The sequence below is a fragment of the Saccoglossus kowalevskii genome, chromosome 3, assembly GCF_978046115.1.
Source record: "Saccoglossus kowalevskii chromosome 3, keSacKowa6.1, whole genome shotgun sequence".
Classification (NCBI taxonomy): Eukaryota; Metazoa; Hemichordata; class Enteropneusta; family Harrimaniidae; genus Saccoglossus; species Saccoglossus kowalevskii.
In genome coordinates, this window is record NC_140643.1 from 46965041 (window position 1) to 47037129 (window position 72089).

At 38.9% G+C, this 72089-nt stretch overlaps 2 protein-coding genes across 2 annotated transcripts; one reads left to right on the top strand and one right to left on the bottom strand.

The window, feature by feature from the left end:
* Window positions 1-16133: 16133 nt before the first annotated feature.
* On the bottom strand, window positions 16134-16679 carry LOC146748027 (uncharacterized). The gene has a single exon (XM_085497537.1). It carries the CDS (start codon window positions 16677-16679, stop codon window positions 16134-16136), a length of 546 nt encoding a protein of 181 aa, XP_085353663.1.
* A 2408-nt stretch (window positions 16680-19087) lies between these two features.
* On the top strand, window positions 19088-49365 carry LOC100372451 (small ribosomal subunit protein mS33-like). Its single transcript, XM_002730431.4, has 3 exons — window positions 19088-19202; window positions 44682-44899; window positions 47861-49365. The coding sequence occupies exons 2-3, from the start codon at window positions 44691-44693 to the stop codon at window positions 47964-47966; spliced, it is 315 nt and encodes a 104-aa protein (XP_002730477.1). The 5' UTR covers window positions 19088-19202; window positions 44682-44690; the 3' UTR covers window positions 47967-49365.
* The last annotated feature ends 22724 nt before the right edge of the window (window positions 49366-72089 follow it).

The window sequence follows — 72089 nt, forward strand, 5'->3', positions numbered from 1 at the left end:
TGTATATTACTGTCAGTACATTTAACAGTATCACTGTTATCATCAAAACAGATACTGTTTTCTAAGGAAGTACAATACATATAGTCACACTCGTTATTCTCTTCTGAATGAACATTAGAAACAATGATTGAATGGTCATTGTTATCTGTGGGAGCAATATTCATATTGGTAGATTGGTAACTGTCATCTTTTGAAAGTACACTGTCGTTTATATGACGATCCATGCTCCCATAAGTTTGTACATTAGCTACGGAAGCACTGTTCATATCTACACTTTCATTTGTGTCATCTTTTGAATCAACATCTATAGGATCACTGGTAGATTGATTGCAGTTACCGTTGGATGCTACATTGTTGTCAATAGAAGCACAAATTATAACAGAACACTGGTCATTATATTTTGAAGATACATTGTCAATAGAATTGATGATAGATAGTTCACTGTCATCATTAGTTTGTGCAATGTTGTCAAAGGGTTCACAGTTCACATCTACAAGCTCGTCACTATCATCTTTCAATTCAGACTGTAAACCATTGTCAACAAAGTCTATGGTAGATTGGGCAGAGTTTGCATCACATGGTACATTGCTGTCTACACAGGAGTTGTAATCTGTGTCACCCTCACAACTTGTACATACTGATTGAAATGTAGTAGATAATGCTGCATCAGTTTCCTGATTAGCTGTCGAGTTTGACTGCTTATTATCATAGAAGTCCAAAGTTTGGCTTTGTGTGTTATTAGTATCTGCAATAGTTTGTACAATTTGGTTTGTACTCTCGAGATGCCTTCCATCTCCCTGATCCTTAGCAGACATTTTCAGTTCACCATTCACATCTTTCATACTGTCAGGTATTGCATGACAATGAGAGTCAAATGTCAGGCTACTACTTATCATACAAGTACAATGTTTCATTCCGTTCATAATATCGACATGACCCTCTGCTTTACTCTTGGGTGATCCATAATCATAATTTTCTTTGAAAGAATTCACATTTTCTACTATATTTTTAACCTTGACTTTCACATCATCACTAAACACATTGTCAAATTGGGTTTCGTGTCTTTGAATTTTGTTATGCTGTAACTTCTGGAGATAGCAAAGTGAAGCTGGCAATTTTCGTTTTCTACCCTTATTACTGGAAGCTGCAAAAGCTGAGAAAAACTTGTTTGAAGTTTCTAATTTGCACTGCTGGGGTTTTATTTCATGCTGCTGTACTGGCAATGTTTTAAATCCGGCTGGTGCCTTACAGTCACTAGAGCAATCATCTGATTGGCGCTTCAAGGCATATGAACAACTACCGGTAGTCGCACTTGTAGTATTACTGAATGGTGGTTTATCATTCAGTGACTTTCTAGGCGAGTCAGAATATACAACTCCTTTTGTGACTCTTTTCGGGATCAAGGACCGTGACTGTTTTATCCTTTTTACATGGGTTATCTTGTCACTAATCTCCATGAAGTTTAGCTCAGAATCAGTGCTAGCTTGATGGGTTGATTTCATGTAGCTCACCACAGTGATTGGTATCTCGAAAGGAACAACATGCTCTGGATTCATGCATTCTTTGAAATTACGCATATCGGAAAGGTCGGATATACTACTACCGAATACACCAAATGACTTCTGTTTCACAATTGGTATGATAGTTTTTGGTCTAACTTGGGAGACAAATTTGAAAAGTTCATAGTAGGAAGAATGGTCTGAATAAGGAACTACGAAAACATCTTTTTGGCTGGAATATGGCTGACCATTCAGGCTAGTGTACAGGGCAGTAGGAAGGATACCAATAGTTGGTCTTTTGTCATTCCATTTTTTCATGATTTTCTTTGTGATCTGATAGGATGAAACAAGATGTATTCTCCCTGCATCTGTCTCAGTTGTGAACACATTGGGCATTTTAAGTTGTTCAAGAGTGCTGTATCTAGATGGACTCACAACGATCCATTCTTGAAGGGCTCTAGCAATATCAACAAGTAGATTTTCTTTACCTAGTGTGTGCATCCCTAACTTAACGTCATGCTGTGGATGACTCTGAATTATTTCAATTATTTTTGCTGTACATTCCTCTCGACTTGGAAATAAACAGTTTGGGTTATTGTAAGTGTTATCAAGGTATAGAACATCCACACATAGATGCTCACACAGAGGTGGGTTGAGAAACATGTCTGATGTGTATCGAAAATCACCAGTGTATAAAACAGTTCCAAAGTACCCAACAAATAGGTAGATAACAGATCCTGGGCAGTGATTGGCATCAATTGGTGTCACTGTCATTGTTTCATGACCGTACTCATCAAGGGGGATGACATGGCCGACACCTACTTCCAAGGATTGTATTAGGCTTTGCTGGATTTCAAATTTAGCTCTTAAAAGCTTTGCAGAAACAGGAGAGCAATATATAGTACTCTTCCATGATGGTGACAATCCAGATGTATGATCTGCATGCATATGAGTCAAAAAGAATAACTTTGTTTCTGGACAGTTTCTTGTCCTCCAATAATCCACGGCAATTGGAGTGTCTGGGATTAGGCACCCATTCATGTTGTCCTGAAAATACAAAAGCGAAATAAAATTTAGCAAGAAACGAACCAGAAAGAGATATTAACATTTCACAGACTCAATAATCGTTAAATTTATTCTGACACCATTTCAATTGGAGTGGTTGAAAAAAGACACATCCAACGAGAATAAACTGTTGCATTTAAAAACCTAGGAAAACAAATTGTCCTTATTCAATGATCCATTCAATTATTTCAAACCACATATGTATCAGTATTTAACAAGCTACCTGTCATCCTTTGAAGAAAAGACAGAGGTTTTGCTGGGCTAAACAGCAGCTCTTCAAAGTAGGAATATACATGTAATTATAGATATATTCTAATGTATTTTTTGTATGTTTAATTGCCAGCGAATCTCGTAATTTGTACATGTAACTTCGTAATTTGTGTCCCCTTTTTATCCCTGTAATATTTTTTTAGTATAGTTTTTAGTGACCTTACTGCTATACTTTCCAAAGTCAGTGCTGCGTCACATATGAAAATATCTGCTTACAATCAGTGTCGAAAACGAGCACAGAATAGTCATTTTGTGCATGTTTTCGACACAGCTTATCAGCTACCTCAAGTGCCAATTCCATGAAATAAACAGAAAATGTCAATAGAGTAGCCTATGTACTGGCAAACCAACTTCTGCATAGGTATGTCTCTAAACGCATGCTTTTTGGTTGATTTAGTCATGTTTTTTTAACTCAGAAGCCCTCAAAACCTAATATTACACGTGAGAACGAAAGAAATCCGTTGAGATTTCACGTTTTCCCCGTAAAAGAGATGCTGGCTGTTCCCTCTCTGGACTCCCTCCCTGTGTATACTAGTACTACTAACTCCTACCATGTCCTCATTTGGTGACGCATGTCAAGCTATAAATGGGCATCAATACTCACTTCGCACAATCTTTTTCTTTTATCACATTTTAATCAACCGCATATCCGCTTAATCAATTTCCGACCAGAAAACGACCATATTTTTATCCCTTTCTTTTCTCACCTGCTTATTAAAAACACTGACCGATTGTTCAAACACTGAACACTGGCACATGAGTTGTTGAAATGGTTGTTTTTGTGCTAAAGTTAAGAATAGAACATTTTGATGAAGTTGTGATTATTTGGATTTTTGAGAACGAATTTTTACTATTGAAATGAAATTATCACGTATAGGGGTGAATTGTTAATAGGTGAAGTGATGTTAAAAAACAGAAATTGTTCATCGGCTTGCATACACCGCAACAAAAAAGGTTTATTTTTCAACACAGATCTCCAGTCAAGAGGGTGGCATTTGGACGTAACCCCAGAGTTAAACAGGGCCCAAATTGATAGGGAGTAAAGCACAGAAGTGGAAGAGCTGTCAATGCATTGACCAATCACACAAGAGCTCACAGACACTAACAAAATATTTGTTGTTGTACTTAACAAATGGGTTTGGCACTAAAAACAATGGAATGTTTATAGGCTTAAACCTTTTTCAGTCAGGGGAGTTTCAGGCTATCGGTGAAAAACGGTCATGATTCAATGCACTCAAGTAGCCAGCATCTGTGCATGCTATTCTGCCAGACATTTTTTTCAAAAATAGGCCATAGTTAACAGACTGTATTGACCACAGTTTTCACATTTTTTGCAATCTGTTCGCATACACACTTCATTACCACCATGGACAACAATTTCTCGTATAAAAAAAATCAACGTTTTATTTCAATACACATTTTTTACTGTCCTTAAGTAACGATGTTTTGCCCTTTGTACAGTCTCAATAAACACGTGTTAAACATTGAAATAAATATTGCTTAATTGAAAACACATTACAAGCAAGTACAAGGTCACTACATGAATGCATGTTCCCTACTCTATGCAGATGGTCTAGTGTTAATATCTGAAACAAAAAATGGTCTACAAAATATACTAAATAGTTTAGAGGTTTATTGTCATAAATGGAAACTCCAGGTGAATCTGACAAAAACAAAAGTTGTTATTTTCAGACGAGAAACACTAAAAAAGACAAAAAAATTCAATTATAATGAACAAAATATTACCTGTGTAGATATGTACAACTACCTGGGTATAAATATAAAGTCAAATGGCTGCTACACTGAAGCCAAACAAAATTTAGCAGATAAAGCAGCCAGAGCAATGTATGCATTGAAACAGTTCCTACCACCAGAAACAAATTGTAGAACTTTCATCCATCTTTTTAAAAGGTGTATTCAACCAATATTATTGTACAGGTCTGAAATCTGGGGTCATGAAATTCAAGATTACAACAAATGGGACAAAACAATAACAAAATGGGACAAACACAAATTGAATTTTTACAAACAACTACTAGGACTGAACAAATTTGTGACAAACATTGCATGCAGAGCTGAAGTAGGAGAATTCCCACTCTTAGTAGACATTCAGATCAATTTAATAAAATACTGGACTCGTATCAGTAAATTACCAGGCAATAATATCACAAAACAAGCATACCTTGAGCAAAAGAAATCCAATTTACAATGGTATTCTTCAATACAAAAAATGATGAACAACATCAGGGGAAAACGTGTTTGACGTACTCGACCTGTCAGCGTACATTTCAAATTGCAACGTATATTCAACGACTTGAACTACATGTAAAACATATGACAATGTACTTTCCGTGACTTGACTGATGTTATATTCAAGCTCTAACGTATATTAACAGACTTGACCGTACAAGTAAGCCCACACTAACAACGTATATTTAACGACTCAAACTGAAACTAAAATGAACAAGAACGTAACTGCAGCAACTTGATCAGGGTTACCTTCACATGGCAACGTATATTCACCGACATGACCTGATTAACTAACTAAATATTTCAACGTATATATACGCGCACCCTTGTATGTGTATATCTTTCTAATTAGACACTAGTCGTTGTTACTCGTCCCTCACGTAGCGTTACCATCAGTATCTTGAAGTATGAAATACATTGACACACGAAGGCGATCTCACCTCAACAATACAAATATAATGTCCAAATACTTCTAAACTGAATTACAAACTAAACTGGCACTTAGCTACATCAGACCATTATTAGTAACTGTCTAGGGAGTAACTGACCTCAGTTACACGTTTTACGGCTTCTATCCGTCTTAACGTAGGTAAAAACGATTTTGGGTCCATCTCCGTAGAGCGCTAACCGTGAACTGACTTTTCTGTCTAAATGTTCCAGAAAAAGAATATATCGGAGCGTGAAATAGTATAGCCACTAGAGGGCGTAAATACAAAAAGTCGAACGTACGATAAAAATACAATATACTAGTAACGAAACGGCGGCTACAGTATATTTAATGACTTGAAATAAAACGAACTAGCGAGAACGTAACTGCAGGGACTTTGCGTGTATATATACTCACGCAGAAATGTATTTCCACCGACTAGACCCGATGAACTATCCTGACATTAAAACGTATAAATGCCGAGTGAGCATGAAATTAAATTAGCGATAACGTTTTTTCACCAACTCAAACTATTGTACAGTCTGTGAGTGTGACGCTGTAATAAGTCTCAAATTTATTTGTTGTACGCCTTTCTTAGTCGTCCACCCCGGCGGGCTGCTTCCATGCCTGATGTCGAGGGCTACTCTTCCGTACTTCATGTTTGTGTTCCCACGGTGCATTTTCCCCTCAGTGCCATGTTGTGATGAAAAGCAGCGAAACATTCGCCCGCATGAAGGTGAACTTTACAAATTGGGCATCCTTTCGATGTTTCTGATAATCGGCCACTCGCTGTTTTTTTTCCGTCCTTGCTGCACTGCTTACAAGATTTTTGATGCCCAGATAGTCTGCATATTGTCAAATTCATGTTTTCACTATGAATAAATGACGTGTTACTTGGAAGGGAGCCAAATTCTCTTATGGATTTTTGAATTCTACTCGAGTGTCCACCAATCAGTTGTTTTCCTGTCCGGATATTGAAGAATTTGTGCGTTACTTTAGTTGTGCAATTCAATGCCTTGAAACATTCATAAGCATTGGCCAACGATTGTTTTTTCTGCCTGTGTTTTTCGCCTTTGGTTAGAACGATCTACGCCACCCATGTAATGTCTGTAACATTGTAACGATACAGGCATGTGTCTCTCGTCATCAATTGCTTCTGCCGACGTAGCCAGTGGGGGATGGACTGTATTTTAAATCTATATTTGTGCGCTGTCATCCTGGTATGCAGTAATATTGATAGTGTTGTCCGGTCTAGTTGCTGCTTTTATTTCACCATTTTCAATTTCAACTTCTTGCTTTTCCCGTCAGGAATTAATTGCAGCGGCATGGTTTTCCGATTTCGTCTGCTAAAACTACTGACCATGTACACTTTCTTGTCTTGTAATTCAAGGGCTGTGTTAACTGACGTAAAAAGCGAATCACAGAAAAGAATATGTTTTTTTTTCTGTGAAGGGCTGTAGCAACCGATGTGTTGTATTCTTGATTGTACCAGTTTCTGTCCTTCTTCCCTCATTTGTAGTTTTATATTTCACCCCAAAATACGGTTCAAAGTTTGCAATGTAAGACGTTGTCGAGTCGCACATCTGCCATATTTTGAAGCCATCACGGTCGGGTTTGTGGGGCAATCTCTGCTTAAGCTTTGACCGTCCTTTGAATCTAACCATATCCTTATCAATAAAAATTTCCTGTTCCATCTGGTAGTATTGCAGCCAAGGGTTGATTTTATACAACGGGTCGGCCTCTGATCGTTGATGACGACGTTCAATGTCAGGATCCCGCCGTGGGTCATTTACTGGATCAGCTAAATGAAAATAAAGCATTAGCATTTGAAATCTGGCCCGAGTCATTACTGATGCAATTCCCATATTCTGCAGAAAGGGGTCACTCGACCAATAATTGCCGATTGCTGATTTGTGATCAACACCCATACATATCATCACACCAAAGAATGCTTGGATTTCACTGAAATTTGTATTACGCCAGTTCGAAAGTTGGTCCAGGTTCGTGTTCAAAAACTGGAATAGTAAATATATCGCCGTCTTCCTCCATGGCCATTCTCCATTCACCAGAGCCGGAGGCAACATAATCGAATGTAGCACCAATTTCTGTGTTGGATTCAATTTCAATGTCGCTATCGAGTACAGGTGGGTAACATTGCTCTAAAAAAATCATGATTTCTGAATGTGTATTGTCATCGTTTGCAACTATGAAGTCATCTGGTATTTTGTGTCTTAGTTCACCCGTTTTTTCGTCCAATACAAGTTCATCATCACACGTGTCCAAGTGTTGATTGTTCTGTATCACATACATTTTCTTGTACCATTTCTTTGGCGACATTGACGTTTTGTTGCGTACTCGCTGGGTAGATATGTTCAGGCCCCTGCTTTTCTGTGTTGGCAGTTGTGGCGGATGTTGACGGTTCCGAATCGCAAACATTGTCTTGCAAAAATTGTATCACATCTTCGACCGCACGTTGTATTTCTGCATGACCAACTCCCGTTTCTTTGGCATTTGCTTCGTCGGCAACTGGCGATTCAACCACTTTATGGTTCGTCTTCGATTTACGCTTGCCTCTTGGTTTGCCCCCGCAGTTCTTCAAACGCCTTTCTTCTGTAATCGCATGTTCGTTGACAGAGGGGACAGTCTCGGACTTGCGTTTGTTCTTTTTCTTTTTACGCCTTTTCTTGAGTGGACTATTATCACTGGTGTTCTTGGTATGTTCGGCTGGTAACTCACCGACATCAAATGTTTCCTTTGCTTTGAATTTCTTTCTTTTCCCACGCTTTGCTGGTGAAAAATCTGTTGTGTCAATGTCAAACTTATCACTCCCCGTGCCACTGCACAATTGACTCATTTTCTTCAGTTTCCTTCTTGCCTTCATAAAACACTTCCTATCTGTAAAGGACGGCATATTAACGTACGTGTTGAAAAATAGGCACACTGCGAGTCTGGGCTTTATCTCACTTTCTTCGGCCATATTTATACTGAACGACCAGATGTCAACAAGACTGCATCTCTCCACAATTTGAAAATTTATTGTTATGTAAATAAATAAGTTATTTTTTCGAACACGGATTGGTTACACATATGCTAGCTCAACGGTGAAATCACGTGGACTTGAATATTTCCCACCAGCTGTCCCGGCCATTTTTCGTTGGCGATTGCCGACATTCCAAGATCAGCCGTTGGAATCCGTCATGCTACTCACTCTAAGTGCCTGGACTATTTGCCAAGCTGGTCAAAATACATTACTACCGTTATAATCGTGAATCGTATTGTTCAAATATGGTTGGAATGCTGCAGTTTGCAATGTGGTCAAGGAGTTTTTTTACGTTGTCGCAAACATTCTCTCCCACCATAATTTCGCAAGTGTAAAATATCAGGTTCCATACAACGTATTATGAATGCTTGACCGTCTGAGCAACCTAAGTAGCAGGCAGTTTTTCAACAACTTAACCAGTTAGCTAGCTGGAGGGGTAAATTCTAGCATATCCATATTGGCGGCGGTTTTTCACCAACTTGAACGGAAAAGGGTTAAAAGTACAGGTTTACTATAAATACGCTTCTACTCTAAACAACAGGGATTATTTACTTGCTTGTCATGCTGTAGTTAACAGCTCCAGCCAAGCCTCGGTTAAAACGCGTTTTCCCAAGCTTACAGGTCAATTATGTCATGCCAAAGTGGATGTATGTGTAGCAGTGACTGTGTGTAGTATTTATGACAATAAATAGTGTATGAGCTGATCCTTTTAGGCTGAAACACGCAATGAACCGAAATGAAAGTATGAAAGTTTTTCACCAACTTGAACGGAAAAGGGTTAAAAGTACAGGTTTACTATAAATACGCTTCTACTCTAAACAACAGGGATTATTTACTTGCTTGTCATGCTGTAGTTAACAGCTCCAGCCAAGCCTCGGTTAAAACGCATTTTCCCAAGCTTACAGGTCAATTATGTCATGCCAAAGTGGATGTATGTGTAGCAGTGACTGTGTGTAGTATTTATGACAATAAATAGTGTATGAGCTGATCCTTTTAGGCTGAAACACGCAATGAACCGAAATGAAAGTATGACACTTGGCAAAATATACACACACTGCATTGTTCGCATAAAGGCATCTATGGTGTTGCAATTAATCTATGCATCCCCAATTGTACGTGTGATACCACGGGTACAATTTCCTGTCTGGTGTTAGAGAAAGACGGACAATGCCGTAACTAGTAGTTACATACAAATACATGCCTGTGTGCAACGTGTCTTATTACCAAATGCTTCAGCGTGGTATTAGGAGTTTGTTTTCAGGGGTAGGTGATACCAAGGTGGAAAATGGTTGCACATATGGGGGTAATTTCTGGAATTGTAATATAGAGGGTTCAGGCTGAAATACAATATATAGTGTTTTCGTGTTTCATCTGATATTCTGTGGTATTCTGCTGCTGTAACTGATTTGTTCTGAAATTCACTGTGTTGTGTGCACTCCATGGTTATTCATTTTTTGCTGAAAACACCCCTATTTTTTAATGGCAGAGTCGAACCAGTGTCACTCCCACTGGGAAATCTGCATTGTCGCTTAAATGAGAGCTAATTAAACACATTTTCCAGACCGTAACCATAGTATATAACAGCCAATGTTAACAGCCTATCACATGATTTTACTCAGAATGTCAACATGGGAAAGAGGCTATTCCATTTTACGCATGAATAATTTGTAGTAGAATATGTGAAGGATTGTATCAACAGAGATGAGTATACTGAAAAGTAAAATATATCCTTCTTTTGCATCGCTGAACATTTTCTGTTTTAGTATACTGGTTTGAGAATGTAGAATTTGCACGATTTGCGATGTTTTTTTTACTAAAACGCCCCTATTGGTTGAATTCCGGGTTTGAAGGAGAATGTAGGGCGCCGTCTGATCTCGGTGGAACGTTTCGCAGTCAGTCATAAAACGGTTCTTTTTTAGTACGTAGTTTAAATTTGTGTTTAAGTTGGCAAGCATGCCGTGCAACTGCAGTACTCCACTGACGGGATGACTTTCGTCGACAGTGGTTGTTGATGAGCTACACGCTACAACTTCGCTTGTGATGTTGCTTGCTAGCCGTGGATTGAATGAATCTTGATTACTGGTTAAAATGTTGCGTTGGTAATCTTTATTTGGGACTGGGTAATGCCGCAACGTCGCCAGCAGAAACCTCCTGGTACATTGATGTTGATGGTTGCACCTCTATTGCAATCGTTAATTTTACTCTTTCGAGAGCCCTTCAGGGTTTATAAAACTCAGTTTCTAGGTGGTTTACATACATCAAGTTCTCTCAATCGTAGTATTCCATGTGAGGTACACCTAATATGCTAAAAATGTCGCTGAACGATTTGAACCGGATAAAAATAGAAGACGAAAATTTGTTTACAAAATAGAAATAGTTTGGTTGCCAATGGAAACAAGCCGGTAGGCTGGTTGGCGATCCGCTTCGCTCAAAAACAAGCAACATAAATGTGAAGCTAACTAAAACCGGGAAGTTCGCAAAAGTCACTTTTTTGTGTTGCTAGGACGTATTCTGCTGTTAAATTTATTATTTCCAACCGTTTTGCGATAGTATTTTCTATATTGGAGGCAGCATTTCCGTTCCATTCAAAGTTCAAAGTTGCATTGGGATTACGTCCATACAGTGTAACAATGTCGGCGCCGGTGATCTCTCACCTGTGTGCAACGTACATGTAGCCAAAATAAAAAGCATGATCATTTGAACACTGCTATTACAAGACTGATATGAGGTAATACATTTGGGGCGAAAGTATTGAAAAAACAGTTTTTGGATGTTGCCATGGTAACGGTAGGCCAGGATTGTCTTTCCAATTAGTGACGGTACGACCTGCCTGTCAAGTATGAACAAAATTAGCCAAGCCAAAAAAATCACAGAGGAGTTAAAAGCGGTTGCTGGTGAAAACTTTGGGGTCAATTTTCTCGGTAATGAAAATAGACACAAAAAAAATATTATACTGTAAAGGGGGTAATTATTCACTGGGTTTTAATTTAGCTTATTTCGCTGACTGGAAAAATGCGCTAAATTAAAACACAGTGAATATGTAAAATTTAGCATAGAACACATTATCTAAATGATAAAACCGTGAATTTAAAACCCACTGAATATGCCTGAAATGGTAAATCAGTGAAATTTAAACCCAGTGAAAATTAGTCATTTTACAGTAGTAAATTTTTTGCCCACACTCAAGCTGAGTAGAATGTGCTACGTCCGTGTCTTTTAATCATAGAAATGTAGGGTGTGATATATTTGGAGCAAAGGTATTCAAAAAATCAGTTTTCGGCTGTTGCCGTGGAAACAGTGCACGAGAAATTTTTTCAGATTTTACAACCTAACTAGAGTGAACGTGTGACTTGCCCGCCAAGTTTGAACCAAATCGGCCCAGCCGTTAAAGAGTTAAACATGCCATCCCTGGTGAACAGTTACCCCAACGTTGGGGTAAAATTTCTCATTAATATCAAAAATTCAAATAGTAACTTTGTCTGATGTGTTGTATCCTAAATTTATACATTTGGCATTAGTAATTACCCCGACATGTACAACTGATGAACAGATCGAGCTTCATGATTCTACTGAAAACGCTGACAAAGTCAACACTGACATCGTCGGTCAAACCAATGCTGGTTTGGACTGACACTAATTAGCTAATTAGTTTTAGTCAAAATAAGTGACTGCCTAAAATTATCATTACTATTGTTCGAATTTCATTTCACTCTGGAAGTATATTCATGTACCCCAAGGGTAAAATATCGTACTTCTAAATATTGTTTATTTCTGCTACGTTTCGAAAAATGAAACTCCTGAACGAACTGCTTTGTTTGCTCTCAGACCTCATTTGTATATGGAGTGTGGAAATACCGATTTTGATTCCAGGGACGAATCAAAATAAACTGCAGTACATGTACATATGTAATAATGTGGCATACTTCATTTTCACTGAAAACTTATTTCCCCTGAAATAAATTCCAATGAAAATGCCATTTTCCTTTATACTCTATTGAGACTTGACACAGCACAGTGAAAATTAGATCCACACGTTATAATTTCAGCCTCTAGTTCAGCACTGATTAAATAAACTACCTCGTCTTTATGCAAACTTGAAGTTATTCATTGCCTACACCAGTGACTTCAAAGTCTACGTTTCAATCCCAGGAATTTCACTTGCTATTAATTGCATGGGAGTGCCAGTCTTTTATTTTCTATTGTAATGTTAATTTCTTGCTATTACTCGGAACATGAAGCTGTAACCACAGACCGTTTAGGTGCTGTAACTAAATCCTGGTATAAGCTCTGGTTAGGCAGGCTAGAACCACAGTCCCTCTATAAATACGATATTTACTATATGGGAGCTGCCATCTTGAATGCAGCATAAAACTAAATAAGAGACAAGTTGTGAAACACGTTTTTCAGATTCCTACAAATCAGGACAAAAATGCCAATCTTTCACAAAAATACGATCCGTTGGGGTAATATTAATTTTGCCGTCACATTGGAGATTTATTCTGAGGTGTTTGTCTATCGTAGTGATACCCCAGGAAAGTGTTCTATGTTCTTCGTGTAATTAGGTGTTCGTATTTAAGGGATTTTTTCACACAATTTTGTTATCGGTTGGCCTAATGTTACCCCAATGGATCGTATTTCTGTGAAAGATTGGTATTTTTGTCCTGATTTGTAGGAATCTGACAAACGCGTTTCACAACTTGTCTCTTATTTAGTTTTATACTGCATTCAAGATGGCGGCCTCCATATAGTAAATATCGTATTTATTTTATTATCACCTGTGCGCCAGCTGACTGTGGCGCATTGTCCCAAATGGCTTGTCTCAGAAACTTGAATTATATAGTTAGTGGACACGCATCTATCTATGACCGATTTCGAAGCCATATGCAAACAAATATTCCATAAAAAAATAAAACTATGCAACGTATCAACTGGGCTTGGGACCTCAACAAGCATCAAGTGATTGTTCAATCGCAGACGTGAACTCAACTTGACTTTTCGATGTGCAGCCATGTTTTACAATATGATTTATTGTCTCAAATTTATTATCTTCGCTATTACCACGTATCAGTAGCAGCATTTATGAGAGTGAAAGTGTAAGCACCGTTCAGCGAATATATTTTTTTATCGCTGACAGCAGTGGACATCACTCTAAGCATCGTGGTCATCACCGTGGCATCGTAGTTCAACGATACGAGAATGGCAAATGACATGATATGGTGAATCCGCAGTTCAGACGAAGGCTATTGTTGATATAAGCATGAATTAATGAATTAATGCTGTCCTGTATGCAATACAAATGATATTGAAGATGAAGAGCACTTTCTGTTAAAATGTCAGTTGTACAAACATGAAAGACAAATCCTTATCAACACATTTAGACAGTGTTCTGAGGGCAACACTGATACAAGCTTTATTAACATACTAGGCACAAAGAATACTGTCATACTAAAATGTCTAGCAAAATATATATACGAATGTTTCAACCACCGTCCCTCAACAGGGTTGAGGGACGGTGTTTCAACATAAGAGAAAGCAAATTAAAAAAAACAGCTGCCTCACAGATATCTAAATAAGTAATCCTAACATTTACTTAATTAATTAATTAATTTGCATTTCTAACCCACTTTTGGGCAAGTTTGTTGTTTTAGTTGTGTTTAGTTTTTTTTTTTTTATACTAGTAACAGCGTCCGGATTACTTTCGGAAATTCCGTCGCGTTTCTGAAAGTTTTAATTTTCAAAACTTTTGAATATTTATTTGTGCTTTTAGGTTAGTGAGGAAGTTATAATAATTTTTCATTCCACTTTAACTCTGTTTTTTACAACCCTCATACCCCTTTAAAAAGTCACTTCTGGCCATTATAATGGCCACTATTATCTTAATGGCCAAAATATTGACCAGAATTTTTTAAGTGGCCAAAATATTTACCAGTGTTTTTAAAATGGTGGTTTTAATGACCCACTCACAGGAGGGTCCAACAGTTATAGCACAGGCCACAGTGTTGAGGGTCTGTGCACTGGCTAAGAACACCCAAACTTGTTTCCCAAGGGAAGCAGCAATTATGAACAAACAATTAAACAGCAATGGTACAGTGCCATAACTACGCTGTTAACCAAAATAAACCAAACACAAATTATCGAACCAACCACCATATATTTTTCTCCTTTAATATTTGTTTTTTCATTCCTTTTCCATGTTTTATTGATTTATAATGCTTATTTTTTTTTTATTAATATCACCAGTTTTTTCAATTGTTTTTTTTAAAACCATTGTGGTGCTTCCGATACGAGTTTGCTGATAGTTGATAGAATGGAATTTTTGTGACATTGATTGGTACACTCAGAAGCAAAACATCACATGTGCAAATTTACATTACACTCCAAAACATGCGAAACACCATATCTTCGACTTCTGGAGAAGTCGTCTACTAGTATCCCACCAGTCATTACTCCGTACACGCTTCCACACTGATTGGGTCGCTGTAGTAGAGCATACAACAACTCCAATTTGGTTCGCTGTCTACGACATGCACTAATAAAACTCTGCATTCTGTAACGCCGTTATATATTGTTTCTGTGCATCCAAATAAATCGGTTCGTCTTTGCTCGCTTTCTAGTGCACGTCGCTTCATAAATTTGAACGAAACATGTCAGCAGCAGAAATTTTGCGTTCGTAAACAGCTGCTTACAGACTGATGGCGCCCCTTAGCCCCTGCTAAGGACTGGCCCTCCCAATGCGTGGACGCAACAAAAAAAAAAAATATAAGAAAACTAAAATATAAGAAGTACACTGGAAAAATATTAAATATTATCTGTATACCTCTTTCTACTGTCCATGGCATCAACTAAGAATTTTTTTGTAAAAGTATCAATTTCGTCACACAGGACTGAATTATACTGCCTTGTACTGTCACCCAGGATTAAACATAGCACTTCTTTGTTTGCTATGAAGTCTTTATGTAAATTTATTTCGTTTTTGTTACATAGGAGCATTTCAATCTCTTCCATTAAGGTTTTTCTCTGTGCTGAGAAACATTCACAATGTAATATGAAATGCTCCAGTGTTTCAGGTTCCTTTTTGCAACATGGACAGATACAATCATTATTATCCAAGTTTGCCCATTTCCTTTCCTCATATGCCAAACCAAGAGTGCAGGATCTTGCCTTGAATTTTAATTGGGTGCCCTTGAAGTTAGATAAAGAATTTAAATATTTCTCACAATATTTTAAATTTGTTTTAAATTTTCTATAATGAACGAGACTTGATTTCTCTACCATTTTTTGTTTCCATTGAATCTCGTCACTTTTTACAATCAAATTTTTAATATTTCTTTCAGACAGATTAGTGAATTGACTTTTGTTTATCTTTATATTTATTTCTATATTTTCAATGCTATTTAGCCATGGCCTTAGTCTTAATCAGATTATTCTCTTTAACTGCTGTTAGTTTATTAAAAATAATTTTTGACCTTCCGGTTGATTTCATTAAACACAACCTCTTGTAATAATTCAGTTTTAATAAACTGACTCTATTTTTCATAGTTATCCACCCCAGGTCCCCTAGAACGGCTTCATTTGCTGTGTATCAACATGCTCCTAGAATAAACTTTCCCACTGTACGTTGCATTCTTTCTAATTTTTCCATATCTGTTGAACTAAATATTAGTAACTCACAGGCATACTCTAAGGCAGGTCTAATAATGTGGTTCCACAGGGATATACCATAATCTACTCTATTTACATTGCCATGGTTACCAAGAATTGATTTCATAATGGGGAATAACTTGTTAAACTTTTCAGACATTTTTGTACATTGTGTATGATCTGACAAGTTATGTGTAATCCAATAACCCAAATATTTATACTCAGACGCTTCTTTTATCTTTGAGTTCCCAATCTGCCAATCTTTGTTAACTTTCTTGTTAATGATCAACACGTTTGACTTTTCCTCATTAATTGTCATCTTCCATAGCTTGCAGAAATGGTTTGTGACATTTAACATGGATTTGAGTTGGACCTCATTTGGTGCAATAAGCACCACATCATCAGCAAAAAACAATCCATTTATACAAATTTCATCCAATTTAACACCAAGTAGTGAATCATCTAACAGTGTTTTGAATTCATTCATATAAATTGAGAATAACGTTGGGGCTAAAACACTCCTTGTTTTAAACCCTCATTCTGTGTAAAATAATCTGTTTCAATATTGCCAAATGATACTTTACTTTCAATATGGTTATATGTATTTTTTATTATACGCCATAATTTGCCCTTTACACCATTCTGCCATAAAGCATACCATAAACCTTCTCTCCAAATGCTGTCATAAGCCTTTTTAAAATCTAAGAAGGCAAAATATGTATGCTTTTTCTGGTGTTTACGAATTGAAGCTATCCCTTTTAGAATGAACACTTGGTCAATTGTCCGTCTGTTTTTCCTGAAACCCCCTTGAATTTCCCCTAAAATATTATTAGATTCCACCAAATCGGTTAATTCTTTTTCAACTATTTTACTATAAATTTTTCCAATAACTGAGCTGAGTGAAATGCCTCGATAGTTATTCAGATTTTTTATATTGCCTTTCTTGTGTAATGGTATTATTATGCTTTTTCCCCAATCTACAGGGACAACCTCAAGGTGGAGACACATATTAAACATCAATTTTAATGAGTCTGTCACTACTTTGCCACCACCTTTGATGATTTCATGGGTGATTTCATCTGGCCCTGCAGCTTTATTATTCTTGAGATCTGATATTATTTTATTTATTTGTTCATCCTTTACAGAGATATTATTTACATTTTGTGATGAATCTTCTTCATACTTGGCTATTGAATCTAAAACTTTTTTTTCAAACATTTTTGATTCTTGGAAAAAACTATCTTTCTCATCCAAATTTTGATGACTTCTTTCACCCAAGTGTTCCCAATAATTTATCAAAACATTTTTAACTTTATCTTTTTCGATGATTAATTTATGTTCCTGGTCAAAAACAACTGAAGAATATGTTCTTTGTTTAGGACCCTTTAGAATTGACCAGTACTTTTGAGTTGATTTACCTCCACATTTACCAACCTCAATACACTGTTTAACTTTGTTTTCAATTTTTTTCTGTTTTATAAGATTTTGGACATTATTTTTATCTTCTAGATATTTATTCCATAATATTTTACCTTCATTGTCATGGTAACTGCTGTTTTCTTTAACCCACTCTCTGTGTTTTTTATTTGATTTTTTCCTTTCATTTATTGCACTTTTAATTTCTTGATCAAACCATGGTTTAGCACTACTGGTACTTGATGTAATTTTTTTGCCTATAACCTCACGACATGTTTCAATTGTATTATTTAACCACTGGTTCCAAACTTCATCACATGCTGATTGTTTATTTGTTGTATTAGTTGCCAAACGCACGGTATCATCAAAGGATGATAACTTGGTGGTTAAAACATTTTGAAATTCATTCCAATCAGTGTTTTTGTTTATATCCCATTTTTGTGTTTTATTTATTTTGTGGTCTCGTTTTAAAGTTGGAATGTTTAGAGTGGCATACATAATATTGTGGTCAGTACCGATATCAAATATTCTATCCTCATCTACAAACAGCTCTGTTACATTATACTTAAAGCTGTTATTTGTTAACATATAATCTATGACCGATTGTTGTGTATGGCGAAACCACGTCCATTTACCAATGCTAATATCACTATTGTTAAGCAATGAAAGGTCAAAATTATTTATTAATGAAATTAATTTTTTTCCATTATTATTTACAGTTTTATCACCTGAAATATTCCCAATTCTACCGTTAAAATCCCCTAGCAATAGATACTGATCATTTGATCCTTCAGAATTACTAATATTACTAAATAATTCATGGTACAGTTCATCAACCCCATCCTTGTTTGTATTTTCTGGGGGAACATATACCACACATAAACTCAATGTTTGTCCTTCACCTACTTTTAATTTGATCCATAATCTTTCTATATCATCATCCTGTGATTGGAATAAATTATCGTCTATTACCTGGAAATTATTCTTAACTAAAAAACCGATTCCCCCACCGCCCTTTTTAAATTTTAGTCTACGGTTTTTACCAAATCATTTGTAACCTTTTACAACTGGTGTTTTACTGTTTTTTTTAGGAAGGTTTCAGTGCCTCCAAAAATGTCCAAATTTAGTTCCCTAAGCAAGGGGCTAAGCTCATGTTCTTCAGACTTCAACCCTCTGAAATTTACATATCCTAGCCGTAATTTTGAAGCAAGTGATTTTGATTTGTTGGCTTTTCGTCTTGTTTTTTAAACATTACATTACATTATTACATGTAAGATGGTCCTCGTCGCATCGACGGACGAACAACAGATGTGTGTACTGCTTTGAAAATATAGGATAAAGAACAACACACGATTATAAAGCCTAAAATTACTTCACATTACATACCAAATTTCCAAATTAGGTTTTCCGACTACGTGTACGGTGTCCAAATTAGGTTCTCAATATTTATAATCAACCGCCCTGCTTCACCTATGACCTTCAATCCCGAGATGCACTACGTCCAAAGATGCGCATGCCCAGATTACTTCGGGAATACTCTGTCGGCATGATATAATATTTCTATTTCATCGATTCTGTAGTTCGGATATAACGGGTATGTTATTATTTGCTTTATATATTGTTATTTTAAATATGAGTTATTCAAGAGTTATGTACTTTCCCTGTGGTTTACTCGACTTTATCCCGGAGGACGACCAAAAGTGACCTCCATGGTAATATTGTGATCATAATTGTCTGATCACTCCCTGTGGTTAGCCCTGTGTGTACGGGGACGCGTTCGGTTGATAGTAGACTGTCGACAGTCCCTCTGGCCTTACGTGTGTGTGTTTTTTTTTTATTAATATTAATATTAATCAAACGCCGTAGGCGTTTGCGAAATGCCGAAGACATTTCAAGCGAGGGCCGTAAGGCCCGAGAGACTGTTATAGCCTGCTGCGCCACCACTCGCCACTGTAGAGAAATTCTCCTGTAGCGTACCATCATGATTGACAGGCAGAGTGATGTCATAAAAATGCTAACCAATCACAAGTCACGCAGTCCCAGGTCAACAGGAAGTAAAAAAAATTGAGCCACCAGACGACGCAATAGTTTATAAACTTCGTTCAGTGCACTGCTTTGAAGATGGCTTGTGACGATGCAGTTTCGCTGGCGTTGAAGAAACTTGGGTATGAAAGTATTCGACCAATCCAGCGACAAGTCATTGATGGCTATTTGCAGAAGAAAGATGTTTTTCTCACAGCGCCGACTGGCAGTGGCAAGTCGCTGACTTATGAAATGGCGCCATTCCTGCTGGACAGTATCGGTGACTTTGCCGACGAACCATCATCGCCACTGGTCGCCCTGATGCAAGAACAGGTAGCCCGACTCACGAAAATCGGGGTACATCATGAGACACCAATGCGCTCTTCCTTTGTTTAAAATTAGATAACTCGCGTTCGCAACTTGTAGTTCTGGATAATACTTGGCAGAAAACGATCTATACTCGGCGAGACGATCAAAGTCATGCGTGACATAAAAAAACCCCGCGATTTGACCTTTGCATAACAGTTTAACTCCGCCCATATGCAAATTATTACTACGTCATCGAGATGCATGCATAATTAATAGCAAGGCCAGTTCTGCAGGCTATAACAGTCTCTCGGGCCTTACGGCCCTCGCTTGAAATGCCTTCGGCATTTCGCAAACGCCTACGGCGTTTGATTAATATTAATAATAAAAAAAAACACACACACACGTAAGGCCAGAGGGACTGTCGACAGTCTAGGTTGATAGATGTCCCCACCACAGCCCTGCGTACCCCGGGGAGAGGATCACTCTATATGCCATTACTACCCCATGTGCGTTCCAAATTTAGCGGGCAAAGGGGTTTTTCACCTTTTAAAGCGAGCCCGCGCGGGAGGCAAATAGGCCCCCTTTAAAATTCTAATGTCTGCAATATGCCTCCAGGAATAAACTCACAGGGTTGCTGTGCCCGCTGTAGGTCCCCTCTTGCAACAACCACTCCCATACACCACCCTAGGCCATAGCTTGTTTGAGTTGATCATGGTTTGGCAATGTGCTGCCAGCCCTAGGGGCCTATTATTTTTTAGGAAGAACGCACATGGTGTAAGGTTTTAATATAGAGTAACCCCCCCACCCCCCCCCCCCCCGGCTGCGTACCTCCATAGACAAAGTCCGGGAGTTAAAAATAAGTAGTTTCCCAGCCAAAATCAATTGAAATGACGATAGTTATCGGTAATAACCATTACAAAGTTATCTGAAACTGAAATGTCTTTAAAAAGCGACTAGTAAAGACAGACAAAACGTAAACGCGTAGGTACCGGAGGAAGATTCACAGTCAATTCGTCCCAATTCACTTTTGTCCCAACACATTCGTCCCGCAAGTCGATTCGTCACAATTCACATTCGTCCCACGAGTCGATTCGTCCCATTTCACATTCGTCCCAATTCACATTCGTCCATTTTTATATATTAAGGGACAAATTTTGTCCGGTGTTGTCGTTGTTGTTGTTGTCATTGTCGTCGTCGTTAACCCTTTTCCGGTCAGGGGAGTTTCACGCTATCAGGTTAAGTCGTTGAAAAACGGTCATGATTCAATGCACTCCAGTAGCCAGCATCTGAGCATGCTATCCTGCCAGACATTTTTGCAAAAATAGGCCGTAGTTAACAGACTGTATCGACCACAGTTTTCACATTTTTTGCAATCTGTTTGCATACACACTTCATTACCACCATGGACAACAATTTCTCGTATAAAAAAAATCACCGTTTTATTTCAATACACATTTTTTACTGTCGTTAAGTAACGATGTTTTGCCCTTTGTACAGTCTCAATAAACACGTGTTAAACATTGAAATAAATATTGCTTAATTGAAAACACATTACAAGCAAGTACAAGGTCACTACATGAATGCAAGTTCGAAGTAAGAAGAAAAAAAACGCGTGAGTATGGGGATATTTGGGACATGTACGGGGGAAAACGTGTTTGACGTACTCGACCCGTTAGCGTACATTTCAAATTGCAACGTATATTCAACGACTTGAACTACATGTGTAACATATTACAACGTACTTTCCGTGACTTAACTGATGTTATATTCAAGCTCTAACGTATATTAACCGACTTGACCGTATGAGTAAGTCCACACTTACAACGTATATTTAACGACTCAAACTGAGACTGAAACGAACGAGTACGTAACTGCAACGACTTGATCGGGGTTACCTTCACACGGTAACGTATATTCACCGACATGACCACATTAACCAACTAAATATTTCAACGTATATTTAACGACTTGAAATAAAACGAACTAGCGAGAACGTAACTGCAGGGACTTGGCGTGTATATATACTCACGCAGAAACGTATTTCCACCGACTAGACCCGATGAACTATCCTGACATTAAAACGTATAAATACCGACTGAGCATGAAACTAAATTAACGATAACGTATTTTCACCAACTCAAACTATTGTACAGTTCGTGACGCTGTAATAAGTCCCAAATTTATTTGTTGTACGCCTTTCTTAGTCGTCCACCCCGGCGGGCTGCTCCCATGCGTCTGCCTGATGTCGAGGGCTGCTCTTCTGTACTTCGTGTTTGTGTTCCCACGGTGCGTTTTCCCCTCAGTGCCATGTTGTGATGAAAAGCAGCGAAACATTCGCCCGCGTGAAGGTGAACTTTACAAATTGGGCATCCTTTTGATGTTTCTGATAATCGGCCACTCGCAGTTTTTCTCCCGTCCTTGCTGCACTGCTTACACGATTTTTGACGCCCGGATAGTCTGCATATTTCGTGCGAATCCATGTTTTCACTACGAATAAATGACGTGTTACTTGGAAGAGAGCCAACTTCTCTTATGGATTTTTGAATTCTACTCGAGTGTCCACCAATCAGTTGTTTACCTGTGCGGATATTGAAGAATTTGTGCGTTACTTTAGTCGTGCGATTCAATGCCTTGAAACATTCATAAGCATTGACCAATGCAACATCTATGAGGTAACAGGCCATGTAGATCCACCAACGATTGTTTTTTCTGCCCGTGTGATAGTATTTTCGCCTTTGGTTAGAACGATCCACGCCACCCATGTGATGTCTGTAACATTGTAACGATACAGGCACGTGTCTCTCGTCATCTACTGCTTCTGCCGACGTAGCCAGTGGGGGATAGACTGTATTTAAAATCAATATTTGCGCGCTGTCATCCTGGTATGCAGTAATATTGATAGTGTCGTCCGGTCTAGTTGCTGCTTTCATTTCACCAATTTTCAATTTCAGCTTCTTGCTTTTCCCTTCAGGAATTAATTGCGGCGGCATGGTTTTCCGATTTCGTCTGCTAAAACTACCGACCATGTACACTTTCTTGTCTTGTAATTCAAGGGCTGTGTTAACTGACGTAAAAAGCGAATCACAGAAAAGAATATGGTTTTTTTCTGTGAAGGGCTGTAGCAACCGGTGTGTTGTCTTCTTGATTGTCCCAGTTTCTTTCTTTCTCCCCTCAATTGTAGTTTTATATTTCACCCCCAAATATGGTTCAAAGTTTGCAATGTAAGACGTTGTCGAGTCGCACACCTGCCATATTTTGAAGCCATCACGGTCGGGTTTGTGGGGCAATCTCTGCTTAAACTTGGACCGTCCCTTGAATCTAATCATACCCTCATCAATCGAAATTTCCTGTCCCATCTGGTAGTATCGCCGACAATTTTCGAGTACGGGTTTCAGCCACGGGTTGATTTTATACAACGGGTCGGCCTCTGATCGTTGACGGCGACGTTCAATGTCAGGATCCCGCCGTGGGTCATTTACTGGATCAGCTAAATGAAAATAACGCATTAGCATTTGAAATCTGGCCCGAGTCATTACTGATGCAATTCCCATGTTCTGCAGAAAGGGGTCACTCGACCAATAATCGTCGATTGCTGATTTGTGATCAACACCCATACATATCATCACACCAAAGAATGCTTGCATTTCAATGAAATTTGTATTACGCCAGCGGGCATTTAATTTTTTTGCAATGCATTTTTGATGATATTTGGCGTATTTATTAGTCTCGGTAGAAGCCAGTTCTATCAGTTCTGGTGGGATAAATTTGTAGAAATATTCCACCTCACGAGCATATGAAGGCAGTTCGAAAGTTGGTCCAGGTTCGGGTTCAAAAACTGGAATAGTAAATATATCGCCGTCTTCCTCCGTGGCCATTCTCCATTCACCAGTGCCGGAGGCAACATAATCGAATGTAGCACCAATTTCTGTGTCGGATTCAATTTCAATGTCGCTATCGAGTACAGGTGGGTAACGTTGCTCTAAAAAATCGTCATTCTCAGCACGATCTTCATCGATTTCTGAATCTGTATCGTCGTCAGTTGCAACTATGAAATCATCTGGTATTTTGTGTCGTAGCTCACCCGTTTTTTCGTCCAATACAAGTTCATCATCACGCGTGTCCATTGGCGATGCGTGTGCATACACAACACGTTTTTTAATAGTTTGTTTTTCGGGGAAACTCGCAAGTGTTGATTGTTCTGTACCGCATACATTTTCTTGTACCATTTCTTTGGTGACATCGACGTGTTGTTGCGTACTCGCTGGGTCGATATGTTCAGGCCCCTGCTTTTCTGCGTTGGCAGTTGTGGCGGATGTCGACGGTTCCGAATCGCAAACATTGTCTTGCAAAAATTGTATCACATCTTCGACGGCACGTTGTATTTCAGCGTGACCAACTTCCGTTTCTTCGGCATCTGCTTTGTCGGCAGCTGGCGATTCAACCACTTTACGGTTCGTCTTCGATTTACGTTTGCCTCCTGGTTTGCCCCTGCAGTCCTTCAAACGGTTTTCTTCTGTAATCGCATGTTCATTGACAGAGGAGACAGTCTCCGACTTGCGTTTGTTCTTATTCTTTTTACGTCTTTTCTTGAGTGGACTATTATCACTGGTGTCCGTGGTACGCTCGGCTGGTAACTCACCGACGTCAAATGTTTCCTTTGCTTTGGATTTCTTTCTTTTTCCACGCTTTGCTGGTGAAAAATCTGTCGTGTCAATGTCAAACTTATCACTCCCCGTGCCACTGCACGATTGACGCGTTTTCTTCAGTTTCCTTCTTGCCTTCATAAAACACTTTCTATCTGTATAGGACGGCATATTAACGTATGTGTCGGAAAGGAGGCACACAGCGAGTCTGGGCTTTATCTCACTTTCTTCGGCCATATTTATACTGAACGACCAGATGTCCACAAGACTGCATCTCCCCACAATTTGAATATTTATTGTTATGTAAATAAATATGTTATTTTTTCGAACACAGATTGGTTACAATTTGCATACACATAAAATTGCATATGCTAGCTCAGACGGTGAAATCACGTGGACTTTAATATTTCCCACCAGCTGTCCCGGTCATTTTACGTTGGTGATTGCCGACATTCCAAGCTCAGCCGTTGGAATCCGTTATGCTATTCATTCTAAGTGCCGGGACTATTTGCCAAGCTGGTCAAAATACGTTACTACCGTTATAACCGTGAATCGTGTCGTTCAAATACGGTTGTAATGCTGCAGTTTGCAATGTGGTCAAGGCGGTTTTTTTACGTCGTCGCAAACGTCGCGTTGTGACGGTAAAATAGTGAAATGAGCAGACAAGAGTATAGAATTACATTCTTTATTACTTGGTTAATTTATTTGACTTGGCGTAATCGAAAACAAATTCTCTCCCTCCATAATTTCGCAAGTGTAAAATATCAGGTTCCGTACAACGTATTATAAACGCTTGACCGTCTGAGCAACCTAAATAACAGGCCGTTTTTCAACGACTTAACCAGTTAGCTAGCTGGAGTGGGAAATTCTAGCATACCCATATTGACGGCGGTTTTTCACCGACTTGACCGGAAAAGGGTTAATAATTGTTATTGTGTGCATAATAACTTTACTAATTCTATTCCAAACTTTATCAAACTTGGTCACCTTATTCATCAGTATAAAGTCTTCCCTGAGTTTGAACAACAGGTGTTCTGTATGAAGATATCATGCAAAAATTGAGAAAATCTGATAAAATATTTTGACTGTTTCTACTTGACTGATCACTGGTGATACACATCAAAGGTCACTGATCTCAGTGGAAATATGCATTGTTGTATGTGTTCAATGAAGCAAATGATTTATCTTGTAATAATATCCTTGGTAATGTATCTCAGAATCCCATACTGGGTTTCAAAACCAACTCATGGAGAGATTGCACAGTCTGATACACATTTTTAAACCTACCAATAAAATCTTTGCAGAAAACAAGATGTCAGAAAATCAATATAAGCACTCCTATGAACTGGGTGCCTAACTTTGATCAAGATCTGAAGCTAATAGAAAATCTGTTTAGTTCAAAGTTATCAAATCAAAAACAATACATAAAAAATACATTAAAAGCAAAACATTTCATCCACATTTTAAAAAGAAAATTATTCTAAAATATATGTATTCTGTATTTGACAAACAGTTCATTCGACAAATAAAAACTCACAGGAATATGTTTCAGCTATTAGAACAGAATGATAGTTTTCATAATACTAGTTTAAAAACGCACTTCAAAGATTGCAGTGTTTGAAGATGTAGATTCTCAGGAGGCAACAGTACTGTTGACTTCTCCCTCCACTGGACACCAACTATTTAAGTTGATTTGCATACAAAGCAGAGCTTGCAACATGATAGCTATTCATAAAGGGTGTTTTTTTTTACTTTTCATATAATACAGTAGTCACACAATGAGGCAGTTCATATTTGTCTCAGTGAATCATTCATTTTTGACAGACACCTGTACAAAATACTTGGACTAAAACTAGCTAAATTTTTCTGTTATCTTGCATGTTTTATGAATCTATTCACATCTAAATGCAGCACTTTTTTTTGCAAAATGCTCGTCATTAGAATCTACATTTTGTACGAAATTTGTTATGTTGTTGGACATATACTCCAAATATGAGCAAGACTAGATGTAATGATTGTGGTTCAACTACTGATGTCACTTTTAGTCAAGGCGACCTGGATTTATGTCCTGACTGCAATCAAAAACGGTTTGGTCGGCATGCACGAATGGATAATAGCTTGACAATGACAATGGCTACGTAGGCTCTACGTACCATAACCGTAAGTCACAAAATAATGAAGCATCTCTCACATCTGCTCCAATCATTAGCGAAATGCTGTGTTTTATTGTAAACAAGATGGATGTTCTTGCTATGGATATTATTACTAAACTGTGCACTGATTTCTATACGGACTCGGAAATAGAGTACGCCTAAGGTGTTATTGTTTGATCTGTGTGGTGATCATAGCTCAAAACGTCTGATTCGCAGACAAGGGCATAACAAATCTGTGAATAATGTACAAGATATTTTGGTTCTGTTGCAAGAGATCGACCCGGATTATATTCCGTGTTTTGTAGCTAAAGACCTGTCGCGGCTACCACCTGTAGATTATAATCATGTTGACCTATCATTACTATTAAAAGATAACACTCAATCTAAACATGACATTGAAGCATTGAAAGAAGGTTTGAATTCCATGTCTAAATTGCATGGGAATATATTTGACGAACTTCGTGCAATCAAAGAAAAACTATTGGTTAAAGCTGTCACAACGACACTGAATTACCTGTCGCGAATTCTCAAATTAATGAGGTATGAAGCCAAAGTAGTGGTGTGCAAGTGACCAATAATGAAAGCGAATGTGTCATAATCACAGATGTTGATGGTGCTGTCGCTAAGGAAGCTACAGGCGTAACAAATGTGGATGGTTTCACTACGGTACGAAATAAACGTCGTGAAAAGCGTAGACTCCAAAGTTATGCGGACGTGGTTGAATTTGGAACTAATGGTTGCTATGAGTCCGATCTGTTACGAAAACTAACTCCTAGTGAAAATCGTGAAAGTGTTACCAAGAACCCCAGTCATCCACGTAATCGTTATGCTGTTAAAGGTTCTCAGAAATCGCGTAATTTTCTCATTGGCAGACGTAAGACCGATCATGGTACATGTATACCAGTTGTACAGAGGCGTATGAGCGCCTTTATAAGCAGACTACGGTAGGTCCTGACACTACTATTGATATGCTGAAAAGCTATATTAAGAATTCTATGAATATTACCGACATCTGTTGTGAACGCCTCGATACAAGGTACATGTTTAATACGTACTCGTCATTTTGTGTGTCAACAACTGAAACACACTTTCTATCACTCATGATAGAAAATTTGTTCAACGTCGTAATTAATATAATACAATGTCTACGATTAATATTGTATCCTATAATTGTAGATCAGTTAAATCTACTGCGCCTACTGTTAATAGATTATGTGAAAGTCATGACATTTGTCTCTTACAAGAACACTGGCTATTACATGAAGATTTGGCTTATTTATCATCAATTCATACAGATTTCCATGCTTATGGTGTGTCGGCAGTAGATGCTGGGTCTGGACTACTTTCCGGCCGCCCATATGGCGGAACTGCTATCTTATGGAGGAAATCGCTTGAGGACTCGATTAAAATAAAGTCTTTTAATGATTCTAGACTTCTCGGTGCTGAGCTTGTACTTGAATGTGTTCAGCTTTTCATTCTATGTGTATACCTTCCAATTAACTGCAGTGACAATTTTGACGAGTTCACTGGTTACCTTGGAAAAATTAATGTCATTGTCCAGGAACAAAACGCATCCAATGTATTTATTATGGGAGACTGGAATGCGGACATGAAATCCCAATTTGGCAAGGAGCTTAAGGAACAGTGTATTAATACTAACTTCATTTTATCAGATATTGAATTTATTGGTCAATCTGATAATAATTTTACATATATTAGTGATGCACATCAAACTACATCATGGCTGGACCATTGTGTCTCAACGATTAATGCGCATTGCTCCATTGTAGATATAAATATTTTATATGATCATATTGCTTCGGACCATTTACCATTATCTGTGACTTGCCAAATCGATAAGTTGGTCGCCACTGAGAGAGAACCCTCCTACGATCCAAATTCCACTACGTATGCGCCAATTAATAGGTCGAAAGTACCAACGGCGAAGCTTACTAAATTCTCTGAGCTCACTGTTAGGTATTTAAAAAATATAGTTATTCCTGTTGACGCTATTATTTGTGAATCACAAAACTGTACACATGACGAACATAATACTATGATAAGTCAATATTATGACGAAATCGTTGATGCACTTACAAATGCTTCAGGTGCAGCATTTGGAGTTCAAACCCTCTTTGGATATACAATATGATTGCGGGATGGAACGAGCTAGTCAAGGATGCTCACGGCGTTGCCCGTGGTTACTTTTTGGAGTGGCGTAACTTGGGCAGTCCAAGACGAGGTGTGTCATATCACTTGATGCGTACTTCTAGAATGAAATTTAAGCATGCCCTACGGATATGCAAAAATAATCAGGCTAAGTGTAAAGCTGACAAACTCGCTGAAGCATTGCTAAATAAAAATCATCGTATGTTTTGGAAAAAAGGTACTGCGTCCACTAAGTCTCCACTTTCAGCTACTGTTAATGGCTCGTGGGCAACATTGCTAATACGTGGGCTAATCATTTTGAAGCCCTTCTTAACTCTGTTTCTGATGTTAAACTTCGCAGTAAAGTGTACGATTATGTTAATGGTTCTACAGAAAGTACACCATATGTCTCGAAGGAGGAAATTTCTAGTATCGTGCACTACTTAGATTTGGGTAAATCATGTGGTTCGGATTGTCTTAGTGCCGGGCATTTTAAATTTGCTGGTCCTGCACTTAATCTGCACCTAGCCATGTGTATTTCTGCAATGTTTTGTCATGGCTCTGTTCCGGATAACATGATAAAAGTTGTTATTGTGCCACTAATTAAGAATAAAGCTGGTGATGTGACTAGTTTAGATAATTATCGCCCGATTGCGATAACCACCATCATCTCCAAAATTGTTGAGCATATAATGATGTCTAGATGCCAGGAGTTTATTCTTTTAACTGACAATCAGTTAGGATTTAGGAAAAAACATTCAACGGATCTGTGTGTATTTCTATTAAAAGAAGCAATACGTCATTATAATTCGCTCGGTAGTCACGTGTTTGTCTGTTTCCTTGACGTTTCAAAGGCATTTGACAGAGTCAATCACTGGACGCTATTTTACAAATTGACTGAACGTAATGTACCTATATATATAGTTCGCTTTTTAATGAATTGGTATCAACATCAAAAATATTGTGTTAAATGGGGGAATGCTATATCCCGTTTATTCTGTGTATCTAACGGAGTACGCCAAGGCGGTGTTATGTCCCCTATGTTATTTAATGTATATATTAATAATCTGAATATCCAACTGAATGACACTCCGAGTGGGTGTCTAGTTGGTGATAAGTTGTTCAACAATCTCAGTTATGCTGATGATATGTGTGTGCTATCGCCCTCTATTAAGGGGTTAAGACGACTTTTGGAAATATGTGGTCGCTTTGCGTATGATCATATCACATATAATGTCACTAAATCTAAATGTATGTGTTTTTATAGTCGACACAGTGTTTTCAAAATACCACCAGTATATTTGTCGGGACAGCCAATGGAACTTGTTGACCAATTTACATATCTTGGTCACAAGCTTACTAGTGATTTGAAGGATAACACTGATATGGATCATCAGAAACGTCTATTTTGCATCAGGGCTAATCTTCTATTACGGAAATTTTCAAAATGTAGCTATGAGGTCAAACTTTTGTTATTTAAAACTTTTTGTTATAACTTTTTCTGCTGTCAACTATGGTGCTCCTTTCAGAAGTCGAACCTTAATGCTTTGCGTGTATTTTATAATAACTTGTTTCGCCGCTTTTTTCATTACCCACGTGATTATAGTGTAAATCACATGTTTGTATACAATCATGTCAAGTCTTTCTATGAAATTTTTAGAAATCTTGTATTTAAATTTAGAGAGCATATATACACCTCTGATAACAGTCTTTTGGTGAGCTTATGTAACTCTGATGTCCGTTGGAAGTCTGCCTTGTTCCAGCATTGGAATAATACTTTGTACTATTATTGTTGCCATAAGTACACTGACCTATATACATATATTTTTTGTTCATTTATTTATTTATTTTTCATACTAGCTTTATATGGACTTTCAAATGATTGACAGTCTGAAATAAATAAAGATAAAAAAAGATAGATTAACAAATAACTCTACGTTGCACGTAAGATGTATTTGTATTTTTTTTAACTAATAACTCAATTACGCATGCCAGTGCATGACGTGTCAGTGTTCTCCACAATCCAAAATAGCTGGTGGGTGGCCTAATTAGCATAAATTTGCATATTAATTTGCATGTCATTTACATACATCTTTCTAGCATTTATGTCATGAAATGCAATACACACTAAGTTATTTACTATTCTCTTTTTAATTTAATTGAAACATGTTACAATTTTTTGAAATACAAACAGATTGGTCACTATTAATATTTACGAAATGCAAAAAGTTTGAAATCGGTGATTTATATGTTCGCAAATTATTCTGCGTTCAAGAAATGCAATTCGAGTAACCAAGAGCAAGTACGAGTTATAATGTAGAAAATATACAGGGTGATTTGTACCCGACGCCAAAACGGACGATTTGTCAAAATAAAACTCATAACATTTTTTATTTGTGGCATCAGTACTCACCCGTGCCGACAAACGGTAAGATGCATTTACGCATGTACGGTCACGATATGTTGAGTTTTCACACGTTGTTTTGGGATTCAAGAAAAATGCTGGCAATCGGCAAAATAAAAGAATCTGCTATGTTCTCGAAAGATTAGACATAAAAAATGGATAAATGAAAAAAAAGTATGTGGAAAAGATAATTAAAATATTATTCAATTACAAATACTCGCGGTAAACTAATCCGGCAGCCATGTTTGATGTTTATTACCGCTTTCCGAATTCAGTACACGAACACCCAGAATGTGCTGCTCCGCTATGCAACTTAGATACTAAATCGTTACAGCGCCAACACCGGTGGGTGATCGACGGTCGTTGAATGGGGTAGGCCAAAAGGTCACCAGTTTGCCTTCTCCATGCTGTTTTCACGATGAAAATCGAGCGAACGTTGTAAATACGGCTAGAATTTTAATTTTTGTTCAAGTTTACATGCAATATGCTAATATATTTGTTTATTTTCTGTGCATATACATTTCGTTCGTATTTAATTCTTTCTTTCGTGATTGGAAGACGATTATTAAAAATACAGCTGTAAATTGAAACCACTGTAGTTGCGTATCGTGAGTAATAAGTGGCAACAATGTCGATGACAATGAATTCAGGCGATTGACACATTGCCATGAATACACTTGATAACTGCTTGCAGACTTCCAATGGACATTGTTTATGTTTGGACTCTTGAAACAATAGCAAAATAAAGGGTTGGGCAACTACTCTTTTGTTTAGGCTTGGAAAGAACAATGCAAGCTTTTTACAAATAATTTCAGCTGGATGTACGTTGGTGGGCGGGTGTTGAGAGTTACTAGGCGGCCGTAAAACTTGATAGGCGGGCCGCCCACCTAAAACCCCTTGTGGAGAACACTGCGTGTACGTGAACAGTTCATTGTTTGGATGTGTTTGTGCTTATTTGGCGAGTTAATAGTGGGCTAACATTAAATCTGACGAATCGACTTGTGGGATGAAGCGACTTTGGGACGAATCAACTTGTGGGACGAATCGACTTTGGGACGAATTAACTTGTGGGACGAATCGACTTGGGACGAATGTGATTTGAGACGAATCGACCGTCCTCCCCTGGAGGAATTATCCACCAAACGCCGCCATTTTTAATTTCATTCACGCAAGAGAATGTGTTTTTTTTTAGGGCAAAGTAGCCGATTTCATTCACAGTTGGACTCCGAACTGAGAGTTCTGGATATATCTGGTGATCAATCATCATTTTTGGTACCTGGGCATGTTATTTCATTAAAAAAATGATATTTTTTAAAGTCCCGGTCTTTGTCTATGGACGTACGCAGGGCTGTGGTGGGGAACTCTATCAACCGAACGCGTCCCCGTACACACAGCACTGTACGCGGGGCTATCCCTGTGGTCTGCTGAATCAGTTTCCGCTGGAGGTTAACTTTTGAAACCATGCGTTAGGGGTCACCAAAGGTCATTGCATAACATTTCCAGGGAAAAGCATATTTTTCTATAAGTTTTACCTTCTATACCACAAGTTTCATAACATATCACCCATATGCACATTTGACACATAAATTATGGTGTCAGTAATATTATTTTAAGTTTCAGAATTGTACAGTGTTATATAGCCTGACAGGGTCGCGTAAGTTGCACCCTCCACGATGCTCGATCAAACCATTGAGGTAGAGAAGAGACCTACCTCCATGATCAAACCTAGCCCTGAGTACAGTCCTGTAGGTTGGCCTCCTTCTGCTGATCATTCAGTCCCCACAGTCCTGAGAAGTTGCATAGACTGGGAGTACGATACTACTGTGAAGGAATGTATAGGGTGATTTGAGAAGCATTCGGCTTTGCAGTTAAAAAATAAGTGATGGTTGTAGAACCATAACTGCCTCAGCTCAAAGATTGTTATGTAATACAGAGGAATGTGAAGGTAAATGTATTGTAGTTTACCTCTTTGTAATTTACAATATATATGCATTACCCTACACTGTGAAGGACAATATGGGAGTTGACTTAAATGACTGGTAGAAGCAAGGCTGGTCAAATTTTGCGAAAAAGTAGTTAGAATTTCCAGATACGCAATTGATACATTGTGGGATATCAAAATATGGGTGATAAAAAGCAAGTGATATTTCCAGAGATGTACCGTTAAAATCCTATTATAAACCACGGTTTATATTACAATGTATCAAATAAAAAATTCAACAGCTCAAGTTCGGAGTGCGGTGCGGTTTCTATTACGTACATATTGCAATCACTAAATGGGCGTGGTCATTTTTTCCCACATCACTTGCACAAAACAAACAATACACCGTACAATCTTTTGAATATAAGCGTAACTCCAATTTAGATGTCAGGGAAGAGTGGTAAGCGTCACGTCACGTCACAAAAAAACTGTTCACAGGAAAAAAAATACTCAGTATTTTTAGTGTAATATGCATTTATTATTTTAATTTTCTTCGTAACAGAAAGTATATTCTGACAGGAGTTTCATTTAAAAACAAGCACTAAAAAAGTATGGTACCGTGGGTATGGTAACACAATCCGGCCATGCTTCGGCTCACAAGTGAATAACTTGTTTTCAAAGTGTTATTACATGTATTACTCAGTTGTGATTATAATAACGCACGAAAAATAAATTCGTTGAATTGTTATCAAATGCAAGTAAAATTCAACTTAGTTTCACCGTAAGTAAATTATTTCGGTACCATATGTAAACGATCGATGCAATACGACATCCGCCACGTAGTTTGAATGCACACGAGACGTTACTTGACCAAATAGGTCAAGTCGCTAATTAACCAATCAAAATGCTGGATGGTGCCCACGTGTTCAAATTACCTTAGTCATTTGAATATGTTAATGACAGGTCACCGACTTCATGGTGAATGAAACCCGGAAGAGATTTACCGATAATGTCATGCGATTCTTTGGCTTTGATTTCTGTGGAAAAACGACATGACTTTTTTGTTTAAATTAAAAAATTAGTTGTTTTCGAAAGATAAACTGAGCATTGAAAAAGCATTTAACAGTTTTTCGGTGATAACAGCTCATTGTGGAAGACCTTCGACACGTGGACGTATTCATATTAAAGGAGTATTGACAAAAGTTGTCGCAAGAACAAATTTAAAGCAGTTTCACTGCGTGTTTGACATCCTAACACTACTGAACAATAAAGAGGTGTGAATATTTTTAGGCACGTTGTTGAAACAAATGAATAGGATTAGGAACAATGTACCAGCTGGTTGAAACAAAGTCGGTCACGGTCTTGTTGAATTGGGGGTGCGATTAGTAATAGGTACTTTTCATGTTTTCAATTTTTGTGGAGAACTCTTTAACACTGAAGCCGAAATCGGGGGTGCGGTTACTATTAGGTATGAAGCAAAGGATTGGCCTATTAATCCATGAAACATACTCACACATATCCGTACATATCCTGTGTGGACAAAGCTGTCTTACACACAAAACTGAAATTTAGAAAAACTATGAACAACTAAATAAGGAAAATATGTGATTTTCTGTACAGTTTCCAGAAACTTATTACAAGTCCCAGAAGTTCATACGAGTTGTCAAAACATAGAGTTTGGTGACAGTTGGGAATGATACCATACATGTAATTTAACAATTCCATGAGAACATCGCAATGTTCTTTTAACACATGAAACGGATGTGCATTGGTCAAATTTTGTATAGTTCCAATAGGCATACAAGCACCTGTATATATTTTGACAATAAACCCCTCATTCACATTGTGCAAATACAAACAAGACATTAAACCTTCTTGATAGTAACAAGTAAGTGTTGTATAAACCAGAATGAAAAGTCCGGAGTCACGGCAAATACTTCTAGTGAGTCACCCCTCTAAAATCGTCATTACTGTGCCAATGAGGTAAATGTCCCAATGTTGTTTTGTTTACCAGAAGGATTTCTTGTATTAATTTCCATTGCACAAAAAAGTAGCAAATACTGAAGCACAGAATTTGCCTGTTTTTTTCTCTCTGACCATTCACGCAAACTGCAAACGAAGTCTTTTACCTCATCCATAGTTGTTGACACTTTGCAACCACCTTGATGGATGTATTGTGACGTATTTTGACCCGGGATTCTGACCTTGCATTCTGGCTACATTTACTGCCCTTTCATACCACTTCAGTTCCCTTTCATTATTTCATCCAGATTCCACGATATATAATATTTAAAACTTCCGGAAACACAGATGCGATCGCCAGCATATCTACAAATAACCTCGCTCTCAGGAGCTGAGGAATAATAATGCCTTTATTGAAATCTTATCCTGTTCAGGATCTCGATTCTTAAAATACAATAAAGTTTCAGATACATACAAAATGGCAAGACAAAATGAAAACATAATAAAATAAAAACTGAGAACAAGGAATGGTTAGAAAAAAACAAAACAGAAAAATTATAAAGCAGCTGGTATTTTTTGTTTATGGGTGTCATTTCTTAAATTGAAGCACTCAAAGATATATTTTGCCAAATTAATTAGTGATTGTATATCTTTTGTTTTTAGAATGTCTACAGTGTTTTCAATATCAGATTTGTCAATTGTTGTAATAACATTTGTGGTATGGAGGAACTTGTTTTTTAAATCAGCTTAGAGAGAACATTTTAATAGAAAATGGCTTTCATCTTCTATTTGTTTTTCCTGACAGTAGTGGCATTTTCTCTCTTCTACTGTTTGGTTGATGTATCTTCCTGCCTCAATCTGCAATGTGTGCGAACTGATCCTTAGCTTAGTTAGAGCAGATCTGTGCGATGGGTTTTTTAGCTCCGCTGTCGACTTTGTCGAGCGGAGCTTATCATATGAGTGATTGTTCGTCGCCCGTTGTCGTCCGTGTCAATGTTTTACTTTTTCGACTTCTTCTTGAAAACTACAAGCCTGAATGCTTTGATACTTGGTGTATACAAATGTACGTACCATGGGTAGACATCTCTCAGATTTGTTCATTTCATGATCATATCTTCAATTCTCTAATTTTGGTGAATATTTTTGTCATTTTTGGTAAAAAGTGATATTTTCAACTTCTCGTTAAAAATCGCAAGTCCAATTCCTTTGATATTATATATATAGGTACTACATGTGGACCTCTCTCAGATTTGTTCATTTTGTAATGATATCTTCAATTCTCTAATTTTGGTGAATATTTTTGTCATTTTTGGTAAAAAGCGATATTTTCGACTTCTTGTTAAAAACCGCAAGTCAAATTGGTTTAATATCACATATATAGGTACTACATGTGGACCTCTCTCAGATTTGTTCATTTTGTAATGATATCTTTAATTCTCTAATTTTGCTTAATATTTTTGTTGTTTTTGGTAAAAAGTGAAATTTTCGACTTCTTGTTAAAAACCGTAAATCCAATTACTTTTATATTACATATATAGGTACTACATGTGGACCACTTACAGATTTGTTCATTTCATGATGATATCTTCAATTCTCTAATTTTGTTTAATATTTTTGTCATTTTGGGTAAAAAGTGATGTGCACCTCTTTCAGATTGTTAATTCCGTGGTGATATCTTCAATTATTTAATTTTGATGATTATTTTTGTCATTTTTGGTGAAAAGTGATATTTTTGAATTCTTGTTGAAAACAGCAAGTCCCATTGCTTTGATACTATACATATTGTTCATTTTCTAATGATATCTTCTGTTCTTTTATTGAAATGTGCATTGCTAACAGCAGAGCTATCTCAGCCGACAGGCTGCTTGTTTCCATCTTCCAGGTATTTTTCAAAATCGTAATTATGTTTTATCATTCTATAAATTCTTAACTTATTTTTGCGACTTTTACCTTTGTTATCATTCAGGCCTCGAAATCAACTTTTTTCCCTATTGTTCCAGAAGTGTTCCCAAAAATAAATTCCAATGGTCCCAAAGTGAGGATGGGAGGTCCCATTATAGGAAGCATATTACCGTAAAAACTCGATTAATTCACGGATTCTATTAGTTCGCGCACCCATTTTATTTTTGAACGCTAATTTTTAAATGTATCCTTTTAATTCGCGGCGTTCAAAAACATGTTTAAAATTGTATCCTATTAATTCACGGGCCAGAATAAAGTGGATAACTCAATATATATTGCTCGAAGACATTAAAAATATACATATAATTTTATGTTACATGTATCATTACTTAGTGTCGCCGCAATCGCAGATGATCTCCGTCATCACAGCCTTTCAGTTAGCAAGCAGTTTAGGTTCGGTAAAGATTTGACGTGAAAAAAATCATTCCCCCACGACACTACAGATGTTGGGCAAGATTATTACGTAGTCGATAAATATCCATCGGTCAGCACATCGATTACGAATTTCCGTGATGGAAAGCTTAGTACAGGGCTTTTTCGTCGCTGGTCCACAGGGTTGCATCATATACGTACGTCCATGGTTGCATCGACCATGTGCCCGCCATTATTCTATTACGTCATTTAAGTGAACCGCCCTATGGTGTGTAAATTGACATTTTTGATTGGTCGGGCGATTGACCTCGTGTCACATTTTCATTGTACCGGATTCGGTAAAAAAACACAGTGTTAAGCGGTCATGTACCTTCTATAAATCTAACCTTGCACACATAATCTTGTACTGATGTGTTTTTTGTCCAAGAAAGACGTTTCTTTTCATTTAACCCCCAGTTAACTCTTCGCGTCCATAGTATTTGTGAGAGTTAAAAGATTTTTCGAACAAATGACAAGTAACTATATTGATTTGCGTCAAGCTGGGTGGCCCGAATTTAAATATCAATGCATGAAATTAAATATCTGGATGTCATTGCCCAGTGCCGCACGTAATTCAAACGCGTGGTTATTAGAGTTCAGTCGAAATGTACGTGAAAATGCGATCTAAGTCCGCTGCCCAGAGTTTATTATATTATAGTAAAATTTAATTTGACGTATGGTATGTTTATGTTTGCGTAATTATTATGAATGCAACGCATTATCAAGTCGCTGATATTGAAATATTCATAGACCCAATACCCCGGGTCAGTGCCCTAACAATAGTTAAAAAAAAACTAATTATCATGAAAGCAATACATAACGAAGTACAGAGCCGGTACAATATTGTAAACAAATTTGCGTAATTAGAAAAGCAGTGCACTAAGTAAACGACGTTCAAGTTAATATATTCAAGCCAGTACAGAGTTGCATACAAGTTGCGTAATTACAGTACCTTCGGATATAATAACAATTTTACTAGTTTGACGCGCGAGGCACGAAAGAAAAAGAGGTTGCTAAGGTACCGCGCCAGTTCAGTGCAGTGCGTGACTTGGGGTCAAACTTCGGTCAACACACACTTGATGTCAGCATCACCGCGCAACACGTTTCGCAAAAACGTACTTGAAGTTCAATTGCGTCCCAAAATGATGTCGCTGATCACTCAGTTGACGCAGCGTGTGTTGTGTCATGTCCATGATGCACCCCGTTTCGACTTTGGCTTGCTTTTCCTTCTTAGGGACGACGTCAAAAGATCTATGTCGGATAAAAAACTTATCTCCTTTAGTTTGAGGGTGGGGGGTTTTGACCTCAAAAGGTTTCCATCCGACAAAAATGATTTTATTTTTTAATGAAGTCAAAAAAATCTTGGAGTATTTGTAGTTCGTTTTTTTCTATCCAGTCATGGACAGAAATAACCGAAAAGGGAAAAAAACAGAAAAATGGTTTGGTTCGAGTGTAAATCTGTGCGTCAAATGAGGTGCATTTGTAAAATCCTTTTACACCCACCCGACAGCCAACTGCTATGCAATACTACTGTTCGATTATCGATTTGTATTTAATGGTGAATGTAGTCTGACGTCATGACCAATATTTATCAATTAAGTTTCAGTGGGGGATGGGGGGTTTGGAAAAAAACTAAAGGAATTAAGTTTTTTATCCGACATCGATCTTTTGACGTCATCCCTTAGTGATGCGACCTCTCACCAATGTATTAAAACACTTTGAATTTATACTTTGCATGATTATATTTGGTCAACGCGAAACATTGTTTTTTCTAAACATTTTCTGAGACCATTTTTATCAACGCAGGGTTATTTTTCCAGACAAGATGGGCCTCGTAATATCTGCCATAACATCGCCCGGGCAATGCCTAGAAAAATAAAAAAAGGCAATGCAGCCAGACGGCTACTTTGTAGCCACGTGTTCATTGTTTGTTTGTGTACAGAGTGACCTTTGCCATTTTTCACTGTTTCATTTCAAGTGTAACATGGTGTGTGGTCCTTGACGCAGTGCGTGTTCTCTGCCCGACTATACGCCATGAATGTCGCTAGCCACGAGTCTCAGAGGCACTAAAAAAACGTCTGTAATCGTGTTCATTGGAAAACAAAACAAATCACTAATAAATTTATAAAAACAGCTGCTTTTTGAATCGATCAAAAAGTACTCTTTTAATTCGCGCACCAAAAACCAATAATTTCCGTTTTTACGCTATTAATTCGTGGACTTTATAATTATATTTACTACCGCAAACTAATCAAGTTTTTACGGTACAACAACACTAAAGTTGAGTCAAAGTACAGTATTTCTGTATAAACTACAGTCAGTTACAATAAACTCAAAATCAACACAGATTCAAATGTGTAAGATTTATTATTTTACATAACAAAATGACACAGATATTTGAAACTACCTGTTTGGACCAAAGATGGGGTAGGTGGAGTCTCTGGACTAGTCCATAAACTGTGGTCTTCTTTCCCTCTGTCCACTCATCCACCACTTCAGAACAGCAGCCTCTGCATTGTAAGTTACAGTGTCTGGGCCATGGATGGAGATGTTAAGTAGATAGTCCAACATCTCATTACTCAATGAACTTCTCCAATCTGACTTTATGCGATTAAGACATGAAAAACCTCTTTCACAGCATGCCAAATTCATCTCGAGCTTAGCACCTGGAGTTATCTGAAACACATTAACCAGAACAAATTCTAGTTAATTCTCCTTTTTGTTTCACAATTTACAATTACATATATGTAATACAATGCTAAACTTTCTTCTTAGAAACCTTGGAAATATTCTTCACTTGCAGGCCCACAAGCTTTGGAAACAGAGTAAAGGGAGCCTCCTCCTTCGCCACAAAATAGGCGGTATTGAACAAACTGATAAGTTTGTCTCTAACTGCATTGTCCATGTGTTGTAAAGCATGTCGTAACGGTGCATGAACTGGGTTCTGTCTGGCTTTATTTGCTGCAACACACAGTCCATGAGCAACTATCTTTTTATGCTCTTGGAGAGTTTTTACTCTAATCTTATCTCCCATAACCCCATGAAACAGAGAGTTGTCTTTTGCTACCCTGGGTTCAGCCCTGCACGTTTTGCAGAACATCACTTCTGCTTCGTAGTCGAAGTCATAGGTTTTCCGACACTTCTCCAGGAAGCATCTCTTCCGTTAGTCCTCATACTTTCTAGAAGCTGGCACTGTGTTCTAAAGTAGGAAAAGAAAACAAAAATATCTATCAGCTAAATTGATAATTTTCAATCAAGGAAGTAGTTCATTTCTTTCTCAAAAGGATAAAATGAAAGTTTGTATTAAATTAGAAGAATAATACTTAAGGTCATATACTAAAGTTCTTGGTTACTGACAGTCACAAAAGAAAATGAATAAAATAACCTTGGTCATTACAGACTTATTAAAGCCAGAAACAGTTTATTGAAATCAATTGGAATACATGTATGTCAAACAAGAATTAGGCCTTGTTGTGGTTTAACCAGATTCATAAAGAAATCATACACTACCGGTGATACAATTTTTCTTGCATTAAATAATTATAGTTCATCGAAAAAAGTAACTTTACACCAATGATAATTTTGAAGTGGATAAAAACATACCAAGGACTTCTGCACTGGCGGCTCGACGTCGTACGTATCGTTTTCATCATCACTTGAGCTTTCATCAGATCCCCCCTGTTATGTCACGGGACACAGAGTAGTGACTGGGGCTGGACTTGAAGTTGAACTTGAAGCAATGGCTGACTCGGGTGCTTTAAGTATTCCACGTGAGGTCTTTGCCTTTTTGGTTGGCCGTTCGCCCGAATGAACTGTGTCAGCATTGATCACGATGGAGCCCCCCTCCCTCCTTCCATCGGTCCTCGCATCACGTTCGCAATCTGAAGACTGCTGATGACAATCGGGCTGAACACTGTTGGTCTCCTTGGCTGAAGCACTGGGCGTCGCTTCCTTCGACAGTGTGGGCCCAGGGGCGTCGCGCAGGGAAAAAAAGCCGAGAATTTTCCTCTGTGCCATCCAAAGACTCCACACTTCACAACATACAGGGTATGCAAATGAGTCTCTAGGTGGTAGTTGAGCGCGATAATTGAGCGTCTCAGTTTTTACAAAGATACAAGTTGAGCGTACGCTCACTTTTAAATGTAAGCGCGGGGACAAACTGTGGAATGCTGGTAACGTCATGAAAGCTACACTCAATTTAACATGAAGTTGATACATGTTCACATGAGAGGACGTTTGTTAAAACAAACGCAACCATATTTAATTAAATATTCACGCAGTTTGAACCCTTGTAAAATGGACACGTCTGGTAATGAGAGACTATGTCGCTCACTTTTACATGAAATAGTAGGCGTAGAACCAAAATGGAATGAGAAGTGCGTGTGTATGATTTTAAGAAACCATAAGTCCGCCAGTGAATACATGAAGTTTTTGAGAGTACCATTTTGATTTACGCAAAATAAATGTCAGGATCAGCAACAATTATATTTAATAGTTAATAAAGATGCAACTCTGGCGTTTGTTTTGTCTAGAGTGTATTCATTTGTTGTCGTCTGTAAACAAAGCTCAGTGACTAAGAGTTGTTGTGCACACATAAAAGAATGACGTTTTATTAATGAAACATTCCCAATTTGCTCATATGTCCGGATCAACCTTCATAGATTTACACTACAGCAATGTGCGTGAATCGTTTCGTGATCGTAAGAATCATTTGGCTTCAATTGGCTGACCCCCATGAAAATATAAATTTACATGTAAAATACACATTTGATCGAGACTGCATTAGTGGTGTCAGCATTGCATCTAAATTACTATATTGTATTCGGCATTTAAAAACTCCATTCATATACTGGTGACTAAAGTGTGCGGAAAATAATTCTGCTTTCTTGAAATGAGTCACGCATGTATTCCTCAATCTGTGTAATTCAATTGTTTTTTCTCATGTCTAGTTTTAAGTGAGCGTACACTCTCTTTCTGCTAACATGTATTTCCATCTTTATCAGTAAAGTATACTTACTTTAATTAAATATGACGTGCAATAACAAAATAAATGTAGCTATGTGACGAAATAATATTTATTAAAACATCGGAGCTATGCAAAGTCACTTGAACGCTGATATTTTAATTAAATGAAAACTCAATATTTACTTGGCCGTAACGGACATGGAAACAAATTTATTAATATATATATAATTCTTCTCATCCCACCCATACTTGTTGGGACTCTACTGGTTAGTTGTCTACAAGTGACAGAAACAGACATCTCCATTCATCAATCTGTAACGTAATAATGTGGTAACACCTCGGTCGAGGTGTTAATTGGGTCGCAAGACTTCAATTTACATTGTTTGGCACCATGCCCAATTTTGAAAGTGAGCGTAGGCTCAACTTGTATCTTTGGAAAGCTGAGATGCCCCTTTTTTCTTTACAAGGTCATATGGGTCAAACTGTGTGAATATTTAATTAAACATGGTTGCTTTGTTTTAACAAAAGTCCTCTCGCGTGAATTTGTGTCAACTTCATGTTAAACTGAGCGTAGCTCTCATTACATTACCAGCATTCGATGGTTTGTCCCCATGCTTTACTTTTTAAAAGTGAGCGTACGCTCAACTCATATCTACGTGAAAACTGAGGCGGGAAAGTGCACGCGTATGGGAAGAGCTAAATGCAGATCAAAGGGATGGGGCGGAGTAAAGAATCAGGGTGTCAGCAGCTTCCAGGCGCGCAGTAATTGCACAACCACAGACCAAATTCGGGGGCCTTTTGGGAGCCGACAGCTGGTTCACGCGCCTGACAAACTATAATGGGTTTAAATAACGATGTTGATTATTTTTCTATCGTCCCAAAAAAGGTCCCAAAATGAATTTCTAGTGGTCCCGGCCTAAATTTTTAGTGCCCCGGGCCGTCGGGACGATGTTAATTTTGAGGCCTGTCATTATATTCTAAATAACTTAACTGGAAGTGAAATTATATAAGATTTTCCACTAGGGTCGATCAAACATTAACCAAAAATATACGCCACCATCTTGTTCTTGACATATTTATTAACAAAAACTTTTGCCAACGTTCCAGTCCTCTAGGTTCTTTTTTCGGCCACAAAAAAGGTATTTGTAATCGCTAGATTGGTCGATAGATGTTTTAGCTGGATACAATCATGAAAACTGCAGAACGGTTCTCCGCCATAAATTTGTAGGCGGGTGTCGAATTCTCAGTCTATACGACTTTTCAGGACTGTGGGGGCCGAATGATCAGCGGAAGAAGGCCAACCTACAGGACTGTATTCAGGGCTAGATCAAATCCAACACACGCCTGACAGAACGATGTAGTTTTGTCACTTCCGCTGACGATTTTTTGTAAGTACCAAAATCAAATTGCAGGAACGTCAGAAAGTGACAGCCATCAAAGAGTAACCATTCTCTGCAGAGTTTATTTTCGCCAATTGTTTATCATCTTGTTGAAAACAGTCTATGATTTTTGCTGACAATGACAACCAAAATGAATATTCATTGAAACTCATTGCATGGAGTTTTACAGAACCCTGGTATGCATGTCCATGTTCTTTTTTTTACTTACCTTTTTACCTTACCTTTTATTAAAATATCATCTTTAATAAAACTGTATTATTATTATTATATGTAGTTCCAACATAATTCAGAGCATGGCATGCTGGCTATGATGTCATACTTTATCCATAATCCTTTACTGGAGAATCAAGATGGTGGACTACATAATACTGATGAATTGTTGAATATCTAGAGAATGAAAAGTGATATGAAAAAAACTGTAAATTGCCAACTGCTATGTTTACAATTTCATCTGATAGCATCATGTTGTTTGCCTGGTCTTTCCCCTTAATTAATTGCAATATTTGACCCACTGACAGTGTGTTGATGAGATTTTTAATGAGTTTACATCTCCTGTTGTTGTTTTAGAATTTGGGCGCCAATAAAATTTGTATCGACAATCATTCACTAGATATTTTCGTTGCATCTCACATCACTTGCATATCTTATAAATCATTGGTATGATGATAAATGCTTCATTGTTATTTTTTTACAGTGGCATGTTGTACACAAATATGGAGCAGTGCTCACTAGATAAATGTTACTAATATTTATGATTGATCATTACTTCACAGTTTGTTGCCATGACATCACTGTATGCAAAGAGAATGGCTCGCCTTAGTGCGAGGATATTTGGTGAAGTGGTGAGAACAACCAACGAACGGTCCATGAGAGTTGTCAAGTTATTTAGTGAGAAGCCACTGGATAAGAGACCTGAAATCGTCAATTACTATCCTCCACATCCACAGACACATTCACTTATGAAAAGACTAAGGCATATTGGATTATACAGGTTTGTATTTAAATAAAATGATGTGTTTATTTATCCTATATTATAAGTACATCTAAAAAGGCTTCTTTTTTTTTAGTGGTATATATAACAACCCAACTATTATTAGTGTTTCTTTACATTGCCCTAAAACAAATAAAGGTGTGAACAGGTTACCTTACTACGTAAACCGCTTTTATAAGAGCATGTGATGTAACTACTACACAAATAATTTTTCGTGACTGTATTTACATATTTGAGCATAATTTGAAAAATTAATGAGGCCCGTTAGACTGTTAGTCACATTTCTATTAGAACTACTGTGAAATTGAGTTCCTGGTAAAAATATTGCCTTAAAGTGTAACTGAATTGGGACAATTGACTTTTTTGGTGTGCAAAATTTATTTATGAACAACATTATGAAAAAAAATCAAGTGAAAAAGGCTTAATTATTCACTGGGTTTTAATTTTGCTTATTTCGCTGACTGGAAAATGCGCTAAATTAAAACCCAGTGAATATGTAAAATTTAGCATAGAACACATTACCTAAATGATAAAACCGTGAATTTAAAACCTACTGAAATGGTAAATCAGTGAAATTTAAACCCAGTGAATATTAGTCATTTTACAGTACATTAAATAAACGATCAATAATAATGTTCTGGATAAGGAAACGCCCACGTCCAATTTCTTGGCCGACTCAGAACGAGGCTCCAGCTAGAGAGCCTAATTAGCATACAAGGGTGATTTGTGACGTCACAGAGGGAATTTGTCATCGTTTCACGATAGCCGCTATACACATGCAGTGCTTGGAAAGCGACACGGAATCTATCTGACGAGAGTTATGAGATCAAGGAATATGATGACAACGAGAGATGTCATGATTTTGTTTTAGAATGCCAGGGATAAATTGGCCCATACATGTGGGTGACCGTGTACCTCCCCAAAATGACCGTGACGATTCAGACACAGGCACAGAGTTTGAACATCATGACTGGTTTGGCAACTCAGATCAGTGTTTTGAGAAAATGCAATTAACAGTTTCTTGATCTTCTGATGAAATGATGTAAAAGACACAAAGTATATGAATGGTGATTACGTCCAGTGCTTCAAGTTACATTTTCCAATCGCCATTTTGTGTTTTGTTGTTGTTCCACGATCGATCTAGTCATTTCGACTCCGGCATAATTACATGAATTCATTTTAAACTTTTCAAGCAAATTAATATTCATATTCTACATGGAAAATATTATTTTTCTGGTTGTTTACACAGTCAGTGACGCATGTACCAAAACCGGAAATACTCCACATCTTTTGGAAACACATAAAAACTTACGTGATCGCTGTGTGTGTTGCTACACCCGCCAACATCACAGCGTTTCCTTTTGATAACGATCGTGGTAGCTTGTTGTATATGCTGGTTTACTAAATGTGTGCGTATGGAAAATGATAAACAATCCTGTCTGCTAGTTATCTCCTGCTTTATGGTCCCGTTGGTGGCGCCATTTCGGCAACACCCGTAATGTCAAAAAAACGTGAAGGTAACGGGAGATGGGGGCGTGGCCCGATTTTGGAATATCATGGACTGTTTACCCAATTTGTATACCCTTTTCACTTGATTTTTAGTCCCCGTTCGGACGCAGTCCGAAAACGGGGACTTATGTTTTGCCCTGTGTGCGTCCGTCCGTCCGTCCGTGCATCCGTCCGTCCGTCCGTGATCACCTGTATCTCGAACATGCATGGACCGATTAAGTTCAAACTTCACTCGTACATCACACATTATATGGGACATATGCACATGCATTTTTTTCATGATCTGATTAACGATAGCCGAATAGCGGCCATTTTAAGGCCGAAAATGCATCAAAATCGCACATTTTCACCATTCCGGACCCGGGTCTCAGTTATGCATGGACGGATTTTGTTCAAATTTGGTACATACATTAAACATAATAGGACCTTGATGCACGTCATTTTTTTTTTGGATCGGGTTCGAAATGGCCGACTGGCGGCCATTTTGTTTTAAAGAATTCAGTTCTGGATCCGTATCTGAGACATGCTTGGATTGATCGAGTTCAAACTTCACACACACAAGGTACATCATGTCACAAATATGTATGTGCATTTGTTTCATGATCTCATTAACGATAGCCAAATGGCGGCCGCTTTAAGGCCGAAAATGCATTGAAATCGCACATTTTCAACATTCCGGACCCGGATCTCAGTTATGCATGGACGGATTTCATTCAAATTTGGTACATACATTAAACATAATAGGACCTTGATGCACGTCATTTTTTTTTCCGGATCAAGTTCAAAATGGCCGACTGGCGGCCATTTTGTTAAAGAATTCAGTTCTGGATCCGTATCCAAGACATGTCTGGATTGATCAAGTTCAAACTTCACACACACATGGTACATCATGTCACAAATAGATATGTGCATTTGTTTCATGATCTGCTTAACAATAGTGGAATGATGGCCATTTTAAGGCCGAAAATGCATCAAAATCACGTATTTTCACAATTCCAGAACCGGATCTCAGTCATGCATGGATGGATTTTGTTCAGATTTAGCACAATGTGTTGTACATATGCAGGTGCATTTCGGTCATGATCTGCTTTGAATGTATATGTCACTCAAATATGAACGGAACGGGGATGTGTCATTGACAATGACTTGTTTTTCATAATGTTGTTTATAAGTATATTTTGCACACAAAAAAAAGTCAATTGGCCCAATTCAGTTACACTTTAAATTCTGCACCCAAACAAAAACTCATTGATGAGGGAGGTGATAGGAAGTGATTTTAATTATTGCACTGTGTTGTTAATTACAGACATCACCTATCATTGTCCTGTAAATAGTAGGGGAAATTATGCTGAGACAGCTGAGAATGATTATCAATGCAAATGCTGAAAGTGGTGTTGAATAAATTATGATTTTTACCATCCCTGTTTTAATCATCTTTATCATGCTTTCCAGAGATGAACATGAAGATTTTGTGGATGAAATGAAGAGAGTGAGAAAACTAAGAGGAAAAGGAAAGCCCAAAAAGGGGGAAGGAAAAAGAGCACTGAAAGCAAAATAGATGCATAAAGAGAAGTGACTTTTATATTGAACAATCTCTGTAATATGTGGATCTTGATATGGGCCAAGAATGAATATATCTGTCTGTCTGTTCAATCCATCCATCAATGTCTGTGTCATTTCAACATAATAAAACACATTACTAGTGAAATAAACATGGTATATTGCATTTCGGTTATAAGTACCTGTTCAGACGAAGTCTGAAAACGGGGACTATTAATTTGGGTTCCGTCTGTGTGTCCGCCCGCCCTGAGCCATTTCTCGGATACACTTTGGCCGTTCCGGTTCAAACTTTGCATACAGACAATGTATGATGATCCACATAATGCACACCAATTTTTCCTATGATTTGATCAAACATGTCTGATTGGCAGCCATTTTGTCCCTAAATTTGCTAAATTCTGATATTTAAACGTGTCCGGAACTGTTTCGCAGAGCTGAACAGAGTGATTTCAATCAAACTTTGTATGGTGATCATGCATATTGGGTTATAAGTGCACGTCACTTTTTTTTGAGATTCAGTCCAAGATGGCCGACTGGCGGCCATTTAGTTTTTTCCCTGTTTTTGTGCTGATTCCTCCATAAGATATGGCCTGATTCAGTTCAAAGTTTATACATAGGTACTATACTTCAAGATAACACAACACCATGTTTTGTTTTTAGATTTGATCAAATTTGTTGAAATGGCGGTCATTTTGTTTAATATCTTAAAATCACAGTCTGTAACGTGTCCAGAACTGTTTCTCAGGGCTTGATAGGGCAATTTCAATCAAACTTTGTGTGGTGATCATGTATATTGGGTTACTCGTGCACATCATATTTTTTTCAAAATTTGGACTGACTCACGGCCATTTTGTTTTTTCTTTTTTGTGTATATTACTCTGAAAGATATGGCTTGATTCAGTTCAATGTTTGACCATTTTGCCGAAAAAACATAAAATCACATTCTGTAACATGTCCAGAACTATTTCTTGGATGTGCCGTCTAAGTGACGCAATTTCTTGTGCTCTCTCCCTGGCACACCAATGATACAACAGAAAATTATTTAAAGACATCATACTATACATATGGATTTAGGTTATTCAGCATTCAGGCACATACATACAATCTTTATTCGCTTTTGAACATGCTACTCCCCAGTGTTCACCAAGGTGACCAAGCTTAATATTTTGAATTTTATTGTCATTCAAGTTCAGTCCTGTACACTTGCAGGTAGCTTCAGTTCAAATTCCATGTGTAATGTAAGATAATAAAGATACAATAATTGTCAATCCATAATAAACGAAAACATCTGCTATTGTTTGAAGAGTGGACATTTATTTTGTTTGTGTATTATTTACAAAATAGGTAAACTGTCTATTGGTGTTTAATTGTAAGATTAAACTGTATTTATGTCACAAGATTTTGCCTTTTCTTTCATGATCATTTGACTAAGGGGTCTTTCATGGCCATTTCACTAGGGGGTCTGTTTTCTCTCTACTCAGCGTCTCATGCCACACTTTCTAGAAGACTGCATCTTGGTTTTTTTATGTCTATCATTTTAAAATATTTTTTCTATATATATTCCATATCCGTGTCAACTATCATGGAAAATCGTTGTATGAGCACACGTCAACAATGTAGAAAATGCCCTGCACGGGTTGCAGAAGACCAGTCACCGGTAACAAGGAGCGATACAGCAGCAGACGATGCGGCTACTTCTAAGCAGGCGCGAGGACGACGACCTTTCCGACCTACAAGAACAAGAAATGCCACTCTTGACCCCAATAATCCTGCTAACTGGTCTACCAGCGAACTAAAATCAAAAATGAAAGACATGGGTTTCAATTTACCAGCAGGACTATCACGGAAATCATTTATCAAAATTTATGAACTTAATGCAGGACAATCCAGAGAGCATGAGACTTCTACCTCCCAACCGATATCGGTAGAGTCATCGGAAAACAGGCGGAATATCGAGATTTGTAACGATGAAACTAATATTTTAATACAAGAAAATAACATTTCTGATACTGAAGAGCCTAGCTCGGACGCCGATACAAGTTTACGTTGTGAAATCAACGATTTACGTCAAACGGTACAAGGGTTATGTTCTACGGTTCAAAATATGAATTCCAACATCGCAACCTTGTCTTCATGCAATGCATCACGGGAAACTGACCCAGCTGGGTCATTACGTCAATCCAATATGGCTGCCTCCTTGGTAAACAGACCGATACCCGGAAGAAACAAAGCAAGTCAGAATTCAATTTTCGTGGGTGCACAAAGATGCGATTTGACTCCCAATGTATTAAATAGCACAGGACAGAACGATCTGACCAAAAGGATAAGTTTTGGAGTACCATCGCATGAATTGTCAAGGATTGTAAATGTATCAGAGACCATGAGAGATAACATTGTCAAAAGTAAATATATTAATTTAGCAGCTCTGCTAATACCAGCCCATGAAATGTCAGACAATCGATCTATTATGGATTTAGCTGGGAATGAAATACATATCAAAGGAAATTCGGATCCTCGTCTAAATAAGTCCCTAACTTGAAGTGAATTCCTGGTGGCATTTGGAAGGTATAAGGCAGTTATGTGTGATCGAGATGCTCATCCGGGGAGGCGAGAGGAATTGGACTGTATGAAAATGACATAATTGATATGGCCAATAGTTATGGAGCTGTGTTTTATGATTACCATGTACAATTTTCTATGAATGCAGCTACATGGCTCCAACTAAAAAAAGTTAAAGTAGACTGGTCCGTCAGAGACAATAATCTTTTTATTAAATGTTCAGCTGGTCGGAAAGCTGCTGCATGTGTGATTTGTAACAGCACCCTCCATATGCAAGACTGCTGTCCACAAAAGAGATTTGGACAGGCAGGGCAGTTAAGCACAAATCAACAGCAACGCACTACAGATATAAGAGGACGTAAGCGAGTGTTCTATAATGGGAGAGAGCTTTGCAACAACTTAAACTCGCAGAATGGTTGTTTGCGACCAGGCTGTTCATTCCTCCACGTTCTATTTGTAAAGGTGGACACTAGTTTGAAACGTTCCAAATCCATTACTACTGCTGATAAAAAGACGCTGGCAATTATGCAATGACAACTTTTCGCAAGTACTCCAATTAATATTGACAAATTAGAGGAACTGTTAATGGAACATCTGGATAGGATTTTTGGTATAGCTGAAGGTAAATATTCAGGCAAGAAACTCCTTATAGTAGATTTTTCAGCTACTCACAATGAACCAGGGGTTACAAGTCTTAATGATGTCATTGGTAAGGCTTCTTTTTCGATGTCATATATTAAAATAGATGATGCTAGTGAGGAATATAATTGATATAACTGACGCATTTAAGCAAGTTCCCTTTCATGGGGTAAAATGGGAGGGCAAGTATTACTTTTTTGTTAGATTAGTATTTGGTTGCAGATCTAGCCCAAAGATTTTCGACATGCTGTCCCAAGCAATTTGTTGGGTTGCTGAACATTTCTATGGAATTAAATTCATCTTACACCTGTTAGATGAAAAGGGGACTTATAATTCAGGTTATGTCAAATGTCCGGTTTCCGTTTTCCATATTCCATTTTCCGTCTCCAACATTTTCTCAGAAATTCTACAGCAGATATCAGTGAAACTTGGCAGGTTGATGAACAAGTCTCTGCTGAGTATGCACGTAATTTTTTTTCCAGATCTGAAAATCCCAAGTGAGTCATTTTCACAATTTCCATCAAAAATTTCAGTTAAAATAAAATCCAGCGAATATACCCTTTTCTTATATTTTACAGTCAACTTGTCAAAAATCAATGAAAATAAATTCAATACAAAACGCCCAGAAAAAGTCTTTTCAGCGAATGATAAATATTTTACAGTAGATTAGATCTGTGAGTAACGATACAGCACGTGATTTCTCCATTGCGTGCAATTTATTATACATGTAGTACTGTTTATACATGTATTCTGTTCGGCTCAGTGGTCTCGTTCACTAGTTACTAGAAGAACTAGTAACTTTATTTGATATCAAGAAGGTGGCATAAGAGACGTGTTTGCAAAGGTAAGTTCTCCAGTTTCAGCAAAATTGAATGTATATTGGGGTACGATTAGTGTACATTCTGTGACGTACGGACGTGAATATTATGATTGCCAGCTTTATATTCGAGTGAAAAGTCAAAAAAATTAAACAATTGTCTCTAATCTACGAAACAAGTTCGTAATTTGTATACCCTGTCAAATTATTGTACATGGGGACATAGTTTTCAAGTAAAACGTTATCCGATCTTTTGCTTGTGTCGCGATTTCCGAAATATCCACAACTCGGGGGGGGGGGGGGGAGAATGTCCTTGTGTCGATCAATTTATTCATTATATAATAGTAGGTTGCCTAATAAGATTATATTTGTATTTTTTATGTTGTGAGCATTAAACTGTTAGTTGTAATGAAGATTTTGCCGATCTCCTGTGATTCAACATGGCGGATGTACAGTGACAACACGTGTATGGACGGTCGGTCAAGTAGTCTGCAAAGGACCATAAAATCGCCTTGCGTTTTTTTGACTCCCGTGTGCGAAGCACAAAAGGGAGTCTTTGCAGTTACCCTGTCTGTATGTCTGTATGTATGTCACTTTTTTTGTTCCATCGTTATCTCAAGAACCACTTATCAAATTTTGGTGAAACTTGGTACATAGATGCTCTGGGATAAAGCGCAGAGTTGATTAGGTTTTGGTGAAAATCCATGAATATTAATTACCTAATTTGCATGATAATTAGCTGATTTTTAGCTGTTCCATGATTGTTCCACTGATATCTAAAGAACCACTCATTGGATTTTGATGAAACTTGGCACATAGATGCTCTGAACTAGTGCGCAGATTTGATTAGTTTTGGGTAAAAATATATGAATATTAATTACCTAATTTGCATAATAATTAACTTATTTTAAGCTGTTCCATGACTGTTCCACTGATATTTGAAGAACCATTCATTGGATTTTGATGAAACTTGGCACATGAATACTCTGAACTAATGCGCATAATGATTAATCAATTTCTGGCTTTTCCACTGATATCTCAAGTACTAATCATCACATTTCAATAAAACTTACATAGATGTCATATTACACTGCACAGACCTGATAGTTTTTAAGGTAATATCAGTGCATATTAATTACCTAATTTACATAATTAATTAATTTTCAGCTTTTGATATTTCGAGTAGTAATGATCACGCTTCAATGAAACTTGGTACATAGTTACTTGAGGACTGTGCAGAGAACTGATCAGTTTTTGGGTAAATATTTGTCCATATTAATCACCTTATTAGCATAATTAGTTCATTTTCAGCTTTTCACCTGATACAAATGTATCTCAAGTACTGATCATCATATTTCAATGAGACTTGCAACATAGATCTTCTAGGACTATGCAGAGACCTTATTAATTTTGAGTTAAATAATTGTGCATATTAATTACCTAATTTGCATAATTAGTTAGTTTTTTTGCTGTTCTATGGCTGTTGCACTGATGTCTAAAAAAAATACTCATTGGATTTTAATGAAACTTTTAAAGAGTGCCCATCCCATTTCAATGAACCTAGGACTATACACCATATTGGTTTTTAGCTCTGCTGTCGACTTTGTCGAGCGGAGCTTATCATATGAGTGATTTTCCGTCGTCGTCCGTGTCAATGTTTTACTTTTTCAACTTCTTCTTGAAAACTACAAGCCTGAATGCTTTGATACTTGGTGTATATGTACCTTGGGTAGACCTCTCTTAGGTTTGTTCATTTCATGTTGATATCTTCAATTCTCTAATTTTGGTGAATATTTTTGTCATTTTTGGTAAAAAGTGATATTTTCGACTTCTTGTTAAAAACCGCAAGTGCAATTGCTTTGATATTACATATATAGGTTATACATGTGGACCTCTCTCAGATTTGTTCATTTTGTGATGATATCTTCAATTCTCTAATTTTGGTGAATATTTTTGTAGTTTTTGGTAAAAAGTGATATTTTCGATTTCTTGTTAAAAACCAATAGTTCAATTGCTTTGATATTACATATATAGATACTACATGTAGACCTTTCTCAGATTTGTTCATTTTGTGATGATATCTTCAATTCTCTAATTTTGGTGAATATTTTTGTCATTTTTGGTAAAAAGTGATATTTTTGACTTCTTGTTAAAAACCACAAGTCCAATTGCTTTGATATTACATATATAGGTACTACATGTAGACCTCTCTCAGATTTGTTCATTTCGTGATGATATCTTTAATTCTCTAATTTTGATGACTATTTTTGTTATTTTTGATAAAAAGTGATATTTTTTCTTCTTGTTAAAAACCGCAAGTCCAATTGCTTTGATATTACATATATAGGTACTACATGTAGACCTTTCTCAGATTTGTTCATTTCGTGATGATATCTTCAATTCTCTAATTTTGGTGAATATTTTTGTAAATTTTGATAAAAAGTGATATTTTCGACTTCTTGTTAAAAACTAAGTCCGATTGCTTTGATATTACATATATAGGTACTACATGTGGACTTCTCTCAGATTTGTTCATTTAGTGATGATATCTTCAATTCTCTAATTTTGGTGAATATTTTTGTAATTTTTGTAAAAAGTGATATTTTCAACTTCTTGTTCAAAACTGTAAGTCCGATTGCTTTGATACTATACATATTGTTCATTTTCTAATGATGTCTTCAGTTCTTTAATTGAAATGTGCATTGCTAACAGCGGAGCTATCTCAGCCGATAGGCTGCTTGTTGGTAAATATTTATGCTTCTTAATCACCTAATTAACATAATTAATTAATACTGATATCTCAAGTATTGATCATCACATTTGAATAAAACTTGGTACATAAATGCTCTAGGACAATAGACAGCCTGATTAATTTTGGGTTAAAATCTGTTCATATTAATTCTCTAATTAGCATAATAATTAATAATTTGTTGGTTCTAATCACAATTCAATGAAACTTGGTACATTGTGCAGACTTTATTAGTTTTACACTTAAATCTGCATAATTAGTTTTCTGCGTTTCCATCAATATCTCAAATTCAAGTAATTTTGAATTATATTTAATGTGTCTTAAATACTCTCAGCACACTGGAGTTCTTTCTAAGCTTTCTTTGATTTTTAATATTTTGTATATTTCATTCTCTCCTGACGCCTAAAAGAGTCAAATTTATATATTACCGTAGTCATTCAAGAGTATGATGTTTATTGTGATTAGCCTGAATGGGTAAGCTTCGTTTCGACAATGAGCTGTTATTTCTCCGAACAATTTTAAATTATTCTTTGAATGCTCAGTTTATTTTTTGAAAACAACTAATTGTTTGATTTAAAACAAAAAAACTCTTGCTACAACATCGGTAAATCTACTACCGCGTTGCGTTCACCACGAGGTCACTGAACCGTCATTAACATATTTAAATGAGCCACGTGTATTGAAAACTTGGCGGATATCGTATCACATCGAGCATTTACGTTCGACCGAAATCATTCGTTTACGATGAAACTAAGTTGAATATTACTTCCAATTCATAAAAATTCAACGAATTACATTTTTGTGCGTTATTATAATTATTACTGAATAATAATCAACTATTTCAATACTTCGAAAACAAGTTAGTCACTTGCGAAACACAGAATGACCGGATTGTGCTACCGTGATCATTTGCTACCGGTACGGTACTAACCACTAAGCAATGTATTTGAAATGGCATAATGGTGCAAAATATTCTCTAACAATCGGTCTTCTGGTGGCACTACACTGCGCATTTATGCACAGTCAGTATCCCAATGCACGATCACAGCTTACTAAGTGATGATGGTGGTTGGAATGGAAAACTGAATACAAAAATACAGTAACATCTCAAACGAATTTCCGTCTGCTGTGAATGCATGTTTCGTTACATCAAATAAATAACCCAATTTTATGATAGAAGCTTGCGATCTTGTGTCATACAGGGTCAAGTGATTGAGCAATAACAAATGTGGTTCAATGTATTAGGTCATTGAATGTATCCAAAAACATGGTACCAATGATCTGAAATTTCAGAAGTGCTCGCTGAAGGTTTATCAATCTTGCGTATTGTCTTGTTCTTTTCCAATCCTGCATTTCAGTTACTAGAATTTATACTAAAAAAATAGTTTCTGTTTTTCTTCTAATAATTCGACCACTCTAAAAAAAAACAGATATTTTTCCGTGGTCGAAATGCTAGAAGAATACAAAACTACTGTGATTGCATAGCAATACCTGTAGGGCCATTTATCGGAAATATAACTAGCCGAGCTTGATGTCGATTTAGGATTCTGCTTACAAATAATTTATCCAATCATAGTACGTTAATTTTAGCCAATAAAACAACCTCATTAATAGTTATTTACCTATCAGCTCGTTTCCCTATTACCCAATCATGTACAAGGCCAAAGTCACTTTCCGCCAAAATGCAAGGAATGTAAACTTGTGTATATAAGTGGGTGTTTTGACACATCACGGCAGGAGTTTCAATAAAGTCATCTGTTATAGTGTACACCAGTTCGTCTCTTGTTATCCACCCCTGAACCTTATCTTAACAATTACACACACCATTGTCAATTAGTTCGCCTGATCAACACAGCGTTATACATAGGGCTGATTTTGAATCACGGAGAGTAAAATCTTGTGATACTAATCTCTAGAACCACTCAGATTGGTACATATGTCTTATGAACCCACATGTGTATATCTTTGACTATACTCATTTTAAACTTTTTTTTTTACAGTGGTGCTGTCAACTGAATTGAACATGTGAACATGGAGTGTCAGGGACTTTATTGAAATGTTGTACACAAATTTCATAAAATCTTGAATATATCGGTATCTAGAAGTCAAAATTAAATGGTTTACAGTATTTTATACCCATTAATAATAATTGAAATGCAATAATATCACTGCACTAAAAAGACTTCAAACAATTATTGTTACTTCTCCATTGAAGGTTATGAGCAGACCAACCTTTACTGGCTTCCTTAATTATTACATGTACTTGCTCTGAAAACATAGCTTTTACAATTGTTTAAATTAACAGATGTTGTTCTATGTACAATGAATACATTTTAAATAATAAACCTTACTGTATTAATAACAAATCGTATTTGGCAACATAAGAATGATTCTGATGCCCAGTGGTGATGTTGAAACAAACCCAGGTCCTGGTAATATACTAAGACCTGATTAACAAAGAAGTCATGTACATCAAGGTTCACTCAGATTTATGAATGCAGTTTCTTGAGCAAGTATACATGTGTGACAAATAGTTTTGTTGCACTTGTGTACTCTGAGATTCTGAACATGAGTCAGTGGAAGTTTTTAGTTGTCAATACAAAACTAGATTATGGGAAATCACTTTATGATGAGTTGTACCCACAAAGAGTACATATTTATTCATCTGTTTGCAGATGTTCCTTGTACTACTTTATAATCAAATAACGGGGACTGTGACATTTCATGTCTTGTTGACATTGGACAAAGGGGAATTAAGTGCACTGCGTACTATGTCAATTATGACTATGCTGTTCAAGTCATCGACTATAGGCTTTGGAGGGTACTTCCGAAGTTAATGGTTTAGTGACAGGTGGCCAGTAGAGTTGCTAATGAGCGAACATTCTGACCTTTCTATGGCACTTTTAGGAAACATTGGTCACAATCAAGCTACAGTGAACATTACTCTGGGGGAATTTCTCCCAGAGGTTCATAATGGTATAGCTGATGCACTTTCACGTTCTCAATTTCAGACGTTCAGGTTATTGGCTCCAATGGCACAGCAACAGAACATGTTGTGTCCAGCATTTGCGATGTAATCCAAATTTAGAAGTGGAAGCCAATGAGTTGTGGAGCTCAGCTGTGTCCAAAAATACTAAGAAGGCTTATAATAGTGAACTTTCACAGTTCTTAACATTTGCTAGTTTACACAACGTGTCTTGCTCTTTTGTTAATCTGCCTTGTATTTCTGAGAATTTTTTTAATGTTGTTTGTTACTTACTGCTACATTTATTTAAAGTTAAGTGCGTCTACTATTACGCATGCCGACTCCCTGATAGGTATTGCTTATTTAAAATCAGGTTCTTCAAACCCACTGAAATCAGCTTCTGGGGGACCTCCGGAGAGGTTAAATTTGCCAGCACACTCGGCTCCCGATTACAGCAGGTATGGTGGCCAAGTTATATTTAATTCTAGGGGAAGGGGTATTCACACCTTTTTCTGATTACCTTTTGCAAGCAGTAGTATCATTGGCATTTTTTGGGTTTATGAGGTGTGGTGAGTTCACTAGTAATTCATGTCGTTTTGATTGCCGTAGTAATTTGTGCATGGAAGATGTTACTTTTAGTAACCAGATACATTTATTTTAAGGCTAAAATCTTCTAAGACTGATCCGTTTAGGAAGGGGTCAGTTCTGACCTTTTGTAAAAACAACCGTTGTTGTCCAGTGGGTGCTTTATGGAAATATATCTCAGTCCGTCATCATAGGTATGCAAATGTCAAACCTTGGGAACCCCTTTTTTGTTTCTGAAGATGGGCTGCAATTAACATGTACATGCTTTCTTCATTACTTGATAGGATTGGGGTGGATTCATCTAAGTACCCTGGGCACTCCTTTTGTATAGGGGCAGCATCTTCCGCAGCCAAAGCTGGGATTCAGGACCATATGATAAAGACATTGGGTCGCTGTTCCTCTAATTGCTACAATAGGTATATTCATGTAACAGATGACTCTTTGCATACATCACAGTCTGCTTTAGCATATAGCATGTAATGTATTTATTGTTTTGTTTTTTAGTTATAGTTAGCCTTATACATGATGTTAATAATGTGGGGTTTTGACTTACATGCATATTTTGTTCCATTTGGACTTTTTCACACATTATTATCTTGGGGGTCACTCCACAAATGACATTTGGCAAATTATTTGTTATGTTTGGGTTTCTTCGCTATAGGTGTACGCTCTTATCCCCCCAAGGTATGTAGAGTTTTCAGATCAATTATCATATATTCTGTGTTTATTATCATATTCTTTGTCCAAAGTTATTACTATTCTATGTCAATTTATCACAGATTCCATGTAAATTATATTCGATGTCAGTTTACTATCACCTTCATTAACATTTCACCAAGTAGCTAGCAGTCACGCTGCTTCTACTACTAACCAAACATCTTTCATGTAATGGCTAGCGGTCGCAGTCGCTCGACAGTATACCGCAGTATACACACAGTTGCAACCTGTTCATTACTAACTCAATAACCACGTTAACTTCACGCAGGCGCAGTCGCATAACAGTATACCGCAGTATACACAGTCCCCTCCATTTCATTACTAACTTCACGTCCAGCCCAGGCTGTTCTAATATCTGCATTGTTATTTCATTGGTAGTTGCCCTACACTTAGGTAGGTTTTTTACGCTGTTATATTTCATTTGTAGTTGCCCTACACTTGAGTGTTTTTTTTTGCACTGTTATATAGTTGCCCTACACTTGAGTGGGCTTTTCTTTCCGTCTTTGCGGCTTGCTCTGGGACCACCTAGTTAAGCATTCGCATGCTGTTTTCTCTATCTTTTGCATGGGTGGTTTTGGGGTGAGTCCCCCTTATGCCATATAAATAGTTTTTTGAATCTTACTCAAGAGTCTTGTGTCATAAAGCAATTACAAATAATAGATGCAATGTGTGATACATGAATATTTCTCAACCTTCACTATTTAGTAACTCCACTAAGTTGCAAAACAAGCTCGAAATGTTTTCACATTGTTGTACAATCCCAGCCTCTTGCTGCACCTGATAATTACAGGTTGAAGAGAAAGTCTAGGCTAACAGCATGGTAACCCAAGCTCTACACAGGTGGAAGGGAAAGTCTTGGCAAACAGTATAGTAATTAACCCAAGCTCTACACAGGTTGCTCGGAAAGTCTAGACTAACAACATGGTAACCCAACCTCTACAGAGGTTGAAAAAAAGTCTAGGCTAACAGCATGGTAACTCAACTTCTACAGAGGTTGATGGGAAAGTCTAGGCTAACAGCATGGTAATCCAACTTCTACAGAGGTTGATGGGAAAGTCTAGACTAACAGCATGGTAACTCAAGCTCTACACAGGTTGAAGGGAAAGTCTAGGCTAACAGCATGGTAACCCAAGCTCTACAGAGGTTGAAGGGACAGTCTAGGCTAACAACATGGTAACCCAGCTCTACACAGGTTGTAGGGAAAGTCTAGGCTAACAGCATGGTAACCCAAGCTCTACAGAGGTTGAAGGGAAAGTCTAGGCTAACAGCATGGTAACCCAAGCTCTACAGAGGTTGAAGGAAAAGTCTAGGCTAACAGCATGGTAACCCAAGCTCTACACAGGTTGAAAGGAAAGTCTAGGCTAACAGCATGGTAACCCAAGCTCTACAGAGGTTGAAGGAAAAGTCTAGGCTAACAGCATGGTAACTCAAGCTCTACAGAGGTTGAAGGGAAAGTCTAGGCTAACAGCATGGTAACCCAAGCTCTACACAGGTGGAAGGGAAAGTCTTGGCAAACAGTATAGTAATTAACCCAAGCTCTACACAGGTTGCTCGGAAAGTCTAGACTAACAACATGGTAACCCAACCTCTACAGAGGTTGAAAAAAAGTCTAGGCAAACAGCATGGTAACCAAAGCTCTACACAGGTTGAAAGGAAAGTCTAGGCTATCAGCATGGTAACCCAAGCTCTACAGAGGTTGAAGTGAAAGTCTAGGCTAACAGCATGGTAACCCAAGCTCTACAGAAGTTGAAGGGAAAGTCTAGGCTAACAGCATGGTAACCCAACCTCTGCAGAGGTTGAAGGTTAAGTCTAGGCTAACAGCATGGTAACCCAAGCTCTACAGAGGTTGAAGGAAAAGTCTAGGCTAACAGCATGGTAACCCAACCTCTGCAGAGGTTGAAGGGAAAGTCTAGGCTAACAGCATGGTAACCCAAGCTCTACATAGGTTGAAGGAAAAGTCTAGGCTAACAGCATGGTAACCCAACCTCTACAGAGGTTGAAGGAAAAGTTTAGGCTAACAGCATGGTAACCCAACCTCTACAGAGGTTGAAGTGAAAGTCTAGGCTAACAGCATGGTAACTCAAGCTCTACAGAGGTTGAAGGAAAAGTCTAGGCTAACAGCATGGTAACCCAACCTCTGCAGAGGTTGAAGGGAAAGTCTAGGCTAACAGCATGGTAACCAGAGCTCTACACAGGTTGAAGGAAATGTCTAGGCTAACAGCATGGTAACCCAAGCTCTACACAGGTTGAAGGGAAAGTCTAGGCTAACAGCATGGTAACCCAAGCTCTACACAGGTTGAAGGGAAAGTCTAGGCTAACAGCATGGTAACCCAAGCTCTACACAGGTTGAAGGGAAAGTCTAGGCTAACAGCATGGTAACCCAAGCTCTACAGCGGTTGAAGGGAAAGTCTAGGCTAACAGCATGGTAACCCAAGCTCTACAGAGGTTGAAGGGAAAGTCTAGGCTAACAGCATGGTAACCCAAGCTCTACAGAGGTTGAAGAGAAAGTCTAGGCTAACAGCATGGTAACCCAAGCTCTACACAGGTTGAAGGGAAAGTCTAGGCTAACAGCATGGTAACTCAAGCTCAACAGAGGTTGAAGGGAAAGTCTAGGCTAACAGCATGGTAACTCAAGCTCTACACAGGTTGAAGGGAAAGTCTAGGCTAACAGCATGGTAACCCAAGCTCTACAGAGGTTGAAGGGACAGTCTAGGCTAACAACATGGTAACCCAGCTCTACACAGGTTGTAGGGAAAGTCTAGGCTAACAGCATGGTAACCCAAGCTCTACAGAGGTTGAAGGAAAAGTCTAGGCTAACAGCATGGTAACCCAAGCTCTACAGAGGTTGAAGGGGAAGTCTAGGCTAACAGCATGGTAACCCAAGCTCTACAGAGGTTGAAGGAAAAGTCTAGGCTAACAGCATGGTAACCCAAGCTCTACAGAGGTTGAAGAGAAATTCTAGGCTAACAGCATGGTAACCCAAGCTCTACACAGGTTGAAGGGAAAGTCTAGGCTAACAGCATGGTAACTCAAGCTCAACAGAGGTTGAAGGGAAAGTCTAGGCTAACAGCATGGTAACTCAAGCTCTACACAGGTTGAAGGGAAAGTCTAGGCTAACAGCATGGTAACCCAAGCTCTACAGAGGTTGAAGGGACAGTCTAGGCTAACAACATGGTAACCCAGCTCTACACAGGTTGTAGGGAAAGTCTAGGCTAACAGCATGGTAACCCAAGCTCTACAGAGGTTGAAGGGAAAGTCTAGGCTAACAGCATAGTAACCCAAGCTCTACAGAGGTTGAAGGAAAAGTCTAGGCTAACAGCATGGTAACCCAAGCTCTACACAGGTTGAAAGGAAAGTCTAGGCTAACAGCATGGTAACCCAAGCTCTACAGAGGTTGAAGGAAAAGTCTAGGCTAACAGCATGGTAACTCAAGCTCTACAGAGGTTGAAGGGAAAGTCTAGGCTAACAGCATGGTAACCCAAGCTCTACAGAGGTTGAAGGAAAAGTCTAGGCTAACAGCATGGTAACCCAACCTCTACAGAGGTTGAAGGGAAAGTCTAGGCTAACAGCATGGTAACCCAAGCTCTACAGAGGTTGAAGAGAAAGTCTAGGCTAACAGCATGGTAACCCAAGCTCTACAGAGGTTGAAGGGAAAGTCTAGGCTAACAACATGGTAACCCAACTTCTACTGAGGTTGATGGGAAAGTCTAGGCTAACAGCATGGTAACCCAAGCTCTACACAGGTTGAAGGGAAAGTCTAGGCTAACAGCATGGTAACCCAAGCTCTACAGAGGTTGAAGGAAAAGTCTAGGCTAACAGCATGGTAACCCAACCTCTACAGAGGTTGAAGGGAAAGTCTAGGCTAACAGCATGGTAACCCAACCTCTACAGAGGTTGAAGGGAAAGTCTAGGCTAACAGCATGGTAACCCAACCTCTACAGAGGTTGAAGGGAAAGTCTAGGCTAACAGCATGGTAACCCAACCTCTACAGAGGTTGAAGGGAAAGTCTAGGCTAACAGCATGGTAACCCAAGCTCTACAGAAGTTGAAGGAAAAGTCTAGGCTAACAGCATGGTAACTCAAGCTCTACAGAGGTTGAAGGGAAAGTCTAGGCTAACAGCATGGTAACCCAAGCTCTACAGAGGTTGAAGGAAAAGTCTAGGCTAACAGCATGGTAACCCAAGCTCTACACAGGCTGAAGGAAAAGTCTAGGCTAACAGCATGGTAACCCAACCTCTACAGAGGTTGAAGGAAAAGTCTAGGCTAACAGCATGGTAACCCAACCTCTACAGAGGTTGAAGGGAAAGTCTAGGCTAACAGCATGGTAACCCAAGCTCTACAGAGGTTGAAGGAAAAGTCTAGGCTAACAGCATGGTAACTCAAGATCTACAGAGGTTGAAGGGAAAGTCTAGGCTAACAGCATGGTAACCCAAGCTCTACAGAGGTTGAAGGGAAAGTCTAAGCGAACAGCATGGTAACTCGAGCTCTACAGAGGTTGAAGGAAAAGTCTAGGCTAACAGCATGGTAACCCAACCTCTACAGAGGTTGAAGGGGAAGTCTAGGCTAACAGCATGGTAACCCAAGCTCTACACAGGTTGAAGGGAAAGTCTAGGCTAACAGCATGGTAACCCAAGCTCTACACAGGTTGAAGGGAAAGTCTAGACTAACTGCATGGTAACCCAAGCTCTACAGAAGTTGAAAGGAAAGTCTAGGCTAACAACATGGTAACCCAACTTCTACAGAGGTTGATGGGAAAGTCTAGGCTAACAACATGGTAACCCAAGCTCTACAGCAGTTGAAGGGAAAGTCTAGGCTAACAGCATGGTAAACCAAGCTCTACAGAGGTTGAAGGGAAAGTCTAGGCTAACAGCATGGTAACCCAACTTCTACAGAGGTTGATGGGAAAGTCTAGGCTAACAGCATGGTAATCCAACTTCTACAGAGGTTGATGGGAAAGTCTAGACTAACAGCATGGTAACCCAAGCTCTACAGAGGTTGAAGGAAAAGTCTAGGCTAACAGCATGGTAACCCAAGCTCTACACAGGTTGAAAGGAAAGTCTAGGCTAACAGCATGGTAACCCAAGCTCTACAGAGGTTGAAGGAAAAGTCTAGGCTAACAGCATGGTAACTCAAGCTCTACAGAGGTTGAAGGGAAAGTCTAGGCTAACAGCATGGTAACCCAAGCTCTACAGAGGTTGAAGGAAAAGTCTAGGCTAACAGCATGGTAACCCAACCTCTACAGAGGTTGAAGGGAAAGTCTAGGCTAACAGCATGGTAACCCAAGCTCTACAGAGGTTGAAGAGAAAGTCTAGGCTAACAGCATGGTAACCCAAGCTCTACAGAGGTTGAAGGGAAAGTCTAGGCTAACAACATGGTAACCCAACTTCTACTGAGGTTGATGGGAAAGTCTAGGCTAACAGCATGGTAACCCAAGCTCTACACAGGTTGAAGGGAAAGTCTAGGCTAACAGCATGGTAACCCAAGCTCTACAGAGGTTGAAGGAAAAGTCTAGGCTAACAGCATGGTAACCCAACCTCTACAGAGGTTGAAGGGAAAGTCTAGGCTAACAGCATGGTAACCCAACCTCTACAGAGGTTGAAGGGAAAGTCTAGGCTAACAGCATGGTAACCCAAGCTCTACAGAAGTTGAAGGAAAAGTCTAGGCTAACAGCATGGTAACCCAACCTCTACAGAGGTTGAAGGGAAAGTCTAGGCTAACAGCATGGTAACCCAAGCTCTACACAGGTTGAAGGGAAAGTCTAGGCTAACAGCATGGTAACCCAAGCTCTACAGAGGTTGAAGGGAAAGTCTAGGCTAACAGCATGGTAACCCAAGCTCTACAGAGGTTGAAGGAAAAGTCTAGGCTAACAGCATGGTAACCCAACCTCTACAGAGGTTGAAGGGAAAGTCTAGGCTAACAGCATGGTAACCCAACCTCTACAGAGGTTGAAGGGAAAGTCTAGGCTAACAGCATGGTAACCCAACCTCTACAGAGGTTGAAGGGAAAGTCTAGGCTAACAGCATGGTAACCCAACCTCTACAGAGGTTGAAGGGAAAGTCTAGGCTAACAGCATGGTAACCCAAGCTCTACAGAAGTTGAAGGAAAAGTCTAGGCTAACAGCATGGTAACCCAACCTCTACAGAGGTTGAAGGGAAAGTCTAGGCTAACAGCATGGTAACCCAAGCTCTACACAGGTTGAAGGGAAAGTCTAGGCTAACAGCATGGTAACCCAAGCTCTACAGAGGTTGAAGGGAAAGTCTAGGCTAACAGCATGGTAACCCAAGCTCTACAGAGGTTGAAGGGAAAGTCTAGGCCAACAACATGGTAACCCAACTTCTACAGAGGTTGATGGGAAAGTCTAGGCTAACAGCATGGTAACCCAAGCTCTACAGAGGTTGAAGGGAAAGTCTAGGCTAACAGCATGGTAACCCAAGCTCTACAGAGGTTGAAGGAAAAGTCTAGGCTAACAGCATGGTAACCCAAGCTCTACAGAGATTGAAGGAAAAGTCTAGGCTAACAGCATGGTAACCCAAGCTCTACAGAGGTTGAAGGGAAAGTCTAGGCTAACAGCATGGCAACCCAAGCTCTACAGAGGTTGAAGGAAAAGTCTAGGCTAACAGCATGGTAACCCAAGCTCTACAGAGGTTGAAGGGAAAGTCTAGGCTAACAGCATGGTAACTCAAGCTCTACAGAGGTTGAAGGAAAAGTCTAGGCTAACAGCATGGTAACCCAAGCTCTACAGAGGTTGAAGGAAAAGTCTAGGCTAACAGCATGGTGACTCAAGCTCTACAGAGGTTGAAGGGAAAGTCTAGGCTAACAGCATGGTAACCCAACCTCTACAGAGGTTGAAGGGGAAGTCTAGGCTAACAGCATGGTAACCCAAGCTCTACACAGGTTGAAGGAAAAGTCTAGGCTAACAGCATGGTAACTCAAGCTCTACAGAGGTTGAAGGAAAAGTCTAGGCTAACAGCATGGTAACCCAAGCTCTACAGAGGTTGAAGGAAAAGTCTAGGCTAACAGCATGGTAACCCAAGCTCTACACAGGCTGAAGGAAAAGTCTAGGCTAACAGCATGGTAACCCAACCTCTACAGAGGTTGAAGGAAAAGTCTAGGCTAACAGCATGGTAACCCAACCTCTACAGAGGTTGAAGGGAAAGTCTAGGCTAACAGCATGGTAACCCAAGCTCTACAGAGGTTGAAGGAAAAGTCTAGGCTAACAGCATGGTAACTCAAGATCTACAGAGGTTGAAGGGAAAGTCTAGGCTAACAGCATGGTAACCCAAGCTCTACAGAGGTTGAAGGGAAAGTCTAAGCGAACAGCATGGTAACTCGAGCTCTACAGAGGTTGAAGGAAAAGTCTAGGCTAACAGCATGGTAACCCAACCTCTACAGAGGTTGAAGGGTAAGTCTAGGCTAACAGCATGGTAACCCAAGCTCTACACAGGTTGAAGGGAAAGTCTAGGCTAACAGCATGGTAACCCAAGCTCTACACAGGTTGAAGGGAAAGTCTAGACTAACTGCATGGTAACCCAAGCTCTACAGAAGTTGAAAGGAAAGTCTAGGCTAACAACATGGTAACCCAACTTCTACAGAGGTTGATGGGAAAGTCTAGGCTAACAACATGGTAACCCAAGCTCTACAGCAGTTGAAGGGAAAGTCTAGGCTAACAGCATGGTAAACCAAGCTCTACAGAGGTTGAAGGGAAAGTCTAGGCTAACAGCATGGTAACCCAACTTCTACAGAGGTTGATGGGAAAGTCTAGGCTAACAGCATGGTAATCCAACTTCTACAGAGGTTGATGGGAAAGTCTAGACTAACAGCATGGTAACCCAAGCTCTACAGAGGTTGAAGGGAAAGTCTAAGCGAACAGCATGGTAACTCGAGCTCTACAGAGGTTGAAGGAAAAGTCTAGGCTAACAGCATGGTAACCCAACCTCTACAGAGGTTGAAGGGGAAGTCTAGGCTAACAGCATGGTAACCCAAGCTCTACACAGGTTGAAGGGAAAGTCTAGGCTAACAGCATGGTAACCCAAGCTCTACAGAGGTTGAAGGGAAAGTCTAGGCTAACAGCATGGTAACCCAAGCTCTACAGAGGTTGAAGGAAAAGTCTAGGCTAACAGCATGGTAACCCAAGCTCTACACAGGTTGAAAGGAAAGTCTAGGCTAACAGCATGGTAACCCAAGCTCTACAGAGGTTGAAGGAAAAGTCTAGGCTAACAGCATGGTAACTCAAGCTCTACAGAGGTTGAAGGGAAAGTCTAGGCTAACAGCATGGTAACCCAAGCTCTACAGAGGTTGAAGGAAAAGTCTAGGCTAACAGCATGGTAACCCAACCTCTACAGAGGTTGAAGGGAAAGTCTAGGCTAACAGCATGGTAACCCAAGCTCTACAGAGGTTGAAGAGAAAGTCTAGGCTAACAGCATGGTAACCCAAGCTCTACAGAGGTTGAAGGGAAAGTCTAGGCTAACAACATGGTAACCCAACTTCTACTGAGGTTGATGGGAAAGTCTAGGCTAACAGCATGGTAACCCAAGCTCTACACAGGTTGAAGGGAAAGTCTAGGCTAACAGCATGGTAACCCAAGCTCTACAGAGGTTGAAGGAAAAGTCTAGGCTAACAGCATGGTAACCCAACCTCTACAGAGGTTGAAGGGAAAGTCTAGGCTAACAGCATGGTAACCCAACCTCTACAGAGGTTGAAGGGAAAGTCTAGGCTAACAGCATGGTAACCCAACCTCTACAGAGGTTGAAGGGAAAGTCTAGGCTAACAGCATGGTAACCCAACCGCTACAGAGGTTGAAGGGAAAGTCTAGGCTAACAGCATGGTAACCCAAGCTCTACAGAAGTTGAAGGAAAAGTCTAGGCTAACAGCATGGTAACCCAACCTCTACAGAGGTTGAAGGGAAAGTCTAGGCTAACAGCATGGTAACCCAAGCTCTACACAGGTTGAAGGGAAAGTCTAGGCTAACAGCATGGTAACCCAAGCTCTACAGAGGTTGAAGGGAAAGTCTAGGCTAACAGCATGGTAACCCAAGCTCTACAGAGGTTGAAGGGAAAGTCTAGGCCAACAACATGGTAACCCAACTTCTACAGAGGTTGATGGGAAAGTCTAGGCTAACAGCATGGTAACCCAAGCTCTACAGAGGTTGAAGGGAAAGTCTAGGCTAACAGCATGGTAACCCAAGCTCTACAGAGGTTGAAGGAAAAGTCTAGGCTAACAGCATGGTAACCCAAGCTCTACAGAGGTTGAAGGAAAAGTCTAGGCTAACAGCATGGTAACCCAAGCTCTACAGAGGTTGAAGGGAAAGTCTAGGCTAACAGCATGGCAACCCAAGCTCTACAGAGGTTGAAGGAAAAGTCTAGGCTAACAGCATGGTAACCCAAGCTCTACAGAGGTTGAAGGGAAAGTCTAGGCTAACAGCATGGTAACCCAAGCTCTACAGAGGTTGAAGGAAAAGTCTAGGCTAACAGCATGGTAACCCAACCTCTACAGAGGTTGAAGGGAAAGTCTAGGCTAACAGCATGGTAACCCAAGCTCTACAGAGGTTGAAGGAAAAGTCTAGGCTAACAGCATGGTAACCCAAGCTCTACACAGGCTGAAGGAAAAGTCTAGGCTAACAGCATGGTAACCCAACCTCTACAGAGGTTGAAGGAAAAGTCTAGGCTAACAGCATGGTAACCCAACCTCTACAGAGGTTGAAGGGAAAGTCTAGGCTAACAGCATGGTAACCCAAGCTCTACAGAGGTTGAAGGAAAAGTCTAGGCTAACAGCATGGTAACTCAAGATCTACAGAGGTTGAAGGGAAAGTCTAGGCTAACAGCATGGTAACCCAAGCTCTACAGAGGTTGAAGGGAAAGTCTAAGCGAACAGCATGGTAACTCGAGCTCTACAGAGGTTGAAGGAAAAGTCTAGGCTAACAGCATGGTAACCCAACCTCTACAGAGGTTGAAGGGGAAGTCTAGGCTAACAGCATGGTAACCCAAGCTCTACACAGGTTGAAGGGAAAGTCTAGGCTAACAGCATGGTAACCCAAGCTCTACACAGGTTGAAGGGAAAGTCTAGACTAACTGCATGGTAACCCAAGCTCTACAGAAGTTGAAAGGAAAGTCTAGGCTAACAACATGGTAACCCAACTTCTACAGAGGTTGATGGGAAAGTCTAGGCTAACAACATGGTAACCCAAGCTCTACAGCAGTTGAAGGGAAAGTCTAGGCTAACAGCATGGTAAACCAAGCTCTACAGAGGTTGAAGGGAAAGTCTAGGCTAACAGCATGGTAACCCAACTTCTACAGAGATTGATGGGAAAGTCTAGGCTAACAGCATGGTAATCCAACTTCTACAGAGGTTGATGGGAAAGTCTAGACTAACAGCATGGTAACCCAAGCTCTACAGAGGTTGAAGGGAAAGTCTAAGCGAACAGCATGGTAACTCGAGCTCTACAGAGGTTGAAGGAAAAGTCTAGGCTAACAGCATGGTAACCCAACCTCTACAGAGGTTGAAGGGGAAGTCTAGGCTAACAGCATGGTAACCCAAGCTCTACACAGGTTGAAGGGAAAGTCTAGGCTAACAGCATGGTAACCCAAGCTCTACAGAGGTTGAAGGAAAAGTCTAGGCTAACAGCATGGTAACTCAAGATCTACAGAGGTTGAAGGGAAAGTCTAGGCTAACAGCATGGTAACCCAAGCTCTACAGAGGTTGAAGGGAAAGTCTAAGCGAACAGCATGGTAACTCGAGCTCTACAGAGGTTGAAGGAAAAGTCTAGGCTAACAGCATGGTAACCCAACCTCTACAGAGGTTGAAGGGGAAGTCTAGGCTAACAGCATGGTAACCCAAGCTCTACACAGGTTGAAGGGAAAGTCTAGGCTAACAGCATGGTAACCCAAGCTCTACACAGGTTGAAGGGAAAGTCTAGACTAACTGCATGGTAACCCAAGCTCTACAGAAGTTGAAAGGAAAGTCTAGGCTAACAACATGGTAACCCAACTTCTACAGAGGTTGATGGGAAAGTCTAGGCTAACAACATGGTAACCCAAGCTCTACAGCAGTTGAAGGGAAAGTCTAGGCTAACAGCATGGTAAACCAAGCTCTACAGAGGTTGAAGGGAAAGTCTAGGCTAACAGCATGGTAACCCAACTTCTACAGAGGTTGATGGGAAAGTCTAGGCTAACAGCATGGTAACCCAACCTCTACAGAGGTTGAAGGGTAAGTCTAGGCTAACAGCATGGTAACCGAGGCTCTACACAGGTTGAAGGGAAAGTCTAGGCTAACAGCATGGTAACCCAAGCTCTACACAGGTTGAAGGGAAAGTCTAGACTAACTGCATGGTAACCCAAGCTCTACAGAAGTTGAAAGGAAAGTCTAGGCTAACAACATGGTAACCCAACTTCTACAGAGGTTGATGGGAAAGTATAGGCTAACAACATGGTAACCCAAGCTCTACAGCAGTTGAAGGGAAAGTCTAGGCTAACAGCATGGTAAACCAAGCTCTACAGAGGTTGAAGGGAAAGTCTAGGCTAACAGCATGGTAACCCAACTTCTACAGAGGTTGATGGGAAAGTCTAGGCTAACAGCATGGTAATCCAACTTCTACAGAGGTTGATGGGAAACTCTAGACTAACAGCATGGTAACCCAAGCTCTACAGAGGTTGAAGGGAAAGTCTAAGCGAACAGCATGGTAACTCGAGCTCTACAGAGGTTGAAGGAAAAGTCTAGGCTAACAGCATGGTAACCCAACCTCTACAGAGGTTGAAGGGGAAGTCTAGGCTAACAGCATGGTAACCCAAGCTCTACACAGGTTGAAGGGAAAGTCTAGGCTAACAGCATGGTAACCCAAGCTCTACAGAGGTTGAAGGAAAAGTCTAGGCTAACAGCATGGTAACTCAAGATCTACAGAGGTTGAAGGGAAAGTCTAGGCTAACAGCATGGTAACCCAAGCTCTACAGAGGTTGAAGGGAAAGTCTAAGCGAACAGCATGGTAACTCGAGCTCTACAGAGGTTGAAGGAAAAGTCTAGGCTAACAGCATGGTAACCCAACCTCTACAGAGGTTGAAGGGGAAGTCTAGGCTAACAGCATGGTAACCCAAGCTCTACACAGGTTGAAGGGAAAGTCTAGGCTAACAGCATGGTAACCCAAGCTCTACACAGGTTGAAGGGAAAGTCTAGACTAACTGCATGGTAACCCAAGCTCTACAGAAGTTGAAAGGAAAGTCTAGGCTAACAGCATGGTAAACCAAGCTCTACAGAGGTTGAAGGGAAAGTCTAGGCTAACAGCATGGTAACCCAACTTCTACAGAGGTTGATGGGAAAGTCTAGGCTAACAGCATGGTAATCCAACTTCTACAGAGGTTGATGGGAAAGTCTAGACTAACAGCATGGTAACCCAAGCTCTACAGAGGTTGAAGGGAAAGTCTAAGCGAACAGCATGGTAACTCGAGCTCTACAGAGGTTGAAGGAAAAGTCTAGGCTAACAGCATGGTAACCCAACCTCTACAGAGGTTGAAGGGGAAGTCTAGGCTAACAGCATGGTAACCCAAGCTCTACAGAGGTTGAAGGGAAAGTCTAGGCTAACAGCATGGTAACCCAAGCTCTACACAGGTTGAAGGAAAAGTCTAGGCTAACAGCATGGTAACCCAACCTCTACAGAGGTTGAAGGAAAAGTCTAGGCTAACAGCATGGTAACCCAAGCTCTACAGAGGTTGAAGGAAAAGTCTAGGCTAACAGCATGGTAACCCAAGCTCTACACAGGCTGAAGGAAAAGTCTAGGCTAACAGCATGGTAACCCAACCTCTACAGAGGTTGAAGGAAAAGTCTAGGCTAACAGCATGGTAACCCAACCTCTACAGAGGTTGAAGGGAAAGTCTAGGCTAACAGCATGGTAACCCAAGCTCTACAGAGGTTGAAGGAAAAGTCTAGGCTAACAGCATGGTAACTCAAGCACTACAGAGGTTGAAGGGAAAGTCTAGGCTAACAGCATGGTAACCCAAGCTCTACAGAGGTTGAAGGGAAAGTCTAAGCGAACAGCATGGTAACTCGAGCTCTACAGAGGTTGAAGGAAAAGTCTAGGCTAACAGCATGGTAACCCAACCTCTACA

Excerpts from the sequence above, each read along its gene's own strand:
- LOC100372451 (XM_002730431.4), top strand. The coding sequence starts at position 44,691 with ATGACATCACTGTATGCAAAGAGAATGGCTCGCCTTAGTGCGAGGATA. Across the intron at positions 44,900-47,860 it reads AGGCATATTGGATTATACAG|AGATGAACATGAAGATTTTG; the intron begins GTTTGTATTTAA and ends CATGCTTTCCAG.
- LOC146748027 (XM_085497537.1), bottom strand. The coding sequence starts at position 16,679 with ATGAATGAATTCAAAACACTGTTAGATGATTCACTACTTGGTGTTAAA.